General features: G+C 50.3%; 1 protein-coding gene across 1 annotated transcript; it reads right to left on the bottom strand.

Annotated features, from left to right (window-relative positions):
- Positions 1 to 2524: 2524 nt before the first annotated feature.
- CECR2 (CECR2 histone acetyl-lysine reader) lies at positions 2525 to 54681 on the bottom strand. Its single transcript, XM_083180887.1, has 19 exons — positions 54458 to 54681; positions 31382 to 31476; positions 30699 to 30882; positions 29493 to 29626; positions 29162 to 29245; positions 28304 to 28359; positions 27823 to 27989; positions 27646 to 27735; positions 27270 to 27405; positions 26994 to 27123; positions 26869 to 26912; positions 26643 to 26734; positions 26246 to 26372; positions 23256 to 23611; positions 22711 to 22836; positions 21917 to 22469; positions 20014 to 21196; positions 6311 to 6407; positions 2525 to 3913 (listed from the first exon to the last, which is right to left on the bottom strand). The coding sequence occupies exons 1-19, from the start codon at positions 54569 to 54571 to the stop codon at positions 3908 to 3910; spliced, it is 3774 nt and encodes a 1257-aa protein (XP_083037013.1). The 5' UTR covers positions 54572 to 54681; the 3' UTR covers positions 2525 to 3907.
- Between the last annotated feature and the right edge of the window lie 4691 nt (positions 54682 to 59372).

Here is a 59372-nt window from a genome sequence, read left to right as displayed (position 1 = left end):
GTCAGGATTGCGGCACTCAGCGTACGGTAAACGCAAATATAGGCGCACTTATATTTCCCTTAGGAAGTGCAATGATGGATCAGATTAATAGGACCAAACAGCAGAACCCAGAACCATTCTGCAGAGATAACGGGCTGTGGTGGAATGCGGGTGGTCGGACTCGTCAGACAACAACGGCACCAGACACTAATGAGTTTTATCCATTCCCGATCTACACTGGACGACAGACACAAATTGGCCACTTTCGCAGCAATCACTGGTACGCTGGCTGCACCCGCCATAAAAATGGCCTGGAAATGACCGTACAGAATTCGGGGGTATTTGCGCTAATGAATGGAGAGGGCATCTGTCCGCCACAACCAACAGGCCCCAACCTGGCTGGGTTGATCGGCTACGTGTGATGGGATTGGACGGTGTGTGGCCTGTGTTATTAGAACGCCGCATGACTCAGATCCCCGCACAGAGCACCGTAAGGATAATAAAGTTTTATACGACTAAAACAGAGCAGCTTCTGTCCTCGTACGACCCAGGGTGGGGCTGGAGGCAACCACAAGGTACATGCCACCACATTCCATAGACAGTGTAATAATATAGAGGCTCGGGGCCTGGTTCTGACATGTCTGCGGGTATAGCCCATGCTGTACGTACTGCCCATCGCGTCCTGGCTACCGCGCAGAGCACAGGGGGTGTGGCTTTTAGCAGGTGTCCCTGAGCAGGTGTGAATGTGTTGCTAACAGCAACTGCCTCTAAAGATACAGAACAACAAGACGGATTTGCAACCACACAAGTGGTATCCGGACAATGAACAAAAATGTCCGAGGCATCTGCATAAGACGCAGTCCTGCGCTTTACCCCAGGGATCTAGTGCCGCTACTGAGGTGCGAGGAACATAGGTCGCCTTGGATCAGCCCATAAAATGGATGAATTAAGGGGACATGGGTGACAGGGACACCCTACCGGAGGCGGAGCTTTGGAGCCAGTCTCCTAGCAACCTGAGCTAACTGTAAACCAAGTAAATAAACTGGTTTGTCCACTTCTTGGCCGCACGGAGGACGATTACATGCGTCCGGCACAGCTGACGGCCCAAAGCTCCGGGTTAATGATGAACCACTTTAATGCCTGCGACTGGTTTCAGTCAAACAAAGAAGCACAACCGCACACATGGCAACCCAGTAACTGACAGCCGCACTGCATTATGGGCCAGATGGGCACAAAAGCGTCACTGCGCCAATCACACTCCCAACATGGCTGCAGCAGGCGACCGTTCCAACCCACCTGGCAGCATCTGTGGCCTCCCTGTAATAAACCTATGGGACGGAGCGTATGACTAAGGCAACTGTGTATTCCCCGGAGGGGAGTCTGCACCATGCAGCAGTGAAGGGGTTACACCAGGATGACGTCCGCTGTGTAATGACGCCTGGAGAATGTACACAGATCTCTTCAGTGCCCAGGGGGCATCGTCCTTCCTGCTTTCATAACGCAAACACTGACAGGCCCGGGAGAGGGAAAATAATCCCAGAGAGGAGCAACGCGGCCGCAAAACGCACATTACGCACCATTCCCTCCACACAAACCGGCCACTAACAAACATTTCAGCATCTGCATCTTTTTTGAAAAGCGCAACAGCGTGCACATAGACCAGTGATGGCTAACCTTGATACTATAGCTGTTGAACTACACATCCCAGCATGCCCTGCATCAGTTTTAGAATGGCCAAATAGTAAGATTGTAGCAGGGCATGCTGGGATGCGTAGTTAAACAACAGCTGGAGTGCCAAGGTTAGCCATTACTAACAGACCATTGCGGTAAATGATTTAGTGACATTTCCCAGTGAATTAATAGGCTGCCACACTGGTTTGGCCTACAAGATTGCCATCACTGTGAGTGCACCGCCAGCAGGACCGGATTAAGGGGGTCTGTACCCCTGGGCCCTCCTCTATCTAGGGCCCCTCTGTGGTCGGCATGCATTTACATTTTTTTTTTTTTTTTAAGCTAAAAGTTTTGTGCATGGGAGTGGGGTAGTGCTGGAGCTTTACCTATCTGCCAATGTGACAATTATTAATTGCTTAGCATCAGGAGCCAAGGCACACTGACTGCACAAGTGTGCAGTGCATTACTGGGAGCTGACCAAGTCCCATGAGACTAGTAGGTCAGAGGCTGAGAGATTTGTGCTGAGCTCTGATTGGTGGAGCTCATCATATGCTTCTCAGGCCCATGGAGGACAGCAGCAGCGGCATCGTCATGGGAGGGTTTTTAATAAGAGGCAGCTGTGGGTGATGTCTCCTACAGAGGGACAATCAGGCTTTTCATGTGGTATAATTATATATATATATATATATATATATTCACCCCCCTCCCCCTGCAGTTACCCATTGAGCAAGTTTATACTGCCTTTACTCTGTGGTTTGACAGTGTAATATTCTCCCGTGTAGTTTGCAGCCAGTAATACCAAGTGGAGGGGGGCCCTCTGGATAAAGTTAATAAAGATTATTGTAAGATTTCCACACAACACTGTACATACACGGGCGGTGTGAGGACCAGTCATCGGTCACCTAATGCTTTTATTTCTAAAAATTAATTTTATACAGAAAAAGGCAAAACACATCGATATGAAAATTCGTCGCACATTCGTTGTCGTGAAATAACACAAAATTTATCTTTTTAGAAAAAAAAAAAAAAAAACTCAAATAACAAAAGAAAGACAGACAGACATTTATCACACGCGGATGCTGAGGTAACTGGAGGTTGTGCAGAGCCAATTAATACAAAAGAAGAAACTCCATATATACAGACGCGTAGCAAAAATACAAAACAAATAAATATATAATTCACATTATCTGGGAGCCAATCGAGTCAGAACGGGGAACCCTTATACAGATGGAATGTTTGTCGTGTTCGGCCATCAGAGACCTAATCCCCGGCATCAGTGCAAGCAGAACAGGACTATAGGGACGTTAATTAATAATCACATGGCCCGTATCCCGGATGATTATTAGAACACGCTCCTACTGGCATTTATGACCAATATTACATATGACAATTCCTCGGTGGCAGCCATTTTGTGGGCAGAACTAATCGTACACAGCCAGCGATCAGACATGAGTGACATCACTGAGGCACCAGGTGTCATGGATTTAGACCCAGCCCACAATATGGCCGACGTCGTGTTATGCAGGCGACACATATGGTAATCTGAAAATGTGTCCGTTCAATCCACTGTACCATAATAATTGTGGCCCCAGTATCATTTTATTTCAATGATGATCATAGAAAAAGGAGCTTATGAGGACTCTGCTGGTTTATTAGGACGAGCGCTAGCGCAGGATAACGGCGGCCATGTCCTGGGTTGTAGAGAGGAGACTTATCCATTGTGGGGAGGTGAGAATATGGAGATGTGAGGATAAGGTCCATGGTCAGTCAGGCACACCAGAGAGGGAAGGACTCCCCCCGCCACAACTCAGCCACAACGCAGATATCTTCTATTAAATCCATTCCAGCAGGTTCTGTATAAAGGTCCGTGAATGATACTGGCAGCTCATAAATACACAACTTTTTACTGGTCCTTTAAAGCTGAAGGTAAATTAATGAGAAAACAATAAGGGGCGGGTGAAGGCAGTGAGTAGGCGTAGCATAAACAGAGGAGCGGCGCCCAGGCGGCACTCTCTGGATTCCTGAGAAAGACTGGTCTATAATCCTGGCAGTTAGTGGAAACCCCCCCCCCCACACACAGACGTTACAGTGTAATTCGGCCACATCCTGGCGCACAGGGAAACGCCACAGTGGCTCCAGAGGCAGGAGGTGGATCCCAGAAGGCACAAACATTTAGGGCAGTGGGATCTTGCTCCTGAGAGATGAAGGCCCATTCCTTCCAAGGGGAATGAGTGAGGACTCACGAGTGCCGCTCACATTATGTCTGAGGAGAGAAAGCAGAATCGTCACTTATCAATGTCAGGAAATCTGTAATCATTATGTGACATCAAACATATCAAGCAGGCTTAGCAATACAGGGGGCCAATGGGGGAAATCCTTGGGGCCACATCTGGCTTCTGCTGTGTGTTTACTAGATGCTGTTACAGGACTAATTTACCAAAATAAACCGCTTTTCTCTTCCTTTTGGGCTCTTCACCCAGGTATTTATATAATCAGGGTGTTCATTGCAGTTTGTGCTGCTGGGGATCCTGCTACTTCTGTTATACAGTAGCACAGCATTTCAGGAGATAGGTATCAGGTGATGTGTGATGTGTCAGTGAGGACAGGGCTGCATGTGACAGGGGCAGGGACATGATGTGAGGAGGGGAATGGAGGCAGCAGGAAGCCACAAACTAGGAGTTATATATAGTGGGAGGAGCAGGGTCCCCCAGCAGCACAGAGTATATCAGCAGATGAGGGATGTGTCAGTGAGGACAGGGCCGCATGTGACAGGGGCAGTGACATGATGTGAGGAGGGGAATGGGGGCAGCAGGAAGCCACAGACAGAGTTATATAGCGGGAGGTGCAGGGTCCCCAGCAGCACAGAGTATATCAGGAGATGAGGGATGTGTCAGTGAGGACAGGGCTGCATGTGACAGGGGCAGTGACATGATCTGAGGAGGGGAATGGGGGCAGCAGGAAGCCACAGACTGAGAGTTTTATAGTGGGAGGAGCAGGGTCCCCAGCAGCACAGAGTATATCAGGAGATGAGTGATGTGTCAGTGAGGACAGAGCTGCATGTGACAGGGGCAGTGACATGATGTGAGGAGGGTAATGGAGGCAGCAGGAAGCCACAGACTGAGAGTTATATAGTGGGATTAGCAGGGTCCTCAGCAGCACAGAGTATATCAGGAGATCGGTGATGTGTCAGTGAGGACAGAGCTGCATGTGACAGGGGCAGTGACATGATGTGAGGAGGGGAATGGGGGCAGCAGGAAGCCACAGACTGAGAGTTATATAGTGGGAGGAGCAGGATCCCCAGCAGCACAGAGTATATCAGGAGATGAGGGATGTGTCAGTGAGGACAGGGCTGCATGTGACAGGGGCAGTGACATGATGTGAGGAGGGGAATGGGGGCAGCAGGAAGCCACAGACTGAGAGTTATATAGTGGGAGGAGCAGGGTCCCCAGCAGCACAGAGTATATCAGGAGAGGAGGGATGTGTCAGTGAGGACAGGGCTGCATGTGACAGGGGCAGTGACATGATGTGAGGAGGGGAATGGGGGCAGCAGGAAGCCACAGACTGAGAGTTATATTGTGGGAGGGGCAGGGTCCCCAGCAGCACAGAGTATATCAGGAGATGAGGGACGTGTCAGTGAGGACAGGGCTGCATGTGACAGGGGCAGTGACATGATGTGAGGAGGGAAATGGGGGCAGCAGGAAGCCACAGACTGAGAGTTATATAGTGGGAGGAGCAGGGTCCCCAGCAGCACAGAGTATATCAGGAGATGGGTGATGTGTCAGTGAGGACAAGGCTGCATGTGACGGGGCAGTGACATGATGTGAGGAGAAGAATGGAGGCAGCAGGAAGCCACAGACTGAGAGTTATATAGTGGGAGGAGCAGGTCCCCAGCAGCACAGAGTATATCAGGAGATGAGGGATGTGTCAGTGAGGACAGGGCTGCATGTGACAGGGGCAGTGACATGATGTGAGGAGGGGAATGGAGGCAGCAGGAAGCCACAGACTGAGAGTTATATAGTGTGAGGAGCAGGGTCCCCAGCAGCACAGAGTATATCAGGAGATGAGTGATGTGTCAGTGAGGACAGGGCTGCATGTGACAGGGGCAGTGACATGATGAGGAGGGGAATGGAGGCAGCAGGAAGCCACAGACTGAGAGTTATATAGTGGGAGGAGCAGGGTCCCCAGCAGCACAGAGTATATCAGGAGATGAGTGATGTGTCAGTGAGGACAGGGCTGCATGTGACAGGGGCAGTGACATGATGTGAGGAGGGGAATGGGGGCAGCAGGAAGTCACAGACTGACAGTTACATAGTGGGAGGAGCAGGGTCCCCAGCGGCACAGTAGTTATACAATGTTGCGGTCACACTGATGAAGGACCTTTGTTTAGGATAGAACATTTATACATCCATCCTGCTCCGTCACTTCTGTAAAACTATTACACGTTGGTCATCAGCTACATTTTGCTTCCTAAACAACCCAAGTGTACGGAATCATCAGTCCCTAGATAGGGACAGGCATCAGGTAAGACATTGATGGCACCACTGTAGGCGGCTCCAGGGAACATGTGTGATGCAGATTACGCCCCCGGTGTTATGGTCGGTGGGGATCGGTTGTGTAAAATCCATAAATAACCGAAATGCCTAATCTGATCTGATCTCACCTCATCCAGCGGCACTGCAGGGGGGCGGTGCACCATCTCCCCCTGAACAAGAGGCCTGCCCTTGGGGAATGTCTGGGGTTGGATTGGGAGGCGCATCCTGAGCATAGAAACAGAATGTGTGAGAATTAGTAACAGAATGAATAATACATTCATTACCATCAGTATCCCTAGCAGGCAGCCAGTGCCGCACACTACACTGGGGCTATGCTCCATGTACACACCGCCACCTGGTGGGTTCCGGAGGAACTGCATGTAAATCTCACTTCTAACTGGAAACTGGACACACTTCTGATACGTTCGGTGATTTGCAATAAGCGCTATGCGATGTGCAACCTCATCAGACATGGGAACCAGATAATCAAATTACAGCGCAACACATAAAAGATAACACAGGAAGGCTGGAGAACATTCATTACATTATAGTCATCCTACTAGGCCGTATCAGCTGGTGCCACACCCGCAGAATGTCCTCATGTCCCAAGTACACACTAGAGCTATCACCTGAGCGCTACAGGCCTGGAGCACATATAACACCTGAGCGCTACAGGCCTGGAGCCCATCTACCACCTGAGCGCTACAGGCCTGGAGCCCATCTACCACCTGAGCGCTACAGGCCTGGAGCCCATCTACCACCTGAGCGCTACAGGCCTGGAGCCCATCTACCACCTGAGCGCTACAGGCCTGGAGCCCATCTACCACCTGAGCGCTACAGGCCTGGAGCCCATCTACCACCTGAGCGCTACAGGCCTGGAGCCCATCTACCACCTGAGCGCTACAGGCCTGGAGCCCATCTACCACCTGAGCGCTACAGGCCTGGAGCCCATCTACCACCTGAGCGCTACAGGCCTGGAGCCCATCTACCACCTGAGCGCTACAGGCCTGGAGCCCATCTACCACCTGAGCGCTACAGGCCTGGAGCCCATCTACCACCTGAGCGCTACAGGCCTGGAGCCCATCTACCACCTGAGCGCTACAGGCCTGGAGCCCATCTACCACCTGAGCACTACAGTCCTGGAGCCCATCTACCACCTGAGCGCTACAGGCCTAGAGCCCATCTACCACCAGAGCACTACAGGCCTGGAGCCCATCTACCACCAGAGCACTACAGGCCTGGAGCCCATCTACCACCAGAGCACTACAGGCCTGGAGCCCATCTACCACCAGAGCACTACAGGCCTGGAGCCCATCTACCCCCTGAGCACTACAGGCCTGGAGCCCATCTACCACCTGAGCACTACAGACCTGGAGACCATCTACCCCTTGAGCACTACAGACCTGGAGACCATTTACCCCTTGAGCACTACAGGCCTGGAGCCCATCTACCACCTGAGCACTACAGACCTGGGGCCCATCTACCACCTGAGCACTACAGGCCTGGAGCCCATCTACCACCTGAGCGCTACAGGCCTGGAGCCCATCTACCACCTGAGCACTACAGGCCAGGAGCCCATCTACCACCTGAGCGCTACAGGCCTGGAGCCCATCTACCACCTGAGCGCTACAGGCCTGGAGCCCATCTACCACCTGAGCACTACAGGCCAGGAGCCCATCTACCACCTGAGCACTACAGGCCTGGAGCCCATCTACCACCTGAGCACTACAGACCTGGGGCCCATCCTACCCCTTGAGCACCACAGGCCTGGAGCCCATCTACCACCTGAGCACTACAGACCTGGAGCCCATCTACCACCTGAGCGCTACAGGCCTGGAGCCCATCTACCACCTGAGCACTACAGGCCTGGAGCCCATCCACCACCTGAGCACTACAGGCCAAGAGCCCATCTACCACCTGAGCACTACAGGCCTGGAGCCCATCTACCACCTGAGCGCTACAGGCCTGGAGCCCATCCACCACCTGAGCACTACAGGCCTGGAGCCCATCTACCACCTGAGCGCTACAGGCCTGGAGCCCATCTACCACCTGAGCACTACAGGCCTGGAGCCCATCTACCACCTGAGCGCTACAGGCCTGGAGCCCATCTACCACCTGAGCACTACAGGCCAGGAGCCCATCTACCACCTGAGCGCTACAGGCCTGGAGCCCATCTACCACCTGAGCACTACAGGCCTAGAGCCCATCTACCACCTGAGCGTTACAGGACTGGAGCCCATCTACCACCTGAGCGCTACAGGCCTGGAGCCCATGTACCACCTGAGCACTACAGGCCTGGAGCCCATCTACCACCTGAGCACTACAGGCCTAAAGCCCATCTACCACCTGAGCACTACAGACCTGGGGCCCATCCTACCCCCTGAGCACCACAGGCCTGGAGCCCATCTACCACCTGAGCATTGAAGCCGTCAGTATTGTATTACACGTATGTCCTCAGATAATCTCCATGGCTTCAGTTGATAGACAGTCACTAGTAGGGTGGCTTATCCCAGGATTGGAGGGATCCCGGTATTTTGGGATTAATGCCGGGCAGCGTCTGATCTCCTGCGTTAATCCCAAAATCCCAGTTGACATGAGTTTTTCATAATTTTTTTTTTTTTTTTTAACTGGCTTGTCCGTACTTCACCGTCCATGTCGGCATAGGGAGAATATAACCGTGTGCCGAGCATAGTGAGGGTACGCATTACACTAAGTCGGGGTCCATGTCGGCATAGGGAGAATATAACCGTGTGCCGAGCATAGTGAGGGTACGCATTACACTAAGTCGGGGTCCATGTCGGCATAGGGAGAATATAACCGTGTGCCGAGCATAGTGAGGGTACGCATTACACTAAGTCGGGGTCCATGTCGGCATAGGGAGAATATAACCGTGTGCCGAGCATAGTGAGGGTACGCATTACACTAAGTCGGGGTCCATGTCGGCATAGGGAGAATATAACCGTGTGCCGAGCATAGTGAGGGTACGCATTACACTAAGTCGGGGTCCATGTCGGCATAGGGAGAATATAACCGTGTGCCGAGCATAGTGAGGGTACGCATTACACTAAGTCGGGGTCCATGTCGGCATAGGGAGAATATAACCGTGTGCCGAGCATAGTGAGGGTACGCATTACACTAAGTCGGGGTCCATGTCGGCATAGGGAGAATATAACCGTGTGCCGAGCATAGTGAGGGTACGCATTACACTAAGTCGGGGTCCATGTCGGCATAGGGAGAATATAACCGTGTGCCGAGCATAGTGAGGGTACGCATTACACTAAGTCGGGGTCCATGTCGGCATAGGGAGAATATAACCGTGTGCCGAGCATAGTGAGGGTACGCATTACACTAAGTCGGGGTCCATGTCGGCATAGGGAGAATATAACCGTGTGCCGAGCATAGTGAGGGTACGCATTACACTAAGTCGGGGTCCATGTCGGCATAGGGAGAATATAACCGTGTGCCGAGCATAGTGAGGGTACGCATTACACTAAGTCGGGGTCCATGTCGGCATAGGGAGAATATAACCGTGTGCCGAGCATAGTGAGGGTACGCATTACACTAAGTCGGGGTCCATGTCGGCATAGGGAGAATATAACCGTGTGCCGAGCATAGTGAGGGTACGCATTACACTAAGTCGGGGTCCATGTCGGCATAGGGAGAATATAACCGTGTGCCGAGCATAGTGAGGGTACGCATTACACTAAGTCGGGGTCCATGTCGGCATAGGGAGAATATAACCGTGTGCCGAGCATAGTGAGGGTACGCATTACACTAAGTCGGGGTCCATGTCGGCATAGGGAGAATATAACCGTGTGCCGAGCATAGTGAGGGTACGCATTACACTAAGTCGGGGTCCATGTCGGCATAGGGAGAATATAACCGTGTGCCGAGCATAGTGAGGGTACGCATTACACTAAGTCGGGGTCCATGTCGGCATAGGGAGAATATAACCGTGTGCCGAGCATAGTGAGGGTACGCATTACACTAAGTCGGGGTCCATGTCGGCATAGGGAGAATATAACCGTGTGCCGAGCATAGTGAGGGTACGCATTACACTAAGTCGGGGTCCATGTCGGCATAGGGAGAATATAACCGTGTGCCGAGCATAGTGAGGGTACGCATTACACTAAGTCGGGGTCCATGTCGGCATAGGGAGAATATAACCGTGTGCCGAGCATAGTGAGGGTACGCATTACACTAAGTCGGGGTCCATGTCGGCATAGGGAGAATATAACCGTGTGCCGAGCATAGTGAGGGTACGCATTACACTAAGTCGGGGTCCATGTCGGCATAGGGAGAATATAACCGTGTGCCGAGCATAGTGAGGGTACGCATTACACTAAGTCGGGGTCCATGTCGGCATAGGGAGAATATAACCGTGTGCCGAGCATAGTGAGGGTACGCATTACACTAAGTCGGGGTCCATGTCGGCATAGGGAGAATATAACCGTGTGCCGAGCATAGTGAGGGTACGCATTACACTAAGTCGGGGTCCATGTCGGCATAGGGAGAATATAACCGTGTGCCGAGCATAGTGAGGGTACGCATTACACTAAGTCGGGGTCCATGTCGGCATAGGGAGAATATAACCGTGTGCCGAGCATAGTGAGGGTACGCATTACACTAAGTCGGGGTCCATGTCGCATAGGGAGAATATAACCGTGTGCCGAGCATAGTGAGGGTACGCATTACACTAAGTCGGGGGTCCATGTCGGCATAGGGAGAATATAACCGTGTGCCGAGCATAGTGAGGGTACGCATTACACTAAGTCGGGGTCCATGTCGGCATAGGGAGAATATAACCGTGTGCCGAGCATAGTGAGGGTACGCATTACACTAAGTCGGGGTCCATGTCGGCATAGGGAGAATATAACCGTGTGCCGAGCATAGTGAGGGTACGCATTACACTAAGTCGGGGTCCATGTCGGCATAGGGAGAATATACCGTGTGCCGAGCATAGTGAGGGTACGCATTACACTAAGTCGGGGTCCATGTCGGCATAGGAGAATATAACCGTGAGCCGAGCATAGTGAGGGTACGCATTACACTAAGTCGGGGTCCATGTCGGCATAGGGAGAATATAACCGTGTGCCGAGCATAGTGAGGGTACGCATTACACTAAGTCGGGGTCCATGTCGGCATAGGGAGAATATAACCGTGTGCCGAGCATAGTGAGGGTACGCATTACACTAAGTCGGGGTCCATGTCGGCATAGGGAGAATATAACCGTGTGCCGAGCATAGTGAGGGTACGCATTACACTAAGTCGGGGTCCATGTCGGCATAGGGAGAATATAACCGTGTGCCGAGCATAGTGAGGGTACGCATTACACTAAGTCGGGGTCCATGTCGGCATAGGGAGAATATAACCGTGTGCCGAGCATAGTGAGGGTACGCATTACACTAAGTCGGGGTCCATGTCGGCATAGGGAGAATATAACCGTGTGCCGAGCATAGTGAGGGTACGCATTACACTAAGTCGGGGTCCATGTCGGCATAGGGGAGAATATAACCGTGTGCCGAGCATAGTGAGGGTACGCATTACACTAAGTCGGGGTCCATGTCGGCATAGGGAGAATATAACCGTGTGCCGAGCATAGTGAGGGTACGCATTACACTAAGTCGGGGTCCATGTCGGCATAGGGAGAATATAACCGTGTGCCGAGCATAGTGAGGGTACGCATTACACTAAGTCGGGGTCCATGTCGGCATAGGGAGAATATAACCGTGTGCCGAGCATAGTGAGGGTACGCATTACACTAAGTCGGGGTCCATGTCGGCATAGGGAGAATATAACCGTGTGCCGAGCATAGTGAGGGTACGCATTACACTAAGTCGGGGTCCATGTCGGCATAGGGAGAATATAACCGTGTGCCGAGCATAGTGAGGGTACGCATTACACTAAGTCGGGGTCCATGTCGGCATAGGGAGAATATAACCGTGTGCCGAGCATAGTGAGGGTACGCATTACACTAAGTCGGGGTCCATGTCGGCATAGGGAGAATATAACCGTGTGCCGAGCATAGTGAGGGTACGCATTACACTAAGTCGGGGTCCATGTCGGCATAGGGAGAATATAACCGTGTGCCGAGCATAGTGAGGGTACGCATTACACTAAGTCGGGGTCCATGTCGGCATAGGGAGAATATAACCGTGTGCCGAGCATAGTGAGGGTACGCATTACACTAAGTCGGGGTCCATGTCGGCATAGGGAGAATATAACCGTGTGCCGAGCATAGTGAGGGTACGCATTACACTAAGTCGGGGTCCATGTCGGCATAGGGAGAATATAACCGTGTGCCGAGCATAGTGAGGGTACGCATTACACTAAGTCGGGGTCCATGTCGGCATAGGGAGAATATAACCGTGTGCCGAGCATAGTGAGGGTACGCATTACACTAAGTCGGGGTCCATGTCGGCATAGGGAGAATATAACCGTGTGCCGAGCATAGTGAGGGTACGCATTACACTAAGTCGGGGTCCATGTCGGCATAGGGAGAATATAACCGTGTGCCGAGCATAGTGAGGGTACGCATTACACTAAGTCGGGGTCCATGTCGGCATAGGGAGAATATAACCGTGTGCCGAGCATAGTGAGGGTACGCATTACACTAAGTCGGGGTCCATGTCGGCATAGGGAGAATATAACCGTGTGCCGAGCATAGTGAGGGTACGCATTACACTAAGTCGGGGTCCATGTCGGCATAGGGAGAATATAACCGTGTGCCGAGCATAGTGAGGGTACGCATTACACTAAGTCGGGGTCCATGTCGGCATAGGGAGAATATAACCGTGTGCCGAGCATAGTGAGGGTACGCATTACACTAAGTCGGGGTCCATGTCGGCATAGGGAGAATATAACCGTGTGCCGAGCATAGTGAGGGTACGCATTACACTAAGTCGGGGTCCATGTCGGCATAGGGAGAATATAACCGTGTGCCGAGCATAGTGAGGGTACGCATTACACTAAGTCGGGGTCCATGTCGGCATAGGGAGAATATAACCGTGTGCCGAGCATAGTGAGGGTACGCATTACACTAAGTCGGGGTCCATGTCGGCATAGGGAGAATATAACCGTGTGCCGAGCATAGTGAGGGTACGCATTACACTAAGTCGGGGTCCATGTCGGCATAGGGAGAATATAACCGTGTGCCGAGCATAGTGAGGGTACGCATTACACTAAGTCGGGGTCCATGTCGGCATAGGGAGAATATAACCGTGTGCCGAGCATAGTGAGGGTACGCATTACACTAAGTCGGGGTCCATGTCGGCATAGGGAGAATATAACCGTGTGCCGAGCATAGTGAGGGTACGCATTACACTAAGTCGGGGTCCATGTCGGCATAGGGAGAATATAACCGTGTGCCGAGCATAGTGAGGGTACGCATTACACTAAGTCGGGGTCCATGTCGGCATAGGGAGAATATAACCGTGTGCCGAGCATAGTGAGGGTACGCATTACACTAAGTCGGGGTCCATGTCGGCATAGGGAGAATATAACCGTGTGCCGAGCATAGTGAGGGTACGCATTACACTAAGTCGGGGTCCATGTCGGCATAGGGAGAATATAACCGTGTGCCGAGCATAGTGAGGGTACGCATTACACTAAGTCGGGGTCCATGTCGGCATAGGGAGAATATAACCGTGTGCCGAGCATAGTGAGGGTACGCATTACACTAAGTCGGGGTCCATGTCGGCATAGGGAGAATATAACCGTGTGCCGAGCATAGTGAGGGTACGCATTACACTAAGTCGGGGTCCATGTCGGCATAGGGAGAATATAACCGTGTGCCGAGCATAGTGAGGGTACGCATTACACTAAGTCGGGGTCCATGTCGGCATAGGGAGAATATAACCGTGTGCCGAGCATAGTGAGGGTACGCATTACACTAAGTCGGGGTCCATGTCGGCATAGGGAGAATATAACCGTGTGCCGAGCATAGTGAGGGTACGCATTACACTAAGTCGGGGTCCATGTCGGCATAGGGAGAATATAACCGTGTGCCGAGCATAGTGAGGGTACGCATTACACTAAGTCGGGGTCCATGTCGGCATAGGGAGAATATAACCGTGTGCCGAGCATAGTGAGGGTACGCATTACACTAAGTCGGGGTCCATGTCGGCATAGGGAGAATATAACCGTGTGCCGAGCATAGTGAGGGTACGCATTACACTAAGTCGGGGTCCATGTCGGCATAGGGAGAATATAACCGTGTGCCGAGCATAGTGAGGGTACGCATTACACTAAGTCGGGGTCCATGTCGGCATAGGGAGAATATAACCGTGTGCCGAGCATAGTGAGGGTACGCATTACACTAAGTCGGGGTCCATGTCGGCATAGGGAGAATATAACCGTGTGCCGAGCATAGTGAGGGTACGCATTACACTAAGTCGGGGTCCATGTCGGCATAGGGAGAATATAACCGTGTGCCGAGCATAGTGAGGGTACGCATTACACTAAGTCGGGGTCCATGTCGGCATAGGGAGAATATAACCGTGTGCCGAGCATAGTGAGGGTACGCATTACACTAAGTCGGGGTCCATGTCGGCATAGGGAGAATATAACCGTGTGCCGAGCATAGTGAGGGTACGCATTACACTAAGTCGGGGTCCATGTCGGCATAGGGAGAATATAACCGTGTGCCGAGCATAGTGAGGGTACGCATTACACTAAGTCGGGGTCCATGTCGGCATAGGGAGAATATAACCGTGTGCCGAGCATAGTGAGGGTACGCATTACACTAAGTCGGGGTCCATGTCGGCATAGGGAGAATATAACCGTGTGCCGAGCATAGTGAGGGTACGCATTACACTAAGTCGGGGTCCATGTCGGCATAGGGAGAATATAACCGTGTGCCGAGCATAGTGAGGGTACGCATTACACTAAGTCGGGGTCCATGTCGGCATAGGGAGAATATAACCGTGTGCCGAGCATAGTGAGGGTACGCATTACACTAAGTCGGGGTCCATGTCGGCATAGGGAGAATATAACCGTGTGCCGAGCATAGTGAGGGTACGCATTACACTAAGTCGGGGTCCATGTCGGCATAGGGAGAATATAACCGTGTGCCGAGCATAGTGAGGGTACGCATTACACTAAGTCGGGGTCCATGTCGGCATAGGGAGAATATAACCGTGTGCCGAGCATAGTGAGGGTACGCATTACACTAAGTCGGGGTCCATGTCGGCATAGGGAGAATATAACCGTGTGCCGAGCATAGTGAGGGTACGCATTACACTAAGTCGGGGTCCATGTCGGCATAGGGAGAATATAACCGTGTGCCGAGCATAGTGAGGGTACGCATTACACTAAGTCGGGGTCCATGTCGGCATAGGGAGAATATAACCGTGTGCCGAGCATAGTGAGGGTACGCATTACACTAAGTCGGGGTCCATGTCGGCATAGGGAGAATATAACCGTGTGCCGAGCATAGTGAGGGTACGCATTACACTAAGTCGGGGTCCATGTCGGCATAGGGAGAATATAACCGTGTGCCGAGCATAGTGAGGGTACGCATTACACTAAGTCGGGGTCCATGTCGGCATAGGGAGAATATAACCGTGTGCCGAGCATAGTGAGGGTACGCATTACACTAAGTCGGGGTCCATGTCGGCATAGGGAGAATATAACCGTGTGCCGAGCATAGTGAGGGTACGCATTACACTAAGTCGGGGTCCATGTCGGCATAGGGAGAATATAACCGTGTGCCGAGCATAGTGAGGGTACGCATTACACTAAGTCGGGGTCCATGTCGGCATAGGGAGAATATAACCGTGTGCCGAGCATAGTGAGGGTACGCATTACACTAAGTCGGGGTCCATGTCGGCATAGGGAGAATATAACCGTGTGCCGAGCATAGTGAGGGTACGCATTACACTAAGTCGGGGTCCATGTCGGCATAGGGAGAATATAACCGTGTGCCGAGCATAGTGAGGGGACGCATTACACTAAGTCGGGGTCCATGTCGACATTAACAACAAAAAAAATGTGAAAAACTCATGTCTACCTTTTCCTGTGTTAACATTTAGACCCTGTCGACCTTTCGGGGTAGACCTAGTGAGTGTCAATCTAACACTCCCCCCCCCCAATCTCCGTGTCCAGCAGTCCTATCACTGGGATACAGACACTTACTTTCTGTATTATATTATTACAGAAGAACTGAAGTGGATACAGACTCATTAAGCTCCCACTACCGTGAGATTAATTACCAATTATGAGCCTCATTCAACTTGTGCCGCTAAACTGAGAAAAACGCAAATCCAGAGATATGGTCCAACTGCGCACGTTCAGTGTCTGCACTGTGTGCGCTCGCGCTCATATAGCACCTGACAAGGACATGGCGGTTTCTAGGAGTGGTCAGTGCAGACCAGTCCCAGATTAGCGGAAGCCTTAGACCTGTGCGCAGATGGTACGGACTCTTCCATGTTCTGGAAATGGTGAATAGAAAATGCGCGGCAATTAACGGTACATTCGCAATTCACTCACGCATTTCGCACATGGCGTTTATTCTTTCCTTATGGGCGACAGCTTTTTTGCTAGCAGTTCACTGGTGGACTCTCTATTTAGCTATCCAAGCCGAATTAGCCCCTATGTGCGGTTCATACATCCATTATCTCTAAGGCACAGCCTGTTGTAGCTGCTTTAGCAAAGAAACGCGCTTGTGTCCTGCACATACGCACCACAGAATACCAGCAATGCCGTAGGTAAGGAAACGCATCAGTGCCATGCACATACAGCACCACAGAATACCAGCAAAGCCGTAGGTAAAGAAACGCATCAGTGCCATGCACATACAGCACCACAGAATACCAGCAAAGCCGTAGGTAAAGAAACGCATCAGTGCCATGCACATACAGCACCACAGAATACCAGCAAAGCCGTAGGTAAAGAAACGCATCAGTGCCATGCACATACAGCACCACAGAATACCAGCAAAGCCGTAGGTAAAGAAACGCATCAGTGCCATGCACATACAGCACCACAGAATACCAGCAAAGCCGTAGGTAAAGAAACGCATCAGTGCCATGCACATACAGCACCACAGAATACCAGCAAAGCCGTAGGTAAAGAAACGCATCAGTGCCATGCACATACAGCACCACAGAATACCAGCAAAGCCTTAGGTAAAGAAACGCACCACAGAATACCAGCAAAGCCGTAGGTAAAGAAACGCATCAGTGCCATGCACATACAGCACCACAGAATACCAGCAAAGCCGTAGGTAAAGAAATGCACCACAGAATACCAGCAAAGCCTGAGGTAAAGAAACGCATCAGTGCCATGCACATACAGTAGTGTTCATTCTAGCACCAGCGATCTTTGAAAACCCCTGCAGTTGCTGTTCCCCTGCCTGGGGTGTCACTGTCTGCTGTGCTGTTTATAGCACAGGTCTGGTTTGCATATCAGTGCTGATATACAGACCACACTGTGCTAGAAGCACTACAGCAGACAGCAACACCCCAGGCAGGGAAGAGGAACTGCATGGGTTTTCACAGATAGCGGGTGCTAGAATGAACACTATACAGTAACACAGAACAACAAAGCCTTTGTTAAATAAACGCGTTTGTGTCCTGCACATACAGCACCACAGAATAACAGCAAAGCCGTTGGTAAAGAAACGCGTTAGTATCCCGCACATACAGCACCACAGAATACCAGCAAAGCCTTGGGTAAAGAAACGCGTTAGTATCCTGCACATACAGCACCGCAGAAGACCAGCAATGCCTTGGGTAAAGAAACGCGTTAGTATCCTGCACATACAGCACCACAGAAGACCAGCAATGCCTTGGGTAAAGAAACGCGTTAGTATCCCGCACATACAGCACCGCAGAAGACCAGCAATGCCTTGGGTAAAGAAACGCGTTAGTATACCGCACATACAGCACCACAGAATACCAGCAAAGCCTTAGGTGAAGTAACGCGTTAGTATCCTGCACATACAGCACCGCAGAAGACCAGCAATGCCTTGGGTAAAGAAACACGTTAGTATCCCGCACATACAGCACCGCAGAATACCAGCAAAGCCTTAGGTAAAGAAACACGTTAGTATCCCGCACATACAGCACCGCAGAAGACCAGCAAAGCCTTAGCTGAAGTAACGCGTTAGTATCCCGCACATACAGCACCGCAGAAGACCAGCAAAGCCTTAGGTGAAGTAATGCATTAGTATCCTGCACATACAGCACCGCAGAATACCAGCAATGCCTTGGGTAGAGAAACACGTTAGTATCCCGCACATACAGCACCACAGAATACCAGCAAAGCCTGAGGTAAAGAAACGCGTTAATATCCTAAACATACACCACAGATTACCATCACATGCTCCATTAGTTCAAGTGAGTGTTTACCGCAAAACAGAATTCTATTGGGGAATACTTGTGTCAGCCGCGGCTCATCATGCAGAGCTCCAATCACAGATCCTAACATCTGATAGTACAGGAGAAACGCGTCAGTCCTCCTGCTGTACATAACGGAGCAGCGTCACACATTCAGGCTGGTCACACAATGCTTGCAGCATATCCACCATAACAGCACCAGGTCCCTGGCCAGCGCTGGCTGTTACTCCCATCAGTCACACAGCCCCTGACCAGCGCTGGCTGTTACTCCCATCAGTCACACAGCCCCTGGCCAGCACTGGCTGTTACTCCCATCAGTCACACAGCCCCTGGCCAGCGCTGGCTGTTACTCCCATCAGTCACACAGTCCCTGGCCAGCGCTGGCTGTTACTCCCATCAATCACAGTCCCTGACCAGCGCTGGCTGTTACTCCCATCAGTCACACAGTCCCTGGCCAGCGCTGGCTGTTACTCCCATCAGTCACACAGTCCCTGGCCAGCGCTGGCTGTTACTCCCATCAGTCAAACAGTCCCTGGCCAGCGCTGGCTGTTATTCCCATCAGTCACACAGCCCCTGACCAGCGCTGGCTGTTACTCCCATCAGTCATACAGTCCCTGACCAGCGCTGGCTGTTACTCCCATCAATCACAGTCCCTGACCAGCGCTGGCTGTTACTCCCATCAGTCATACAGTCCCTGACCAGCGCTGGCTGTTACTCCCATCAATCACAGTCCCTGACCAGCGCTGGCTGTTACTCCCATCAATCACAGTCCCTGACCAGCGCTGGCTGTTACTCCCATCAGTTATACAGTCCCTGACCAGCGCTGGCTGTTACTCCCATCAATCACAGTCCCTGACCAGCGCTGGCTGTTACTCCCATCAGTTATACAGTCCCTGGCCAGCGCTGGCTGTTACTCCCATCAATCACACAGTCCCTGGCCAGCGCTGGCTGTTACTGCTGGCCTTGTGCCCATGAGGGTGTAAGCAGATATTAGTCAGAGCCAGTCAGTCATTAGCCTCCTTAGAGGTAATTTGATGACAGGAAGAGGCGGGGCTTCAAGCTTCACTACTTCCTCTGTTTCCCAACTCTAGTCCTTAATGACCCCTAACAGTGACCGGTTTACAGATCTACTATTTGGTGCACAGGTGTACTCATTACTGGCTGACACATTTTAAATGCTGCAAAGGCGGAAGTAATTATTTCCCATGTGATACTGAGGAGGTGGAGCTGGGAATCTATAGTTGCCATGGTAATCCTGGCAAATGCAAATCATTACTGTCAACTTCAATTAATATATCAAAAATATATGAACTATTCTAGGTTACAGGGAACCTAAAAGGGATTTGTATTAATATGTTTGTGTTAAGCCCCTGTACACCAGCAGTGACCTTCTCGGACGTAATCCTGCGCTCACACAACGCAGGAAACCGGAGGTCACATAACAAGCTACAAGCCAAAAACAAATAAAAGCAACTTTTTGAAAGGCTCCTTACCCTTGTGGTCGGTACATATTGGTAAAAGAGGGCATGCCACCGCCTTGTTCCATCATCACAGCATGGAAGTGCCCCCTATTGTTCTCCATAAGCGGGTAGTTGGGGCCCGGCGGCCTTTGGCCATTGGTTTGGCTATGTACAGGGTGGCGTTGAGGATGTAGAGGCTGGTGCGGGAACCCACGAGGCTGGTAGTGTTGAGGTGGGTAGTGCGGCTGAGACATCATACCGTGCTGGGGTCGGAAGTTGGCATTACCCCAGTTGGGTGGTCCCCCATAGACAAAACCACTGCTTTGTCTTTTATGACTGTCTAAATCCAAAAACTGTTTGGGGCTCTCGGGTCGGTCTGAGGAGTCTTCACTCTTTTTGTCTGTCTCTTCCGTCTGCTCGGTGGTTTCACCCGGCACGGCCCGTGGCTCCCCCTCCAGCAGAGGAGACATGAGTAGACCCCTCAGTTCTCCCACCCCCTGCATGCCGAGTGTGCTGTCCGGGTGGGGGTAGCCCCCCGCATGCTGCGGAGCTTGCTGCCCAGTGTGCTGCCAGCGTGGGTACTCCTGAGGATAAAAGGGAGGCCGCTGGTAAGGAAGGTATGGGGGCTGTCCGTGTGGTGGTTGCTGGTAAGGATATGCCTCCCCTTGGTGGTGGAACCTGGGATATGGTCCTGGTGAAGGCCGAACATGCTCATTCCCAAATCTCTGAGGAGGGAAAGTTGGATGGGGTCCAGGAAACCTTTCAATACCAGTGTGATGGCCCATGACGGTTTTGGGTCTGCTGCCTCCAGGTGGAATCATGGGGGCAAACACACCTCTGTCCTCTGGTCCCAACACATCTGCTTGAGGTCTAGTCAAAGTGACCGCCTTAGGCTCCGTTACAGAGGTGCCTACCGCCAACTCCTGTAACCTTGGTAATTCCATTGTCTTGTCTGGGGCATTTTTACCAATGAAACCATTTTGAGGGCCAATTGGGACATCCTGGCCATCTCCAGCATGACTGCCAGGTCCAGAATCCCAGGACTTCTTCTCACTCCCAAGGGTATCGGCTGGCAACTTATCCAGGGGTTGAAGTTTTCCCTCCGAGGAAGGCGTTGTACTGTGCACCCCGTTGGTGGGCAGGGTAACTGGCACAGCAGAGACCGGTGGAGTCTGTGCTTGGGAGGTCACAGGTGCCGACAGAGGTGGAGACAAATCTGGGGAGATAAGAAGAACTCTGTCAGACTGAGCTTAGAAGGTACAATAAAGTGCAACAGTCTCTCTCGGTCTAGTGTGCAACAACCGGAGGAGACCTTTCGTTCTAAACTCCGACCAGGAGACAGGAGGCACTTGGCACCTTTCGATGTATTACCAGAAAGAGCGAAGATTTAGCTGTGCAGTAACTCTTGTCTACAGCCGTACCTATAATATTTAAGGACATCTAATCCTTTCAGGAAGAGCGTGTGATCTAGTGAATATGACATGAGGGTAATGTCTGGGCGAGGCCAATGAGCAGCAGGGTGTGTCTAGAAATTTTGGGGTCTACACCTGACGAGCCTCAATGTTAACACTGGGAAGGATGGCAATGAGAACCAGGTCTTGAGTTGTGTGTTACGGGTTACATCTTAGCCCTCATGTTATATCAGGGGGGTTGCCGGCCAACGCGTAGGAAGTTCCGGGAGCCTATCACACTTACAAGAGATACGATTCCAAAACACATTAAACCATATTAATTCCCTAGCTGATATGTAGGACATTAATAGCACCCTGGGAATTACAATCTTATAGCAGAGAGAAGTATGGGTCCCATGTACCACGCAACGTCCACCATATGTATGAAGACTCACATTTCCAACCAGACCCACAACCCAGATAAAACTAAACGCAGGGAAAATTCAGCTAGGACTGAAACAAAACCCATTCATATCGGTCATTACCCTTCTCGTCCGACGCTTGGTCCATCTGCCTGGCTCGCGGGAGACTCACGTCTGCTCCGTTATTTACGAGAGGAGGGAAGGGAGCGGCCGATGGCTGGGGAGGGTACCCCGAGGCTGGGGGACAGACAAAGGAGGTGAGTCTCTGCATTGCCACCATCTCCGGACTGTCCATCATGGAGTTCGCAGAAGAGACAAACGGTGGTCTGCTACTAAGGTTGGGTCCTGGAGGTCTCGGGCGAGGGTCCAAGGGTTGCGTGTAATGGGGAGGACCTGCCCCAGCAGCATTGTTCTGCAGCCCATTTCCTCTCCACATAGGTGGTGGTGGTCCGTATCTGTAAGGTGGATATGTGACGCCAGAGGGGGGCGCTCTTTCGTCTGGCACTGGCGGTCTGATGAGTGGTATATATCCTGTGGGGCACGGGGCTTGGGGATGTTTGCAACCTTCTTGGCCAGACATGGTGATGGGGTAAGGAGGATCTGAGGCACTGTGAGGTCCACGAGACGGTCGGAAATCCGTATTCCTGTTAGACATCTCAGGCGCTCCCGTAACAGACTGTAATGAGAAGATGGATCACGTAAATAAGTATACATATAGCTCGGATTGTTACACGCATGTACCGTGTTCTGTAGGGTTCGTGACTGTACGTTACCCCGCTGTTCCCATCCTCACACAGCTCTCTATGACCCAGAATAACGGGCCCACAGAAACAAGATGGAAGCTTCGGACCCTGGTGGCGGTGAGGTCTAATGTTCACCAGGCCGTAAGGGTTTAGTATGACCTAGAAAAGGCTTACCTGCGCTGTGTGACCCTGGACACGCTGAATGGGATCCCCCGGGTGCGGTTCTGGAAACCTCATTGGTCCATAGCTGAGGCCGGTGTCCGAGCCTCTCAGAGGAGCATGCATTCCCGCCACAGGAGGCTGGTTGAGGAAAACAAAATGGTCAGCTGTTCCGCCTGCTAGTGCATTATGGGAAAAGGTCTAATGGTTATGGTTCCGCGTGTACATTCCCCAACCCCTAGCAGGTGACTAAGGCCAGCAAGCATATGTGGGAGAAGACTGGGAACATGGAATGGAGGAGCGGGACGAGGTAGAGGAGAAATTGGGCTTATTCCATGGAGTAAGAATATCTGGGGTACTGGAATTGTTTAATATATACCACTGACCTGACTCCAGGGTGCGTCTAAGGAGCACATGGGGGGACGGAGACCCTAAACCAATGGAGATCATCCAAGTATTTACGCTAGGCGTCATTTTACAATGGTAATTGGGAGACCTTCCCTTCTTACCGCACCCGCCATTACTGCGCAGCCAATAACCGGAGTGCCAAGTTTTCTCACCATGTTTCCTGGGTGAAACGTGTGCCTGGGCATTCCACCATACTGCAGCGGGTGAGGGTACGGCACCTTGTTGGCTTTATTCATGGACGCGCAGAGTCGCTCTTCTCCATCTTCGCTTGGCGATGACTGCTGCATGGCGCTACTCTCCGAGCTCTGGCGCTTCCTGCCCTCGTCCTCTCTGCTTTTCCTCCAGCCCCCGGCTTTGGAGCGTCTGGCCTGGCTCCGCCTCTTCTGGGGCTTCTCACCGTCCAGCCGGATCCAGCTCTCCCCTTCCGAGTCCACCTCGTCATCAGGAAGGTGCTTGAGCAACGCCTTCTTAAAGCAGCGCTCCAAATTCTCTGCCATATGGGTGTACTCTGCAATAGGCACAGGACATATAAGCATTAGATACTAGCAGGAGATAACTACCCCCCGGCCACCCAGCATTACACAGGCATCCCACTATTGTGGGTGGGAATACTGAAGACTTTGCTGCACAGAACATGTATAAAGCCAGAGACTGAGAGTTATATAGTGGGAGGAGCAGGGTCCCCAGCAGCACAGAGTATATCAGGAGATGAGTGATGTGGCAGTGAGGACAGGGCTGCATGTGACAGGGGCAGTGACATGATGTGAGGAGGGGAATGGGGGCAGCAGGAAGCCACAGACTGAGAGTTATATAGTGGGAGGAGCAGGGTCCCCAGCAGCACAGAGTATATCAGGAGATGAGTGATGTGTCAGTGAGGACAGTGCTGCATGTGACAGGGACAGTGACATGATGTGAGGAGAGGAATAGAGGCAGCAGGAAGCCGCAGACTGAGAGTTATATAGTGGGAGGAGCAGGGTCCCCAGCAGCACAGAGTATATCAGGAGATGAGGAATGTGTCAGTGAGGACAGTGCTGTATGTGACAGTGGCAGTGACCTGATGTGAGGAGGGGAATGGAGGCAGCAGGAAGCCACAGACAGAGTTATATAGTGTGAGGAGCAGGGTCTCCAGCAGCACAGAGTATATCAGGAGATGAGTGATGTGTCAGTGAGGACAGGGCTGCATGTGACAGGGGCAGTGACATGATGTGAGGAGGGGAATGGGGGCAGCAGGAAGCCACAGACTGAGAGTTATATAGTGGGAGGAGCAGGGTCCCCAGCAGCACAGAGTATATCAGGAGATGGGTGATGTGTCAGTGAGGACAGGGCTGCATGTGACAGGGGCAGTGACATGATGCGAGGAGGGGAATGGAGGCAGCAGGAAGCCACAGACTGAGAGTTATATAGTGGGAGGAGCAGGGTCCCCAGCAGCACAGAGTAAATCAGGAGATGAGTGATGTGATAGTGAGGACAGGGCTGCATGTGACAGGGGCAGTGACATGATGTGAGGAGGGGAATGGGGGCAGCAGGAAGTCACAGACTGAGAGTTATATAGTGGGAGGAGCAGGGTCCCCAGCAGCACAGAGTATATCAGGAGATGAGTGATGTGATAGTGAGGACAGGGCTGCATGTGACAGGGGCAGTTACATGATGTGAGGAGGGGAATGGGGGCAGCAGGAAGTCACAGACTGAGAGTTATATAGTGGGAGGAGCAGGGTCCCCAGCAGCACAGAGTATATCAGGAGATGAGTGATGTGTTAGTGAGGACAGGGCTACATGTGACAGGGGCAGTGACATGATTTGATGAGGGGAATGGAGGCAGCAGGAAGCCACAGACTGAGAGTTATATAGTGGGAGGAGCAGGGTCCCCAGCAGCACAGAGTATATCAGGAGATGAGTGATGTGTTAGTGAGGACAGGGCTGCATGTGACAGGGGCAGTGACATGATGTGAGGAGGGGAATGGGGCAGCAGGAAGCCACAGACTGATGGTTATATAGTGGGAGGAGCTGGGTCCCCAGCAGCACAGAGTATATCAGGAGATGAGGGATGTGTCAGTGAGGACAGGGCTGCATGTGACAGGGGCAGTGACATGATGTGAGGAGGGGAATGGGGGCAGCAGGAAGTCACAGACTGAGAGTTATATAGTGGGAGGAGCAGGGTCCCCAGCAGCACAGAGTATATCAGGAGAGGAGTGATGTGTCAGTGAGGACAGGGCTGCATGTGACAGGGGCAGTGACATGATGTGAGGAGGGGAACGGAGGCAGCAGGAAGTCACAGACTGATAGTTATATAGTGGGAGGAGCAGGGTCCCCAGTACAACAGAGTATATCAGGAGACGAGTGATGTGTCAGTGAGGACAGGGCTGCATGTGACAGAGGCAGTGACATGATGTGAGGAGGGGAATGGAGGCAGCAGGAAGTCACAGACTGAGAGTTATATAGTGGGAGGAGCAGCATCCCCCAGCAGCACAGAGTATATCAGGAGATGAGGGATGTGTCAGTGAGGACAGGGCTGCATGTGACAGGGGCAGTGACATGATGTGAGGAGGGGAATGGAGGCAGCAGGAAGCCACAGACTGAGAGTTATATAGTGGGAGGAGCAGGGTCTCCAGCAGCACAGAGTATATCAGGAGATGAGGGATGTGTCAGTGAGGACAGGGCTGCATGTGACAGGGGCAGTGACATGATGGGAGGAGGGGAATGGAGGCAGCAGGAAGCCACAGACTGAGAGTTATATAGTGGGAGGAGCAGGGTCCCCAGCAGCACAGAGTATATCAGGAGATGAGTGAGGTGTCAGTGAGGACAGGGCTGCATGTGACAGGGACAATGACATGATGTTAGGAGGGGAATGAAGGCAGCAGGAAGCCACAGACTGAGAATTATATAGTGGGAGGAGCAGGGTCCCCAGCAGCACAGAGTATATCAGGAGAGGAGGGATGTGTCAGTAAGGACAGGGGCAGTGACATGATGTCAGGCAGGGGAAAGAGATGGTAATAGTCAAATTGTAAGAATGTTATTGTGCCATAGAATCTGATTTATGTACGCCTAAAACCGGTACAAAATGAGTAAGCAGGGACCCGCATGTTATCTGCTGGAGATAAGTATAGCAGACATGGCGCAGGAGCACCGCCATATAACCACTTACCACTGCTTGCCCCGTTGTACTTTACGCAGTTCCGGAAGATGGTTTTCAAGTCCTTGACAAACTGGTCCTTGGTGAGATAGTAGCCGGAACACAGCCGCTGCTCCACCTTGGAAATGTCCATCGGGCACTGGGGAAGAGAAGCAGGACATGGCGATGCTGTAACCACTCAGTTATTGGGGCGGCTGACCCTCCTCCCATACTACAAGCCGGAATCCAACCTGGGGACCGCAGCCGCCGCCAACTTCACGTTCCCTGGACGCTCCTTTACCGCAGTGTCCTCTATGGGAGTGGTCTATAATACACATTTCTAGCCAGCGATACTGGTGTAGCCAAGTACACAGTGTGCACAAACCAAGGGTACCCAGCCCCTTACCACTGGGGGCGAGTCTGTCCTTACCGTGATGATGTCATAATAATTCGGGGCATACGACTCGTCCACCGGCTCCAAGAATGGCCAAGCGTCCTTGTGGGCTTTCACAGCATCTAGGACTGAGAGATGGGGGAACATGGCCAGACGTTACTTCCATATACAGAGGCCAATCGCAGATCAAACCATAAGTGACAAGGACGGGGAGGGAGCGGTTACATAGGGGACACACCGGCGCTGCCGGCAGAGCGCTCACCTTTGTACATCGCGGTGTAGTGATCGTCCAAATCAAAGCTCAGTCTAAGGAGAGAGGAAGCGGAGAGCGTGAGGAGACCTGACCGCGAGCCGCACTCACCGGAAACATCTGTACATGGAACTTACAGGTCGGGGACTCGATAATCCTCTCTGACCGGCGAGCTGGGTCCCAGGCGGAATAACTCGGGGGGTAACTCTTTCCCCTGCGACAAGAGCCAGGTGCGTTCCTCCCTCAGCTTCCTCCTCCGCGCTCGCTCTACACAAGTCACAATGGTGTCTGCGCATTACAACCTTATAATGACCATCTATCATATCATGCAATAGTCACGTCAATAACAGGATCCACAATGAAAGCTGGCGTCTGATTGGTTGTATAGGACACTGTGACCCCACGCGTCTCACCTTCCACGGACTTCACCTTCTCAGCCATGAGCCTCTTCCTCTCCTCCTTCTGTAGCAGTTCCTGCTCCTTCCTCTGCATCACCATCAGTAGCTGCCGCTCTTCCTCCTCCTCCTGCGCTCTGAAGGGATCCGCCTCCTGTGGGGCACAGGGTTATAATTACTCAGCACACACAGGAGCCATAAACTGACGCCATCACCATCGTGCGAATCGGCGCAATAGGCGGGTTTATGGCTCTCCAGTGTACAGCAGGATAACGTCAATAAATAGTTTCTGACCACAGAGGCGTTACATTCTTCTACCAGGAGATGGCGCTGTAACACAACCAGGCCACCGTATACCGCAGTACAAAGATATGGTTCCCAGTCAGCAGCTCACCTTTTGCTGGAAGGCGGAGAACACGGAATGGTTGGACGACCGCTTGGAGGTTAAGGGAGTCTGGTCATCCGGCATCTTCATCTTTTGAGTCTAACAGAAAGAATAAGAAGTAGTAGTGAAGGTCCAGAAGGCAGAGACTCGTTTCCTGTCTCGAGGTGCATCTGGGGGGGGTCTCACCTTCTGCGAGATCATGCTGCAGATCTCCGGCAGGAACTCTTCACTCAGAATCTTATACAGGTGGCGCTCTTTCTGGTTGGCCTTGTCCCGGAAGCTCTCCGTGACCGCTCTCCATTCCTGCTCCGTCTGGCAGAGGAGGCACCAGAGCCCTTTGCCGGGGGAACGGTCTAAGGAAAGGTACAATGAGATCACTTACAGGTCTGGTCCCGCGCTCTGATACCATGGACTCTAGCTACCTTGAGCATAAGGCGATACTGTAAATTGCAGCGCATCACGGAATAACCGCCGAGATGTTACATCATCGAGAAAACCAGCGTCGAGCAGTTTAAATGATCAATGCTGGTCGCACATGGCCTCATGTAAGTGTTTAGGGTTATGGTGTAGGGGGTGGGAAGGTTGGGGTTAGGCTGCAGGGAGGGATGGGTTTAGGTGGCGGAGTACCGGGTTTTATTTACATTGATGAAGTCGAGGTTCCCCTTACCGCTCTTGCTCAGTACTTCATCCACTGCTGGCGGCGGCTTTACGTCAACTTGCTCCCTGTAACAGAACATTACAGAATAAGTCACATTTGTAATTTAAAATATACACTGCACCAGGATAATCAATACTATGAGCACTAAATTGATCCCCGGGGGTTAATTCAATTAGCCCCAATCGACGGCTATATCGTGGATTTCACCTGCCCATCTGTGAAGAAAAAAATTGGCGATAACGGACCATTTTTTTGTGGCCGTGATCATAAAAACATACGGATCCGACAGCTGCAAAAATGGGTCAAATACCGTATGAAAATAAAACGGGCCACAACTGAATTGCCTGGTGACCCCATTGGGCACTAAATCGCTGTAAATGCCCACTTTAGTGCGGACATTTACCGCAATCACTTGAATCCCCCCCACGCGAATTACATAATGAGCTACGGGCACAACCACCTGAGAATGAGGCTCCTCCCAGGGATTATATGCAGCAGCCCGGCCAGGCCCCCTCCACCGTTCCATCCCCTGATCCGCGCTGGTGCTCAGACCCAACTGCACGAGTGCCTATCTCCAGAAAAATGGTGTGGCAGCCATTCTTCTGGGGATTTCAGCAGCGCTGAGGCCGGCATTGCGGAACTCAGTAGGGTAAGTATTCAAAACAATGGGTGCAGCATGTGTGGTGCGGGCCCCCCGGGGACTCAGGGGCCCTGGTGCACTGCACCCATTACAAACACGCCACTGATATGCAGATCAGCCGTTCATTATTAGATCTGACGTGAGAGATTATTTACAGCTTTTTGCATCAAACCTTTACCCGCATGTATTTTATACGCCATTTTGTAGCACCCCAACACAACACCCACCTGACCACAGCCTCTTCCAGCAGCAACTTCTTTTTAGGGGGGCGCCCTCTTTTCCGTACAGGTTTCTCAGGCACCGCATTCGCCCTAAAAGATGCAAAAAATAACGATAATCAGAGAAAATGTGATGTAACCGGAAATATCACCCAATGGAAAATGTGCTGCATAATATCTGTACCGTATTCAGTGTCCCCAATACAAATATTAACCCCAGCAGCTGACTATAATGTGCACATCCATGGCCGGCATCTGACGCGGTAGGAATTCGCAGAGCGGGGTAATAAGCCCCCATGTGCTGACTGCGGAAGGGGAAACACGACGAGGGGTCTCTTACTCTTCCAGTGCCCGCTGCCTCTTCTCCCAGGAAGGTTCCTCCTTGTAGAGTCTGGTGCCATAGAAGTACCAGTACAGATTACCCAGTGAGTCCTCCCCGAGCGGCTCCACGCGCAGACTGTCCGCGTCCAGGCCCTGAAAGCAGCACCCACAAGGAGAGACGTGAGGAGAGTCAGGAAGGCTGCGGTATTACCGCCATTTACCACATACATGGAGGAGACATTTATTACCACACCTTATATTAGGACGACCGCATCTTAATTCACTGAGCACAGAGCGACCAAGAAGTATTACAGCTATACATATATGTGCAAACTGAAGACATGGAACATAGCAATGGGGGACACATTTTCCTGTTGCACACACACTTCCTTTGGTGTCTGCAGACATTTAGGGAAGAGGATGACACAGCGATAGACACAGTGCAATGTCATCTACAGAGGAACCGTCACACACAGTTCTGCAATGGATACGGTTTGTATAGATCTCACTATTGTACGATGGGCCCAATTCAGGTTTGTACTCAAATGCAGTTATCTAGGCTACTGAGCAAGTGCCGCTGCAGTCCTGAATGAAGAGACGCCAATCGGTGCCATCGCCACTTATTCGCAATTGTGTGCACGTTTGCCACCTATATGCAAAGAGGAGGAAGAGCAAAGCGATGGGTTGGACTATAGCGACACAGGGTGTACACAACAGAAGTGACGCAGACACCATGTTTCAGCATGTACGACCTCGCGGCTACCGTCAGGCTCACGCCATGAAAGCTCACGCTGCCAAACGTCCACTTCCTGTCAGTCTCTGCGCTGTAATCCTCTTTGCAATCGGGATTGCGCCATGTGCGCAGTCTGATAATTGAACCGTTGCGTGAACATCGGCCATTGCGTACAAACATGAATCAGGCCCTGTGTTGTAGGTGGGTGGTCTGGCGGAATCAATTCATTAACTAGTTACATTGTGGAGGCACAGAATGGGGGACATGGCTCAGCGATGTCCTTAGCGCCCAGTATACGGATAGGCGGAGATGCCTATACAGTAAGCTTGCGAGCAGGGCCCTCATACCTCTGACTGTCTGTAAATACCCGGAATCTGCTGCTATATAAGAAACTGACAATAAATGAATGTCACTGTCTCAGCCCATGTAGCATCCGCCATTGGTATCTGAGGCACATTGCCAAGCTGTGGATCTCCCAGGACAACGGCGCACCTTAAGAAGGTCAAAGACGTCGTCTGCGTCCAGCCGGTAGTCACAGAGTCGGTGGAGGATCTCCAGCCGGGTGCCATGGGGCAGTTGGTGGAAGCCGGCTCCATTTAGCGGGTTGGGTTTCCCCTCCTCCAGTTCCCAGCGGTAGCTGATGATATCCTCCAGGTAGACGTGGAAGGTCTGTGCGCTGGGAGAGAGAAATATTACCTCACAGAGAGAGAACAGTGACGCAGTGGGCGGGGACTGACTTACCAAGCAATATGCCCGCACCCCCCCAGCATAACCTTAGACACACAGACCGTTCAAGGATCCCCACAGGCTCAGCGCTTCTTAACCCTTTGAGCGCCACATGAATTTGTCAAAATAAGTGTGAAAACCGGCAAACATTTTATTTATTCATCATAACGACCGGTAATGTCACCTTATATAGGAAATACCTTTTTTTATACACAACTTTTTTTATTTGAATTTTATATAACAAATGTGAGCGATGCTGGCATATTTTTGCTGATATTTTGTGCATCTCTCACAGATGTTGACAGTCAGTCCGGAAGGATCGGGCAGTGTATGGAGAACACGCTGCCCCCGTCTGTAGATATATCTACTAGTGTGTACCCCCGCTACTGTGCCGATTAGCCGACGCGCCACGTATGAGCCGACACACAGGTGTGATATTGTGCACTCACGTGATGTCACTTCGCTGGTAGCAGCCGCGCAGAAGACAAGACACGAGCTCACTGAGGAATCCCGCATCATCCCGGTGCAGAGCGTCTTCTAATTCCTGTAAGGGAAAGGGAGAGGAGATCAGACTCGCTGAGCCAACGCGCATGCGTGGGAAAACGCATGGGGAGGCTTTAACCGGGTCCTCAGGAGAACGCCATCTAATACAAGAAAATGTCCAGTAATCTACTGTACAGGAGTTATATAGCCCCGTCAGCCATTGCCTTCTGTGACCAAGCAGTATGTCAGCTACTACTCTCTGTTATCAGTTCTATATCAGGCTGAGCGCTGTGGCACGGTGTGTCAGGGGAATATAAGGTTACCTCACGCTCAGGTTGTTGGGAGCCAGTTAACCTACCAGCATATTTTTGGGGGGAGGAAACTGGAGTACCCGGAGGAAACCCATGGTGAGAACATACAAAAACCACACAGAGTCTGGTGAGAACCGCACACATGTGAACATCAGTACTGAGAGGCAGCAATGCTAACCACTACACTACCTGTGCAGGTGTACTAATGCTGGACTGGCTGCAGGAGGCGGCAGCGGACCAGGGCTGGATGCTGGGAGCATCAGTGACCGGACGCCTCATCTTGCTAATGGTACCGGAGCAATAGGGTGTAAGGCGATGAGGGTATATCATTATCATCAGTAGCGATTGGCACGGAGTGGGCACAAGCAGTAATACAGGACCATGGTATCTGGGGCAATAATCCGGCGCCCCCTGTAGGCCACGCTCAGCCTGTGGCACCAGCAGTCAATTACCTCACAGACAATGCGATAAGCGTTCCACAGAGCGCGGGTACCAATGTTGGTGGGTTTGGTCGTGTGAAACAGGCGTCAGAGGGTGATGAGGGCAAGTAATACTAAGGGGCGGAGGGTGTGAGGAGGGCAGGTAATACCAAGGGGCGGAGGGTGTGAGGAGGGCAGGTAATACCAAGGGGCGGAGGGTGATGAGGGCAGATAATACCAAGGGGCGGAGGGTGTAAGGAGGGCAGATAATACCAAGGGGCGGAGGGTGATGAGAGCAGGTAATACCATGGGGCGGAGGGTGAGGAGGGCAGGTAATACCAAGGGGCGGAGGGTGTGAGGAGGGCAGGTAATACCAAGGGGCGGATGGTGTGAGGAGGGCAGGTAATACCAAGGGGCGGAGGGTGAGGAGGGCAGGTAATACCAAGGGGCGGAGGGTGAGGAGGGCAGGTAATATCAAGGGGCGGAGGGAGATGAGGGCAGGTAATACCAAGGGGCGGAGGGTGATGAGAGCAGGTAATACCAAAGGGCGGAGGGTGATGAGGGCAGGTAATACCAAGGGGCGGAGGGTGAGGAGGGCAGGTAATACCATGGGGCTGAGGGTAGGTAATACCAAGGGGCGGAGGGTGAGGAGGGCAGGTAATACCAAGGGGCGGAGGGTGAGGAGGGCAGGTAATACCAAGGGGCGGAGGGTGAGGAGGGCAGGTAATACCAAGGGGCGGAGGGTGAGGAGGGCAGGCAATACCAAGGGGCAGAGGGTGAGGAGGGCAGGCAATACCAAGGGGCGGAGGGTAGGTAATACCAAGGGGCGGAGGGTGTGAGAAGGGCAGATAATACCAAAGGGGGAAGGTGAGGAGGGCAGGTAATACCAAGGGGCGGAAGGTGAGGAGGGCAGGTAATACCACGGGGCGGAGGGTGATGAGGGCAGGTAATACCAAGGGGCGGAAGGTGAGGAGGGCAGGTAATACCAAGGGGCGGAGGGTGATGAGGGCAGGTAATACCAAGGGGCGGAAGGTGAGGAGGGCAGGTAATACCAACTAGCGGAGGGCAGGCAATACCAAGGGGCGGAGGGTGAGGAGGGCAAGTAATACCAAGGGGCGGAGGGTGAGGAGGGCAGGTAATACCAAGGGGCGGAGGGTGAGGAGGGCAGGTTATACCAAGGGGCGGAGGGTGAGGAGGGCAGGTAATACCAAGGGGCGGAGGGTGAGGAGGGCAGGCAATACCAAGGGGCAGAGGGTGAGGAGGGCAGGCAATACCAAGGGGCGGAGGGTAGGTAATACCAAGGGGCGGAGGGTGTGAGAAGGGCAGATAATACCAAAGGGGGAAGGTGAGGAGGGCAGGTAATACCAAGGGGCGGAAGGTGAGGAGGGCAGGTAATACCAAGGGGCGGAGGGTGATGAGGGCAGGTAATACCAAGGGGCGGAAGGTGAGGAGGGCAGGTAATACCAAGGGGCGGAGGGTGATGAGGGCAGGTAATACCAAGGGGCGGAAGGTGAGGAGGGCAGGTAATACCAACTAGCGGAGGGCAGGCAATACCAAGGGGCGGAGGGTGAGGAGGGCAGGTAATACCAAGGGGCGGAGGGTGAGGAGGGCAGGTAATACCAAGGGGCGGAGGGTGAGGAGGGCAGGTTATACCAAGGGGCGGAGGGTGAGGAGGGCAGGTAATACCAAGGGGCGGAGGGTGAGGAGGGCAGGCAATACCAAGGGGTGGAGGGTGAGGAGGGCAGGCAATACCAAGGGGCGGAGGGTGTGAGGAGGGCAGATAATACCATGGGGCGAAGGGTGAGGAGGGCAGGTAATACCAAGGGGCGGAGGGTGAGGAGGGCAGGCAATACCAAGGGGCGGAGGGTGAGGAGGGCAGGCAATACCAAGGGGCAGAGGGTGAGGAGGGCAGGCAATACCAAGAGGCAGAGGGTGAGGAGGGCAGGCAATACCAAGGGGCGGAGGGTGAGGAGGGCAGGTAATACCAAGGGGCGGAGGGTGAGGAGGGCAGGTAATACCAAGGGGCGTAGGGTGAGGAGGGCAGGTAATACCAAGGGGCGGAGGGTGAGGAGGGCAGGTGACCCATCCTTCACCACGCTCTCAGCAAACACATGAGCGCAGATCTTTATCAGCAGGGTCTGTAATTGGGGGCACAGGTCCCTGGCATGGTTTGGGCGCAGTTACATTTGACAATGATGTTGCTGCTCACCACTGCCCCCTGGCACTGAGCGTGTGTTACCAGCAGTGAGGGGGTATGGAGGCTCTGTAATTGGGGGCACAGGTCCCTGGCATGGTTTGGGCACAGTTACATTAGAAGATAACGTTGCTTCTCACCACTGCCCCCTGGCACTAAGCGTGTTACCAGCAGCAGGGGTACGGCGGGTCGGGGTATATGTCCCTGGCATGGTTTGGGCACAGTTACATTAGAAGATAACGTTGCTTCTCACCACTGCCCCCTGGCACTGAGCGTGTTACCAGCAGCAGGGGTACGGCGTATCTGTAATGGGGGGCCGAATCAGTGGCCTGTGAAGCAACGGACCCTACATCAGGGATTCCCCAGTGGCAGACTGGCACCCCACCATCAGAGTGTTTATCCTGGCACATGCCAGACTAGAGTGCCAGGCTACAGAGACCCCACAGACGGGTGCCTACCTACAGGCTGAGCTAGTGAGCCTTGGCAGGAACCAGGGACGCTGGCGAAAGGAGGGGGACATGGCGATACACACTTGGGGACACACTGATACTTTGGGGGTGACCCTATAGAAGTCAGTACGGTGAAGGCAGACGCTTGCCAGGGTGACGGCGGTACTTGGGAAGATTCGGGGAGAGGGGGACGGGATGGGCACATGTCTGGGGATCAGCTCGAGGCTTATCCTAATCCTCTGTATCCCAGCATTAAAGGGGTTAAAAGTCCCAGCTGTCACTGAACTAGAGAGTCTCTTTACTTCTGCTGTTGTGACTCCGGACAGACAGACAGAGCGGCAGCGGGGGAGCGCGCTGAGGGGAGGGGGGCGTTTAAGGACCATGTACCCATTATGTATGCACACGCAGCAGCCTCTAGAAGCCCCTCACACAGTGGAATCAAACAAACAGGCAATGAAAGGAAGGAAGATAATAGAGAGGCCTTTAACACCAGCCCTGGGCCCTGTGGAGAGATGGAGACTCATCGAGTCTTCCTGGGGAGAGTAACACAAAGGGAAGCGTAGGCGACGGACAGGTCTCCCTCCTCCCAAACCTGGGCGAGAAGATCGCTCACCCCAACGCACCCCAGGCAGGGCAACAGACCTCCAGCGGGGACAGGGAGAGGAGGACAGGGCTCAGGGCTGTAAGCTCATAGCTCAGTCACAGACGTCCCCATCTGTCACTAAATCCCCCAGCCTGGCGGATGGAGGGGGGGGGGGGGCAGGCTGTGTGACATGCTCTGATTCAATCACCCCTGCAGCCAACTGTGCCCTCCAACGAACACGCACACTTGTTCTGCAAAAACAAAATGGCTTCCCTTTGGTTCAGTAATCTGGGTGCAGAAAATGGCTGCAGATATATTCGCTGATCCTGCGACACTAGCGCTGGGCCGTGGTTTCCATGTGCCGCACAAACTGGCAACATAACGCAGTCAAAGTATTTCCTTCCAGGAAAATCCAAAGTGGACAGAAGAAGATCAGCCACAGGTGGACCGAGCGTCCCACACACTACATGGCGGATGTATGTTCCTCAGATACACAACTGGCACCTGGAAGGACGTACAGCACCCAAGCTGGTTGCAGACCAGATGGGGTGCCATAAATGTAGCCATTTCATTGCTCTGTGACCCAGGGGGCACTGCACCCAGAGAGGACGTGGCTAGCTCGGTGACCCAGTGAGCACTGCACCCAGAGAGGACGTGGCTAGCTCGGTGACCCAGGGGACACTGCACCCAGAGAGGACGTGGCTAGCTTGGTGACCCAGTGAGCACTGCACCCAGAGAGGACGTGGCTAGCTCGGTGACCCAGGGGACACTGCACCCAGAGAGGACCTGGCTAGCTCTGTGACCCAGGAGGCACTGCACCCAGAGAGGACGTGGCTAGCTCTGTGACCCAGGAGGCACTGCACCCAGAGAGGACGTGGCTAGCTCTGTGACCCAGGAGGCACTGCACCCAGAGAGGACGTGGCTAGCTCGGTGACCCAGTGAGCACTGCACCCAGAGAGGACGTGGCTAGCTCGGTGACCCAGGGGACACTGCACCCAGAGAGGACGTGGCTAGCTCGGTGACCCAGGGGACACTGCACCCACAGAGGACGTGGCTAGCTCTGTGACCCAGGAGGCACTGCACCCAGAGAGGACGTGGCTAGCTCTGTGACCCAGGAGGCACTGCACCCAGAGAGGACGAGGCTAGCTCTGTGACCCAGGAGGCACTGCACGCAGAGAGGACGAGGCTAGCTCTGTGACCCAGGGGGCACTGCACCCAGAGAGGACGTGGCTAGCTCTGTGACCCAGGGGGCACTGCACCCAGAGAGGACGTGGCTAGCTCTGTGACCCAGGGGGCACTGCACCCAGAGAGGACGTGGCTAGCTCTGTGACCCAGGGGGCACTGCACCCAGAGAGGACGTGGTTAGCTCGGTGACCCAGGAGGCACTGCACCCAGAGAGGACGTGGCTAGCTCGGTGACCCAGGAGGCACTGCACCCAGAGAGGACGTGGCTAGCTCTGTGACCCAGGGGGCACTGCACCCAGAGAGGACGTGGCTAGCTCTGTGACCCAGGAGGCACTGCACCCAGAGAGGACGTGGCTAGCTCGGTGACCCAGGAGGCACTGCACCCAGAGAGGACGTGGCTAGCTCGGTGACCCAGGAGGCACTGCACCCAGAGAGGACGTGGCTAGCTCTGTGACCCAGGGGGCACTGCACCAGGAGGCTGATGTCCCTTCTGTAGGGGAATGTGAGGGAGATGTTATCAGTTCTCCGCCCCCCACAGGCCCTGGGCCCAGCTCATAGCCACAAGCTGGGGGTACTGCTGAACTTTTCACCTGGCAGTCACCAGCTCACCCCCCCCCCCTCCCCCTCCATTTAACCTCTCTGATGCCGAAACATGATCCCAACCAGCTCCTCTCTATAATTGCATGGGCTGCAACAGTCCGCAGACATTACACTTTACCTTTATTTATTATTATTACCAGTTATTACATAGCGCACACATATACCGCAGCGCTGTACAGAGACTATTATTACTAGTTATTATATAGCGCACACATATTCCACAGCACTGTACAGAGATTATTATTACCAGTTATTATATAGTGCACACAAATACCGCAGCGCTGTACAGAGACTATTATTACCAGTTATTATATAGCGCACACATATTCCACAGCGCTGTACAGAGGCTATTATTACCAGTTATTATATAGCGCACACATATTCCGCAGCGCTGTACAGAGACTATTATTACCAGTTATTATATAGCGCACACATATTCCGCAGTGCTGTACAGAGACTATTATTACCAGTTATTATATAGCGCACACATATTCCGCAGCGCTGTACAGAGATTATTATTACCAGTTATTATATAGCGCACACATATTCCGCAGCGCTGTACAGAGACTATTACCAGTTATTATATAACGCACACATATTCCACAGCGCTGTACAGAGACTATTATCACCAGTTATTTATATAGCGCACACATATTCCACAGCGCTGTACAGAGAATATTATTACCAGTTATTTATATAGCACACACACATTCCGCAGCGCTGTACAGAGACTATTATCACCAGTTATTATATAGCGCACACATATTCCGCAGCGCTGTACAGAGACTATTATTACCAGTTATTATATAGCGCACACATATTCCACAGCGCTGTACAGAGAATATTATTACCAGTTATTATATAGTGCACACATATTCCGCAGCGCTGTACAGAGACTATTATTACCAGTTATTATATAGCGCACACATATTCCACAGCGCTGTACAGAGACTATTATTACCAGTTATTATATAGCGCGCACATATTCCACAGCGCTGTACAGAGACTATTATTACCAGTTATTATATAGCGCACACATATACCGCAGCGCTGTACAGAGACTATTATTACTAGTTATTATATAGCGCACACATATTCCACAGCGCTGTACAGAGACTATTATTACCAGTTATTATATAGCGCACACATATTCCGCAGCGCTGTACAGAGATTATTATTACCAGTTATTATATAGCGCACACATATTCCACAGCGCTGTACAGAGAATATTATTACCAGTTATTATATAGCGCACACATATTCCACAGCGCTGTACAGAGAATATTATTACCAGTTATTATATAGTGCACACATATTCCGCAGCGCTGTACAGAGACTATTATTACCAGTTATTATATAGCGCACACATATTCCACAGCGCTGTACAGAGAATATTATTACCAGTTATTTATATAGCGCACACATATTCCACAGCGCTGTACAGAGACTATTATTACCAGTTATTATATAGCGCACACATATTCCACAGCGCTGTACAGAGAATATTATTACCAGTTATTATATAGCGCACACATATACCGCAGCGCTGTACAGAGACTATTATTACCAGTTATTATATATCGCACACATATTCCACAGCGCTGTACAGAGACTATTATTACCAGTTATTATAGAGCGCACACATATTCCGCAGCGCTGTACAGAGAATATTACCAGTTATTATATAGCGCACACATATTCCGCAGCGCTGTACAGAGACTATTATTACCAGTTATTATATAGCGCACACATATTCCACAGCGCTGTACAGAGACTATTATTACCAGTTATTATATAGCGCACACATATTCCACAGCGCTGTACAGAGACTATTATTACCAGTTATTATATAGCGCACACATATTCCACAGCGCTGTACAGAGACTATTATTACCAGTTATTATATAGCGCACACATATACCGCAGCGCTGTACAGAGACTATTATTACTAGTTATTATATAGCGCACACATATTCCACAGCGCTGTACAGAGACTATTATTACCAGTTATTATATAGCGCACACATATTCCGCAGCGCTGTACAGAGATTATTATTACCAGTTATTATATAGTGCACACATATTCCGCAGCACTGTACACAGACTATTATTACCAGTTATTATATAGCGCACACATATTCCGCAGCGCTGTACAGAGATTATTATCACCAGTTATTTATATAGCGCACACATATACCGCAGCGCTGTACAGACATTATTATTACCAGTTATTATATAGCGCACACATATTCCGCAGCGCTGTACAGATAATATTATTACCAGTTATTATATAGTGCACACATATTCCGCAGCACTGTACACAGACTATTATTACCAGTTATTATAAAGCGCACACATATTCCGCAGCGCTGTACAGATAATATTATTACCAGTTATTATATAGCACACACATATTCCGCAGCACTGTACAGAGAATATTATTACCAGTTATTATATAGCGCACACATATTCCGCAGCGCTGTACAGAGAATAGTATTACCAGTTATTATATAGCGCACACATATTCCACAGCGCTGTACAGAGAATATTATTACCAGTTATTATATAGCGCACACATATTCCACAGCGCTGTACAGAGACTATTATTACCAGTTATTTATATAGCGCACACATATTCCGCAGCGCTGCACAGAGACTATTATTACCAGTTATTATATAGCGCACACATATTCCGCAGCGCTGTACAGAGAATATTACCAATTATTTATATAGCGCACACATATTCCACAGCGCTGTACAGAGAATATTATTACCAGTTATTTATATAGCGCACACATATTCCGCATCGCTGTACAGAGACTAATACCAGTTATTTATATAGCGCACACATATTCCGCAGCGCTGTACAGCGAATATTACCAGTTATTTATATAGTGCACACATATTCCACAGCGCTGTACAGAGAATATTATTACCAGTTATTTATATAGCGCACACATATTCCACAGCGCTGTACAGAGAATATTATTACCAGTTATTTATATAGCGCACACATATTCCACAGCACTGTACAGAGACTATTATTACCAGTTATTATATAGCGCACACATATTCCGCATCGCTGTACAGAGACTAATACCAGTTATTTATACATCGCACACATATTCCGCAGCGCTGTACTGAGAATATTATTACCAGTTATTTATATAGCGCACACATATTCCACAGCGCTGTACAGAGAATATTATTACCAGTTATTATATAGCGCACACATATTCCGCATCGCTGTACAGAGACTAATACCAGTTATTTATATAGCGCACACATATTCCGCATCGCTGTACAGAGACTAATAACAGGTATATATATATCGCACACATATTCCGCAGCGCTGTACTGAGAATAATTGAACACTCACATCAGTCCCTGCCCCAGTGGATCTTACAATCTATATTCCCTACCACATGTACATGCAGACAGACATTATAGGGTTAATTTTTGTTGGGAGCCAATTAACCTACCAGTATATTTTTGAATTGTACCCAGAAGAAACACACACAAGCATGGGGAGAACATATACACTCCACACAGTTCGGGCCATGGTGGGAAAGGGACCCAGATTAGGGTGCCGGGGTCTGTGAACCCCCCTATAGATCAGCATGACGGGGTCTGTACACCCCCTATAGGGTATGACTCCTGTACACCCTGTACCAGCCTCCTGAGGAATGAATAGGTTAAAACTACTACAAAGGATCTATTTGGTATATCAAAAGCAAATGGCCCTGGGGGCTGGGGTGTTTACTACACTCCCACACCCACCCCCTGCCGGCCCTCCTCCCCCATTACTGCCCCAACAACAGGACAGCAGGAGCCAGGCAACTGCATGCAGGCTGTACACGTGCGCCACACGGAACACTCTGCGCCACACGGAACACTCTGCGCCACACGGAACACTCTGCGCCACACGGAACACTGCGCCACACGGAACACTCTGCGCCACACGGAACACTCTGCTGTAATGCCATCGCGTAGACGCTTAGTACTGTGCAGGTATATGGAGCCCCCTCTGCTATCGCCCGCTAAGCAATTTCCAGGCACAAATCACACACCCCCAACCTACCTCGCCATGCTTCGGGCACCGTGCAACGCTGCGCCCGCCATGCTTCGGGCACCGTGCCACGCTGCGCCCACCATGCTCTGGGCACCGTGCCTTGCTGCCCCCCACACACTATTATAATATAACTATGCCCATTTGGATCGTGAAGTAACAAGTCGGTTAAAAATAATTAAATCGTGAAAATTTCATGACAACCTTTTTCTGTGTGAACCATGTTCAAGTCGATTCTTCTTAGGTGTTGACCTAGTGACTGTCAACCTAGACATGGTCTACCTGCCGACTGGATACCTGCCCAAGGAGCTTACAATTCATATTATTAATAAATTACCTATTAATGTAGTAATTACTACATAGGACCGACATTACAGGAGTGACCCGGGACAGCCGCTACATAGGATGACATTACAGGAGTGACCCGGGACAGCTACATAGGATGACATTACAGGAGTGACCCGGGACAGCCGCTACATAGGATGACATTACAGGAGTGACCCGGGACAGCTACATAGGATGACATTACAGGAGTGACCCGGGACAGCCGCTACATAGGATGACATTACAGGAGTGACCCGGGACAGCCACATAGGATGACATTACAGGAGTGACCCGGGACAGCTACATAGGACGACATTACAGGAGTGACCCGGGACAGCTACATAGGACGACATTACAGGAGTGACCCGGGACAGCTGCTACATAGGATGACATTACAGGAGTGACCCGGGACAGCTACATAGGATGACATCACAGGAGTGACCCGGGACAGCTACATAGGATGACATTACAGGAGTGACCCGGGACAGCTACATAGGATGACATTACAGGAGTGACCCGGGACAGCCGCTACATAGGACGACATTACAGGAGTGACCCGGGACAGCTACATAGGACGACATTACAGGAGTGACCCGGGACAGCTGCTACATAGGATGACATTACAGGAGTGACCCGGGACAGCTACATAGGATGACATTACAGGAGTGACCCGGGACAGCTGCTACATAGGATGACATTACAGGAGTGACCCGGGACAGCTACATAGGATGACATTACAGGAGTGACCCGGGACAGCCGCTACATAGGATGACATTACAGGAGTGACCCGGGACAGCTACATAGGATGACATTACAGGAGTGACCCGGGACAGCTACATAGGATGACATCACAGGAGTGACCCGGGACAGCTACATAGGATGACATTACAGGAGTGACCCGGGACAGCTACATAGGATGACATTACAGGAGTGACACCGGAAATAGGCCGACATGCTTAAGGTGAACATGGTTGGAAGGTTGACACAAGCGTCGACATGGGTTTTTCACTTTTCCATGTCGACATTTAGAACAAAACTGTATTGGTGCACCGCATCCCCTCGCCGTGCTTTGGGCTAGTATATTCTCGCTACAGACTATGAGGCTGACGGCCAGCAGGACGCGCACCTGCGCATACAGCGTACATTCGCACTGAGCATGCTCCAGATGGGCCTCATCCCTTACTATAATTACCAGGCAGTCGCTCCCGGGCTGCGAGGGGTTAACGGCGTGACACTGCCGGGGGAAGGAACAGCGCAGGGTTGTTTGTGCTCCATTTCTCTCCGATCCTCCAGGCCCCGTGTGACAGGATTGCTGATGAGAGAATACACAGGGTCTGGGGCTGTTTTATAGGTCCCACCTCACCCCTATAATCAGCCCTGCAGCTGCCGCGCTGCGGTTCCACCACAGCCTCCTGCACCTGGGGATCTCCCAGTTGGCTCTGTGGTAACGAGTGCAGTGTGCAAAGCAGGCTGGGGAGATGTGCGAGTGACGGGCGGGCGGGGGGATGATGGCATAGGTGGCAATACACAGTGCGGGAGGGCGCCCGGGCCTCAGCTGGTGTAACGTATTGTGCAGCTCGCAGAGACTTGTCACAGAACTCACGGACGATTAATGTTCCGTATCCAGGCTGGAAATGAAATGAAAGAGGGCCCGTCACCCAAGTATATCAGCGCCACCTTATTCTACTTCATTACCAATGGTCTGTGTGGTTTGGTTTATCCCTGGATGCAAAAGCATTGAGAAGTTGCTCAGTTCATGCTGTCATATTTCTAACAATGTCTATCCCACCGCCATCACCACGAGTCACTGGGCTGGGATCAATAAACGGACTGGACATCGCCAACCTCCAACCCTTCACTATCGCTTTCCATATCCTTTGGGAGCCAAGTCAATTCATTGAAGTTTAGTTAAATATTGCATCCAAAAAGAACAGGTCGCTGTGGGCGGCGCTGGGATTTTTAGCGGATGGTCGCTCACAGCAACGTTAGCACTAAAAGGGTTAATAGGTTTTTTTTACACCTATTTCGACAAATTCCACTGGCACTCAAAGGGTTAAGTATTCTTTGATTAATAGACCGCCAGCGCAAACTGATGGAGTCAATCAGCAGCCGCTTCCTGAATCCCACCCATATTATACCATAGGAATGCGCTGCGCCGAACAGCGATAAATCGGACCCGGATATCCTCTGCCGGTGAGACGAAGATGGCGGATGTGCCGTTTCCATGGTAAATGTGACATCACTAGTTACTGATGACATAGACGGGCATTACATATACTTATTTACTACTATGAAGTTACATCTCCTGGCGTAAACTTGGCGCATATTCTACCATTGGCGCAGCGAAACGCACCTCTTATCTGGGAATATTTGTCAGCCCCCAAAACACATCCACGACAAGCGCAGCGGTAATATGTAATGGCCAATAACGTACAGAAGTGGTACTGTGCGACTCCCCATGCATGTATAAGAAACAATATAAAATGGTCTCCAGAGAAAGGGAAGTGGTACTGTGCATCTGCCTTATACATATAGGAAGCCATATAGAACAGTCTCCAGAGAAAGGGAAGTGGTAATGCGCATCTGCCTTATACATAGGAAGCAATATAGAACGGTCTCCAGAGAAAGGGAAGCGGTACTGTGCATCTGCCTTATACATAGGAAGCAATATAGAACGGTCTCCAGAGAAAGGGAAGTGGTACTGTGCATCTGCCTTATACATAGGAAGCAATATAGAACTGTCTCCAGAGAAAGGGAAGTGGCACTGTGCATCTGCCTTATACATAGGAAGCAATATAGAACTGTCTCCAGAGAAAGGGAAGTGGTACTGTGCATCTGCCTTATACATATAGGAAGCAATATAGACCGGTCTTCAGAGAAAGGGAAGTGGTACTGTGCATCTGCCTTATACATAGGAAGCAATATAGAACGGTCTCCAGAGAAAGGGAAGTGGTACTGCGCATCTGCCTTATACATAGGAAGCAATATAGAACGGTCTCCAGAGAAAGGGAAGTGGTACTGTGCATCTGCCTTATACATAGGAAGCAATATAGAACTGTCTCCAGAGAAAGGGAAGTGGCACTGTGCATCTGCCTTATACATAGGAAGCAATATAGAACTGTCTCCAGAGAAAGGGAAGTGGTACTGTGCATCTGCCTTATACATATAGGAAGCAATATAGACCGGTCTTCAGAGAAAGGGAAGTGGTACTGTGCATCTGCCTTATACATAGGAAGCAATATAGAACGGTCTCCAGAGAAAGGGAAGTGGTACTGCGCATCTGCCTTATACATAGGAAGCAATATAGAACGGTCTCCAGAGAAAGGGAAGTGGTACTGCGCATCTGCCTTATACATATAGGAAGCAATATAGAGCGGTCTCCAGAGAAAGGGAAGTGGTACTGCGCATCTGCCTTATACATATAGGAAGCAATATAGAACGGTCTCCAGAGAAAGGGAAGTGGCACTGTGCATCTGCCTTATACATAGGAAGCAATATAGAACGGTCTCCAGAGAAAGGGAAGTGGTACTGTGCATCTGCCTTATACATATAGGAAGCAATGTAGAACTGTATCCAGAGAAAGGGAAGCGGTACTGTGCATCTGCCTTATACATAGGAAGCAATATAGAACTGTCTCCAGAGAAAGGGAAGTGGTACTGTGCATCTGCCTTATACATATAGGAAGCAATATAGACCGGTCTTCAGAGAAAGGGAAGTGGTACTGTGCATCTGCCTTATATATAGGAAGCAATATAGAACTGTCTCCAGAGAAAGGGAAGTGGTACTGTGCATCTGCCTTATACATATAGGAAGCAATATAGAACGGTCTACAGAGAAAGGGAAGCGGTACTGTGCATCTGCCTTATACATAGGAAGCAATATAGAACGGTCTCCAGAGAAAGGGAAGTGGTACTGTGCATCTGCCTTATACATAGGAAGCAATATAGAACGGTCTCCAGAGAAAGGGAAGTGGTACTGTGCATCTGCCTTATCCATATAAAAAGCAATATAGAACGGTCTACAGAGAAAGGGAAGCGGTACTGTGCATCTGCCTTATACATAGGAAGCAATATAGAACGGTCTCCAGAGAAAGGGAAGTGGTACTGTGCATCTGCCTTATACATATAGGAAGCAATATAGAACGGTCTACAGAGAAAGGGAAGTGGTACTGTGCATCTGCCTTATACATATAGGAAGCAATATAGAACGGTCTCCAGAGAAAGGGGAGTGGTACTGTGCATCTGCCTTATACACAGGAAGCAATATAGAACGGTCTCCAGAGAAAGGGAAGTGGTACTGTGCATCTGCCTTATATATAGGAAGCAATATAGAACGGTCTCCAGAGAAAGGGAAGTGGTACTGTGCATCTGCCTTATACATATAGGAAGCAATATAGAACGGTCTCCAGAGAAAGGAAAGTGGTACTGTGCATCTGCCTTATATATAGGAAGCAATATAGAACGGTCTCCAGAGAAAGGGAAGCGGTACTGTGCATCTGCCTTATACATATAGGAAGCAATATAGAACGGTCTACAGAGAAAGGGAAGCGGTACTGTGCATCTGCCTTATACATATAGGAAGCAATATAGACCGGTCTCCAGAGAAAGGGAAGCGGTACTGTGCATCTGCCTTATATATAGGAAGCAATATAGAACGGTCTCCAGAGAAAGGGAAGTGGTACTGTGCATCTGCCTTATATATAGGAAGCAATATAGAACGGTCTCCAGAGAAAGGGAAGTGGTACTGTGCATCTGCCTTATACATATAGGAAGCAATATAGAACGGTCTACAGAGAAAGGGAAGCGGTACTGTGCATCTGCCTTATACATATAGGAAGCAATATAGACCGGTCTCCAGAGAAAGGGAAGCGGTACTGTGCATCTGCCTTATATATAAGAAGCAATATAGAACGGTCTCCAGAGAAAGGGAAGTGGTACTGTGCATCTGCCTTATACATATAGGAAGCAATATAGAACGGTCTACAGAGAAAGGGAAGCGGTACTGTGCATCTGCCTTATACATATAGGAAGCAATATAGAACTGTATACAGAGAAAGGGAAGTGGTACTGCGCATCTGCCTTATATATAGGAAGCAATATAGAACGGTCTCCAGAGAAAGGGAAGTGGTACTGCGCATCTGCCTTATACATATAGGAAGCAATATAGAACGGTCTCCAGAGAAAGGGAAGTGGTACTGTGCATCTGCCTTATACATATAGGAAGCAATATAGAACGGTCTCCAGAGAAAGGGAAGCGGTACTGTGCATCTGCCTTATACATATAGGAAGCAATATAGAACGGTCTCCAGAGAAAGGGAAGTGGTACTGTGCATCTGCCTTATACATAGGAAGCAATATAGAACGGTCTACAGAGAAAGGGAAGTGATACTGCGCATTTGCCTTATACATAGGAAGCAATATAGAACGGTCTCCAGAGAAAGGGAAGTGGTACTGCGCATCTGCCTTATACATAGAAAGCAATATAGAACTGTATACAGAGAAAGGGAAGTGGCACTGTGCATCTGCCTTATACATAGGAAGCAATATAGAACTGTCTCCAGAGAAAGGGAAGTGGTACTGCGCATCTGCCTTATACATAGGAAGCAATATAGAACGGTCTCCAGAGAAAGGGAAGTGGTACTGTGCATCTGCCTTATACATATAGGAAGCAATATAGAACGGTCTACAGAGAAAGGGAAGCGGTACTGTGCATCTGCCTTATACATATAGGAAGCAATATAGACCGGTCTCCAGAGAAAGGGAAGCGGTACTGTGCATCTGCCTTATATATAGGAAGCAATATAGAACGGTCTCCAGAGAAAGGGAAGTGGTACTGTGCATCTGCCTTATACATATAGGAAGCAATATAGAACGGTCTACAGAGAAAGGGAAGCGGTACTGTGCATCTGCCTTATACATATAGGAAGCAATATAGAACTGTATACAGAGAAAGGGAAGTGGTACTGCGCATCTGCCTTATATATAGGAAGCAATATAGAACGGTCTCCAGAGAAAGGGAAGTGGTACTGTGCATCTGCCTTATACATATAGGAAGCAATATAGACCGGTCTCCAGAGAAAGGGAAGCGGTACTGTGCATCTGCCTTATATATAGGAAGCAATATAGAACGGTCTACAGAGAAAGGGAAGCGGTACTGTGCATCTGCCTTATACATATAGGAAGCAATATAGAACTGTATACAGAGAAAGGGAAGCGGTACTGCGCATCTGTCTTATACATAGGAAGCAATATAGAACGGTCTCCAGAGAAAGGGAAGTGGTACTGCGCATCTGCCTTATACATAGAAAGCAATATAGAACTGTATACAGAGAAAGGGAAGTGGTACTGCGCATCTGCCTTATACATAGGAAGCAATATAGAACGGTCTCCAGAGAAAGGGAAGTGGTACTGCGCATCTGCCTTATACATAGAAAGCAATATAGAACTGTATACAGAGAAAGGGAAGTGGTACTGCGCATCTGCCTTATACATATAGGAAGCAATATAGAACGGTCTACAGAGAAAGGGAAGCGGTACTGTGCATCTGCCTTATACATATAGGAAGCAATATAGAACTGTATACAGAGAAAGGGAAGTGGTACTGCGCATCTGCCTTATACATAGGAAGCAATATAGAACGGTCTCCAGAGAAAGGGAAGTGGTACTGTGCATCTGCCTTATACATAGGAAGCAATATAGACCGGTCTCCAGAGAAAGGGAAGTGGTACTGCGCATCTGCCTTATACATATAGGAAGCAATATAGAACGGTCTCCAGAGAAAGGGAAGTGGCACTGCACATCTGCCTTATACATATAGGAAGCAATATAGAACGGTCTCCAGAGAAAGGGAAGTGATACTGCGCATCTGCCTTATACATAGGAAGCAATATAGAACGGTCTCCAGAGAAAGGGAAGTGGTACTGTGCATCTGCCTTATACATAGGAAGCAATATAGAATGGTCTCCAGAGAAAGGGAAGTGGCACTGCACATCTGCCTTATACATATAGGAAGCAATATAGACCGGTCTCCAGAGAAAGGGAAGTGGTACTACTGTGCATCTGCCTTATACATAGGAAGCAATATAGAACGGTCTCCAGAGAAAGGGAAGTGGTACTGTGCATCTGCCTCATACATAGGAAGCAATATAGAACGGTCTCCAGAGAAATGGAAGTGGCACTGCGCATCTGTCTCATATATATAGGAAGCAATATAGAACAGTCTCCAGAGAAAGGGAAGTGGTACTGTGCATCTGCCTTATACATATAGGAAGCAATATAGAACGGTCTCCAGAGAAAGGGAAGTGGTACTGTGCATCTGCCTTATACATAGGAAGCAATATAGAACGGTCTCCAGAGAAAGGGAAGTGGTACTGTGCATCTGCCTTATACATATAGGAAGCAATATAGAACGGTCTCCAGAGAAAGGGAAGTGGCACTGTGCATCTGCCTTATACATAGGAAGCAATATAGAACAGTCTCCAGAGAAAGGGAAGTGGTACTGTGCATCTGCCTTATACATATAGGAAGCAATATAGAACGGTTTTCAGAGAAAGGGAAGTGGTACTGCGCATCTGCCTTATACATAGGAAGCAATATAGACCGGTCTCCAGAGAAAGGGAAGTAGCACTGTGCAATTACACAATATGTGGACCAGCACAACCATGTCACCACATAAGACCACCAGGATGACAAGTCGGCACAATGTACGGTAGGTGATCTATCTCCCTGAATCCCCCAATAGGAAACGTTTGGCGTACGGGTGCAGTGAGACCATGGCTACTACTCCTGGGGGCATAGAGGAAGTGGTACTGTGCTGTTATCCATGTATAAGGAACACTGTAGAACAATTGCATACAGGTGCAGTATGATTTGCCGGCAGTCATAACCCCAACCGCTGTATCCTGGCCACTGAAATGCCGACAGGTGGGACAGCGCACTGAGGTCCAGGCACAGTGGCTCGCCACAAGGTTGTATACCCCTCTATGGGGTCGTGGAGAACAGACCCTGTGCACCGGGATTCCAGCTGGCGGTAACATCAGCTGTCAGGATTGTGACTGCCGGTATCCCGACTCCATAACTTACACACAACGGGTTGGAAGCAGTACTGTGCTGGCTGCAGGTATACACAATGTAACAGTATTCCGTATACTAAGGCCAGAACCCTCCGCACAGCCTCAATGGTTACAATGTTCTGTTAAATGAAAGCAACATATAACTGAGGAACCCAGAAGATGGCAGCGGCACGTAATAAGGCGCTGTGGTTACCAGACTCCAGAAACAATAAGTGCCCTATTTACTTAAGGACAATTATGACTTCAATCGTAATTGATGTTGGGCTGCGCAACGCAGCATCTCTGGGCCCGCTGTGGTAAGTGCAAAAAGCAGGGAATGTCCAGCCCACATCGCTGGCCTTCACCGCTAGCGCCGTAGGAGGTTCCACATTGCACTCACCGGAGAAAGCATTTACACCCAGTGCACGGCGCCCCCTCATGGCCACAAAGTCCTGGAAAACTGCAGCACATTTAACTTATTAGGGGTTCCCAAGATTAGTGCAGAGCTTTACACATTAATAAATAAAATTAGGTTGATGCTTGAAAAAGGTCGACATGGTTGGAAGGTCAACCGACACAGGGAATGTCGGCATTTGGGCAGAGCAGGGACGCAGGAATACATAGTGATCAGTGAACTGGGCACAGTAGCTGACAGAACTCCGCCCCCACCTCCCAGCATCTGCAATCTCAGCCTAGTGTTAGCTCTGGGAACACATCGCCAGGGGAGGGGGGAGAGGGGGGCGGTGGGAGTCTCCATGAAAGGGGTAGAGCTAAATTCTCATCTCTATCATAACACAAAGCCACGTGTGTGCGCTCACATCCAAACACAGGACACCAGCGGGCCTGCGGAGACCCCCAACGGGGCATCCTTAAGGACACGTTATAGCGACTGGCTAGTGAGTGCGGAATATATATCCACGAGCTGCCAGGGCGCTGGCAGAGAACCCACCGGGCACTCAGGAACCAATCACAGCTCACTCTTCTTTGGAGCCAAAAAGTTTTATGTTTTTATTTTATGGTCAAAGTGTCAGGTGTCCCGGTCATGACGCTTCCAGCATGCAACAGGTTAAACCGCTCCCTTCCCTCTATAAGGGAGACCCCCTAACTAGCAGAACATAACATTATCCTGGGTGGGAACAAGGCACATCCTGCTTAGCCTGGGAGGGGTAAAGGTAACATGTGCCTGGTTCCCAACCTGGTGGGGTGATTTGGGGTTCCCACCCCAAAACAGGCTGAACTCTGATCTAACTCTCACTAGTGTTTGGGGGATCTGCTCGCATGACCCCACCACTCCGATCCCAACACATGGCTGTCAGATATGGGGGGTGGGGGGTATGTCCTATACATCGCTGTAGAACACTGTGCCCCTCACATGGACGCCAAGGCTGAATCATATACAGGCCCAGTCTACGTCGCCACAGAGTCACCTCATTAGAACCATGCCCAACTTTGTTTTGTGGCGTGGAAGCGGTTGGTGACCATCTGCCCGGGTACACGAACCAGTTCTCTACCTACTCAGCTGGCAATGTCTCGCCTATAATCACCCACCGGGCACAGAATCCCCCGACCAAACACAAGGAGTGCCCAGGTAACCGTTACACGAAACAGGCCTAACAATGACCAGCAAGGGCATGAAAGGGTTAACACAAACACAGGTCCCCACAGTCACACTGACCCCCCCCCCATAGATGCCAAAGTCAGTTGAACAAAACAAACACAGGGTTTCCCCAGCGCCAGAGACCCCCGCCCATACGCCCCCCCCCCCCCCCTTCACCAGCTATCTGCAGCCCAAGAACAAAACCCTTTCTATTACATCCAGCAGATTGCATCCCAAAAGAGTCCCAGCAGGGAGCTGGGTAACCCCTCGCTCAAAGCCTTAACCCTTCGCAGGCGATGCAGCAAGCCACACAGGGGTTAAACTCTGGCCAATTGTGACTGCTCCAGATACCACGCCAGCAACAGAAGCCAGCTGCCACTTCTGGGGGCAAGTGGGTAACTACCGCCTTAGATTGTTAGCTCTGCTGGCAGCGGGACCCAGGTTGCTTTTTCCAGCATACTAAAACAGGCATACATAGTACTTATACATATGTAAAGCACTGTGTACTCCATGGCACCACCCACATAAACAAGATAAAATGTTCCTGTAACCTAGGCAACCACAGCTACAAGACACTTTCACCTGGCACCTACCTTGTGGGCTTGTTATCATATATACCCGGCACATCTGTACAATAGTTCACCCTAATCCCAGAAGCATAGTGATAGAATACAGTACGATTACAGGTAGGCCTGATGCCCCTGATAACAGCTGGGCAAACACACAGCAGACACCTACAGCCCCTTATAGTAGGCAGCAGCTTACAGACTTCTACAGCAGAAGTCCAGGGTTATCTTGATTTAAACTGGACTATAAAGCGGATTTCACGGTCTTTGCCCTGTTACCTGAGTGACCTGTTTTTTTTTTTGGTTCTTGGGAGCAGAGCTTACAATCTAATCTCTCAGAGCCAGCCCCGAGCGGGATGTGCAGACATCATAGGACTTTTGGGGACACCCGAGGAGACGCAACTGGATTAGGCACTGCTGCAGCAAATTATCCTGGGGGGGTGCACGCAACGGTGACTATGTCCCTCCATTCCCGGATAACACTATTACAGCCACAAACTCCTAAACTTGGGGCCAACTGCTGCCCGACACCTTCTGGCTGCCAGATGGGCCCGAGCAGCGAGCTCATTCCCCACCCACAGCACCACCGCATGCCCGGGGAGGGGCTTATGTGCCACCCCAAACAAGAAAACAACAACAGGGTACAGAAAGGAAGGGGCGGATTTAGGAGATCCTGCATCCCCTGAGCTGACCCCAGTATGGGATCTCAGGACAATTACTCAGGATCTGCGGCTACCTGGGAGTACCCTCCTCCTGGGTATCTGCTAGGGTGCACCCTACACCCCCATCAATACAGGGATCACCCAACTCAACCACAGCTGGTGACACGGCCCCAAGACTCCAATATACGAAAATGTGACCCACAAACCCCCTCCCATTACTCCCAGTGCTCTGGGACAACCCCACCAACATCCCAAGCCCTCTTACATACACCACCCCACAACGCACACACTACCAATGTATACCCCCAGCACTGACTCCCTCCCTCTCCAACACTGTGCCGCACCCCGCTACTCCTCCCCAATACCTCCAACACTGTGCCTCACCCCGAGACTCCTCCCCAATACCTCCAACACTGTGACTCACCACGCTACCCCTCCCCAATACCACCAGCACTGTGACTTCCTCCCTTCCCAATACCTCCAACACTGTGACTCACCCCGCTACCTCTCCCCAATACCAGCAGCACTGTGACTTCCTCCCTTCCCAATACCTCCAACACTGTGACTCACCCCGCTACCTCTCCCCAATACCTCCAGCACTGTCTCACCCCGCTACCCCTCCGCAATACTCCCAGCACTGTGTCTCACCCCACTACTCCTCCCCAATACCTCCAACACTGTGCCTCACCCCGCTACTCCTCCCCAATACCTCCAACACTGTGCCTCACCCCGCTACTCCTCCCCAATACCTCCAACACTGTGTCTCACCTCTTTACCTCTCCCTAATACCTCCAGCACTGTGACTCACCACGCTACCCCTCCCCAATACCACCAGCACTGTGACTTCCTCCCTTCCCAATACCTCCAACACTGTGACTCACCCCGCTACCCCTCCCCAATACCAGCAGCACTGTGACTTCCTCCCTTCCCAATACCTCCAACACTGTGACTCACCCCGCTGCCTCTCCCCAATACCCCAGCACTGTCTCACCCCGCTACCCCTCCCCAATACTCCCAGCACTGTGTCTCACCCCACTACCTCACCCCGATACCTCCAGCACTCCGACTCACCCCGCTAACTCTCCCCAATACCCCCAGCACTGTGACTCATCCCGCTAACTCTCCCCAATACTCCCAGTACTGTTGCTTACACCCCACAGTGACCACCATTGCTCCTGGCACAGTTACCCCACCACCTCTGCTGCAACTATAACATCTGTTGTTCTGGTACTGTTACCCCACTCACCCCCTGGTCCGGGTACTGTTACCCCACTCACCCCCTCGCCCTGGTACTGTTACCTCACTCACCCCCTCGTCCTGGTACTGTTACCCCACTCACCCCCTCGTCCTGGTACTGTTACCCCGCTCACCCCCTCGTCCTGGTACTGTTACCCTGCTCACCCCCTCGGCCTGGTACTGTTACCCCGCTCACCCCCACGTCCTGGTACTGTTACCCCGCTCACCCCCTCAGCCTGGTACTGTTACCCCACTCACCCCCTCGTCCTGGTACTGTTACCCCACTCACCCCCTCGTCCTGGTACTGTTACCCCACTCACCCCCTCGTCCTGGTACTGTTACCCCACTCACCCCCTCGTCCTGGTACTGTTACCCCACTCACCCCCTCGTCCTGGTACTGTTACCCCGCTCACCCCCTCGTCCTGGTACTGTTACCCCACTCACCCCCTCGTCCTGGTACTGTTACCCCGCTCACCCCCTCGTCCTGGTACTGTTACCCCACTCACCCCCTCGTCCTGGTACTGTTACCCCACTCACCCCCTCGTCCTGGTACTGTTACCCCGCTCACCCCCTCGTCCTGGTACTGTTACCCCGCTCACCCCCTCGTCCTGGTGCTGTTACCCCGCTCACCCCCTACTGTTACCCCACGGGCCACTTTTGACCCTCCAGCCCCCTGAGTTACAGGACCGGTTACTCTCACACTCCGCGCTCCCGGTTCCCCCCACCCCGGCGCCGGTGCCCCTATCTCCCGCCACACACCCCCGGCACCGTCACCCCGATCCCCCGCTGCCCTCTCACCTCTATCTCGAAGTCGGGCAGCTGGAAGGCGGCGCGGAACAGGGAGCAGAAGTGGGCGACAGCCGGGACCTGCCAGCAGGAGCGGAGCTGCCCCAGGGCATCGTCTGGGGGCATTCCGAGGGCAGCTCCCCGAACCCGGTTACAGCGTGCGGCGGGCAGCTCCGGGTACAATGTGAGCACCGGCCGGGGAGGGGCAGAGGGAGGGGGCGTCACCGGGGGAGCAAGGCACGCCCACGCCACACCCCCATTACGCCCATCCGCCCGCCACTCAGTGCTCTGACTGCTGTGTCTCTGGTCTGGTAGCCGCCACTCTCCTCGGGTGCAGCACGGACTCATCCTGTATTCCTACTACTAGTCTACCACTCCCATCACACTCCTAGTCTCATCCTATACTCCTACTACTCCCATCATGTCCCTACCACTACTCCCATCACACTCCTAGTCTCATCCTATACTCCTACTACTACTCCCATCATACTCCTACTACTACCCCATCACACTCCTAGTCTCATCCTATACTCCTACTACTCCCATCATGTCCCTACCACTACTCCCATCACACTCCTAGTCTCATCCTATACTCCTACTACTACTCCCATCATACTCCTACTACTACTCCCATCATCCTCCTAGTCTCATCCTGTACTCCTACTACTACTCCCATCATATTCCTACTACTACCCCATCACACTCCTAGTCTCATCCTATACTCCTACTACTCCCATCATGTCCCTACCACTACTCCCATCACACTCCTAGTCTCATCCTATATTCCTACTACTACTCCCATCATACTCCTACTACTACCCCATCACACTCATAGTCTCATCCTATACTCCTACTACTCCCACCATACTCCTAGTATCATCCTATACTCCTACTACTCCCATCATACTACTACTACTACTCCCATCATTCTCCTACAGCTACTCCCATCACATTCCTAGTCTCATCCTATACTCCTACTGCTACTCCCATCACACTCCTAGTCTCATCCTATACTCCTACTACTCCCATCATACTCCTACTACTACTCCCATCACACTCCTAGTCTCATCCTATACTCCTACTACTCCCATTATACTCCTAGTATCATCCTATACTCCTACTACTCCCATCATACTACTACTACTACTACTAATCCCATCATTCTCCTACAGCTACTCCCATCACACTCCTAGTCTCGTCCTATACTCCTACTACTCCCATCACACTCCTAGTCTCATCCTATACTCCTAATACTCCCATCATACTCCTACTACTACACCTCTCATCATTCTCCTACAGCTACTCCCATCCTATACTCCTACTACTCCCATCATAATCCTACTCTCATCCTATATTCCTACTACTCCCATCATACTCCTACTACTACTCCCATCACACTCCTACTACTACTCCCATCACACCCCTACTACTACTACTCCCATAATTCTCCTACAGCTACTCCCATCATATGCCTACCACTACTCCTATCACACTACTAGTCTCATCCTATACACCTACTACTATTCCCATCATACTCCTACTACTACTCCCATCACACTCCTAGTCTCACCCTATACTCCTACTACTACTCCAATCATAATCCTACTACTACTCCCATCACAATCCTAGTCTCATCCTATACTCCTACTACTACTACTCCCTTCATTCTCCTACTACTACTACTCCCATCATATACTCCTACTACTACTTCCATCATACTCCTAGTCTCATCCTATACTCCTACTACTCCCATCATATTCCTCCTACTACTACTCCCTTCATTCTCCTGCTGTCACCCTATACTCCTAATACTACTCCCATCATTCTCCTACTACTACTCTCATCATACTCCTGCTACTACTCCCATCATACTACTAGTACTACTGATACTCTCATCTTTCCCCTACTTCTAGTACTACTAGTAATAGCCCTTCTGCTAATACTACTAATTATACTCCAAATACTACATGATATTCTCATCATACTTCTACAAATCATACTTCTGATAGATCTACTGATACTCTTAACTCATGATACTCCTGCTTTTACTTCTAATCATACTTCTACTGCTAATACTACTAATCATACTCCTAGTAATACCACTGATACTGTCATCATGCTCCTATTAATACTACCAATACTATCATCATACTTCTACTAATACTCTCATACACCTAAAAATACATCATTCTCCTACTAATACTCTCATCATTCTCCTACTATTACTCTCATACACTCTCATCCTAGTCCTATTAATATTCTCATCATGCTTCTACCAATACTACAGGCTCTTTCATTATACTCCTAGCAACACTCCTATGAATATACTTATACTCTAATAATACTGCTTTCACATTGCAAAAACCTGCTTTCAACCGGATTTTCTAAACGTGTCTTAAAACTGGTCAAAAGCCAGTTAAACCCCTTTCAATATTGCATGATGTAAAGGTATATTGCAGTTTAAATACCGTTTTGTACCTTTCAGATTCAACCCGTTTCACCCAAAGAAAGCCATACAATGTCATTTTAAATGTTTTTTTCCCTGCTTGTGGGCGGGGATCAAGTGTGGTTATCATTTGTAGCAAATACCGTTTCTGAGCTGTTCAGACTGCAGGGAAAACGGCTCAGAAACGTGTAGGATCCTGCTTTTAACACGTGTCAAAATACCGGTTTTCTGTAACCGGTAAATTGACAATGTAGCTTTCACATTGCAGCTGGAACCGTTTTAAAGCACTAAAAAAACGGCAATATACCGTGTTACAGCTGCAATGTGAAAGGGGTATAATACTCCTACTAATACTCTCATCATACTCCTACTAACAATACTGATAATATCATCTTACTCCTACTGCTAACACTATTAGTAATAGCAGTAATACTGCTAATACTTCTAATCATACTCCAAACATACCACTGATAGTGTCATTATGCCCCCACTACTTATACTCCTCATAATACTACTTATACTCATAATACTACTGATACTGTCATTATACTTCTGATACTGTAGTCCTTCTCCTACTAATCATACATAATACTACTACTGATGCTCTCCTCATACTCTTACTGCTTATACTAGTAATCATACACCTGACATTAATACTGATACTGTCATCATGCCCCTACTACTTATACTCCTCATAATACTACTGATACGGTCATCATACTCCTACTGCTAATCATGTTCCTACTGCTAATACTACTAATCATACTCCTACTAATCGTACATAATACTACTGATACTCTCATCATTCTCCTACTAATCATACATAATACTACTGATGCTCTCCTCATACTCCTACTGCTAATACTACTAATCATACTCATTACTACTGATACTGTAATCATACTCCTACTAATCATACATAATACTACTGATGCTCTCCTCATACTCCTACTGCTAATCATGTTCCTACTGCTAATACTACTAATCATACTCATACTAATCGTACATAATACTACTGATACTCTCATCATTCTCCTACTAATCATACATAATACTACTGATGCTCTCCTCATACTCCTACTGCTTATCATGTTCCTACTGCTAATACTACTAATCATACTCATTACTACTGATACTGTAATCATACTCCTACTAATCATACATAATACTACTGATGCTCTCCTCATACTCCTACTGCTTATCATGTTCCTACTGCTAATACTACTAATCATACTCATTACTACTGATACTGTGATCATACTCCTACTAATCATACATAATACTACTGATGCTCTCCTAATACTCCTACTGCTAATACTAATAATAGTCCTAACATTACTACTGATACTCTCATCATTTTCCTACTAATCATACATAATACTTCTGATGTTCTCCTCATACTCCTACTTCTAATACTAGTAATAATACTCCTAACATTACTACTGATACTGTCATCATTCTCCTTCTAATTATACATAATACTACTGATACTCTCATCATACTACTGATACGGTCATCATACTCCTACTGCTAATCATGTTCCTACTGCTAATACTACTAATCATTCTCCTACTAATCGTACATAATACTACTGATGCTCTCCTCATACTCCTACTGCTTATCATGTTCCTACTGCTAATACTACTAATCATACATAATACTACTGATGCTCTCATCATACTACTGATACTCTCCTCATTCTCCTACTAATCATACATAATACTACTGATGCTCTCCTAATACTCCTACTGCTAATACTAATAATACTCCTAACATTACTACTGATACTCTCATCATTCTCCTACTAATCATACATAATACTACTGATGCTCTCCTCATACTCCTACTGCTAATACTAATAATACTCCTAACATTACTACTGATACTCTCATCATTCTCCTACTAATCATACATAATACTACTGATGCTCTCCTCATACTCATACTGCTAATACTAATAATACTTCTAACATTACTACTGATACTCTCATCATTCTCCTACTAATCATACATAATACTACTGATGCTCTCCTCATACTCCTACTGCTAATACTAATAATACTCCTTACATTACTACTGATACTCTCATCATTCTCCTACTAATCATACATAATACTACTGATGCTCTCCTAATACTCCTACTGCTAATACTAATAATACTCCTAACATTACTACTGATACTCTCATCATTCTCCTACTAATCATACATAATACTACTGATGTTCTCCTCATATCATACTTCTAATACTAGTAATAATACTCCTAACATTACTACTGATACTCCCATCATTCTCCTTCTAATCATACATAATACTACTGATGCTCTCCTCATGATCCTACTGCTAATACTAATAATACTCCTAACATTACTACTGATACTGTGATCATACTCCTACTAATCATACATAATACTACTGATGCTCTCCTCATACTCCTACTGCTAATACTACTAATAATACTCCTAACATTACTACTGATACTC

The sequence above is a fragment of the Crinia signifera genome, chromosome 4 (assembly GCF_055691185.1).
Source record: "Crinia signifera chromosome 4, ASM5569118v1, whole genome shotgun sequence".
NCBI classification, from domain to species: Eukaryota; Metazoa; Chordata; class Amphibia; order Anura; family Myobatrachidae; genus Crinia; species Crinia signifera.
Note: the sequence above shows the minus strand (reverse complement) of the source record. Positions and strands in the feature narration are given on the sequence as shown.

What these genes read in the sequence shown, in the direction of transcription:
- CECR2 (XM_083180887.1), bottom strand. Translation starts at nt 54,571, where the DNA reads ATGCCCCCAGACGATGCCCTGGGGCAGCTCCGCTCCTGCTGGCAGGTC. An exon ending in TGCCCGACTTCGAGATAGAG is followed by an intron (nt 31,477 to 54,457) that starts GTGAGAGGGCAG and finishes TTTCCCTTACAG; the next exon opens with GAATTAGAAGACGCTCTGCA. An exon ending in GAAGGTGAAGTCCGTGGAAG is followed by an intron (nt 27,124 to 27,269) that starts GTGAGACGCGTG and finishes TGACTTGTGTAG; the next exon opens with AGCGAGCGCGGAGGAGGAAG.